The sequence below is a fragment of the Nycticebus coucang genome, chromosome 24 (assembly GCF_027406575.1).
Source record: "Nycticebus coucang isolate mNycCou1 chromosome 24, mNycCou1.pri, whole genome shotgun sequence".
Taxonomy (NCBI): Eukaryota; Metazoa; Chordata; class Mammalia; order Primates; family Lorisidae; genus Nycticebus; species Nycticebus coucang.
In genome coordinates this window covers 30985219-31055439 of record NC_069803.1, presented here as the reverse complement: position 1 = coordinate 31055439, position 70221 = coordinate 30985219, and the positions used below count along the sequence as shown (strand labels likewise).

The 70221-nt window shown below is 44.9% G+C and overlaps 3 protein-coding genes and 1 long non-coding RNA gene across 14 annotated transcripts; 3 read left to right on the top strand and 1 right to left on the bottom strand.

Annotated features, from left to right (window-relative positions):
• The first annotated feature begins 22082 nt into the window (after window positions 1-22082).
• GOLGA7 (golgin A7) lies at window positions 22083-39762 on the top strand. Of its 3 annotated transcripts, none has more exons than XM_053578383.1 (6): window positions 22083-22161; window positions 22379-22511; window positions 29141-29293; window positions 34676-34777; window positions 35807-35869; window positions 38374-39762. In XM_053578383.1, the coding sequence occupies exons 2-5, from the start codon at window positions 22401-22403 to the stop codon at window positions 35852-35854; spliced, it is 414 nt and encodes a 137-aa protein (XP_053434358.1). In that variant the 5' UTR covers window positions 22083-22161; window positions 22379-22400; the 3' UTR covers window positions 35855-35869; window positions 38374-39762. The 3 variants fall into 3 exon arrangements, with proteins under 3 accessions (XP_053434358.1, XP_053434359.1, XP_053434360.1); XM_053578384.1 differs by having other exon boundaries at window positions 22154-22247; XM_053578385.1 differs by lacking the exon at window positions 22083-22161 and having other exon boundaries at window positions 22269-22511; window positions 35802-35869.
• On the bottom strand, window positions 25765-65288 carry LOC128576321 (uncharacterized). The gene is made up of 3 exons (XR_008377343.1): window positions 65192-65288; window positions 40767-40918; window positions 25765-26161 (listed from the first exon to the last, which is right to left on the bottom strand). It is a non-coding gene; the product is annotated as an uncharacterized LOC128576321 (long non-coding RNA).
• LOC128576319 (transcription factor BTF3) lies at window positions 43732-44542 on the top strand. Its single transcript, XM_053578382.1, has one exon. It carries the CDS (start codon window positions 43787-43789, stop codon window positions 44273-44275), a length of 489 nt encoding a protein of 162 aa, XP_053434357.1. The 5' UTR covers window positions 43732-43786; the 3' UTR covers window positions 44276-44542.
• Window positions 47286-60689, top strand: GINS4 (GINS complex subunit 4). 9 transcript variants are annotated; one of them, XM_053578373.1, is made up of 9 exons: window positions 47308-47345; window positions 47917-48062; window positions 48279-48392; window positions 53815-53901; window positions 54626-54739; window positions 56302-56399; window positions 56568-56656; window positions 59466-59556; window positions 59637-60689. In XM_053578373.1, exons 3-9 carry the CDS (start codon window positions 48297-48299, stop codon window positions 59731-59733), a joined length of 672 nt encoding a protein of 223 aa, XP_053434348.1. In that variant the 5' UTR covers window positions 47308-47345; window positions 47917-48062; window positions 48279-48296; the 3' UTR covers window positions 59734-60689. The 9 variants fall into 9 exon arrangements, with proteins under 9 accessions (XP_053434350.1, XP_053434354.1, XP_053434351.1 ...); XM_053578372.1 differs by lacking the exon at window positions 47308-47345 and adding an exon at window positions 47403-47488; XM_053578374.1 differs by lacking the exon at window positions 47308-47345 and adding an exon at window positions 47414-47480.
• Window positions 65289-70221: the final 4933 nt, after the last annotated feature.

Below are 70221 nucleotides of genomic sequence, written 5' to 3'. Positions count from 1 at the left end.
TAATAATGTGCATAAATTTTTTTTCTTCTTTTTTTATTGTTAAATCATAGCTGTGTACATTAGTGCAATCGCCTATACCCATTCTAAGATAATGTGCATAAATATTTACAAACAAAATATTTACCATCACTTGACTCATAATAGTAAAATATTGAGGAAAATTCTAAAAATGAAGATTAACTTGAAAAATCATAAAGCAATTTTATTCTATAATTTATATGGAAATGCAAAGGCCCTAGAATAATCAACCTTGAAAAAGAGTAGCTTTACAACCCGCATTCAAAACTCTTTCTTCTTTTAGAGAGAATTTTTAAGTAACTATAAAACAGAATATTTGATAATGTAGTGAAAGCAAATGGTAAAAACATGGGTGACTTATTATTATATTTTCTGCATTTTTTGTACATTTGAAGTACTTGGTGATTTTTTAATCACTGAGGAAAGCAGACTTACTCTCAAAGTGACAATGAGAAAAATCAACAGCAGAACCACCCACCCCTGAGGACAAGAACATTGGCCATAGACCATCGTGGTCCTCAGCGGTGAGCAATGGTCCCAGCGTTGACCTCTGAGGTTCCTTTCAACACTAAAAATCCTGAGTTCTGTGACTACGAAGCTGGAATCCCTGAACTGAACAAACATTTTATGTAAGTTAGTTGAGAGAAAATGGAGAACCTGTGTTCCTGCGTCTCACAGTTCTGCAGAGTGCAACCCGACTCCATCTAGAGGGAACACCAGGGGGTCGGATCCAGGGAAGCAAGCCACCTGCACAGGTGTAGAGGAGAAGCTCTGGGCTCAAGCTCAGTGTGCACTGGAATCACCTGAATCAGAGTTTTTTTTTTAAAAAAAGCTACAAATGCCAAAGTCCTACCCCCCAGAGATTCGGGTTTAATTGATGTGGCTTAACCAACAAGACTTTTAATTTTTTTTTGTTTTTTTTTTGTAGAGACAGAGTCTCACTTTATGGCCCTCGGTAGAGTGCCGTGGTGTCACACAGCTCACAGCAACCTCCAACTCCTGGGCTTTAGCGATTTTCTTGCCTCAGCCTCCCGAGTAGCTGGGACTACAAGCGCCCGCAACAACGCCCAGCTATTTTTTGGTTGCAGTTCAGCCGGGGCCGGGTTTGAACCCTCCACCCTCGGTATATGGGGCCGGCACCTTACCAGCTGAGCCACAGGCGCCGCCCTCAAGACTTTTAATTTTTATATGAAGCAAAATGCGAGAACCACTGACATAAGGCAATCACTTGTTTCCTGCTGAGTCAACGAAGGCCCAGGAGCTAAGTGATGCACCCAATGTCTCACGTCAAGGCTCAACTTTGAATAGAAGTGCGTGGCGGTGTGGGCGGCGCCTGTGGCTCAAGGAATAGGGCGCCAGTCCCATATGCCAGAGGCGGTGGGTTCAAACCTAGCCCCGGCCAAAATCCAAAAAAAAAAAAAAAAAGAAGTGCATGGCGGTGAGAGATGTGGGTTCATGGTATTCACATGGAGATACAAGCACTAAATTGTGCACTGTTTTATTCAGACCCTATAGGTGATTGAGTGGTGTCTGCAAAAAAGTATGTCCAAGTCCTGAGCGGCTGGTACGTGTCAATGGGAACCTATGTGGAAATAAGATCTTTGCCAATGTCATTAAGTTAAGGATTTCAAGATGAGCTTATCTGTGGTTGTAAGATGGGCCTACATCCAATGAGGGGAAGAGACCCCTGCCCGCCCTGTCCCTGGTCACCATTCCACCCAAACTCTACATTCTGCTGGGAGCTCTGAAAATTTTGTTTTCATAATTTTAGATTCTTTTTCTTAGAGTGTTCACGCCCACCCTCAAATTTTATAAGCTTAAAAAAACACAAAACATGGGTGGCGCCTGTGGCTCAAGGAGTAGGGCACCGGTTCCATATGCTGGAGGTGGTGGGTTCAAACCCAGCCCCGGCCAAAAACCACAAAACATGAATCCAACCCTGCCTTTAGGTAAGTTCTTTGCAGGACAAAGGGCTCAGCCCCAGCCTCGGCCTCCCTCTCCATGCTCACCTCCTAGACACCACCTGCCCAAGCCCTCCCCCCAGTGACCTAGGGCTTCCCGGGTGTGCTACACCCCTCCCATCTTCCACACTGCAGCTCAGGACAGGCCTGTGATTCTGTGCTTGTGAGTATTCCTCCACCTGACCCATTTTGAGCCCAGTCCTGCTTGGATGGCATCTCTTGGCCTCCCCAGCCTCCTACAAGACTCTCCACTGTGCTTCCTTGAACCTCCATGCACTTGAGGGAAGAAAGAGGCCATAGAAGCAGACCTCCTCGGCAGACGTGCACTGTGCCTCCCTGCTTTTCTCTTTCTGCCTTTCCCAAATGTATATGACCCCACGGTCTCACCCCAAATGACAATCCTAAGGCCGGTCATTCTGATTCTCTCCACTGTTCTTCTCTTGGTGAAGTTTGCATCCCGGGCTGCAGGGAAACCTCAGTATCTGTCCCAGGACAATCTAAAACCTTCCCAAAGGGTATGGTCCAGGCATCCTAAATGGAGCTTGCCCAGAATCTAAATTGATCCTGCTTATGAGGGAAGGCGTGAGGTTCCACCACGGCACAGCGGCTCTAGGTCTCCAACCCAGATGGAGGACAAGTGAATCCTATGATGGACACATCATCTCTGAGTGACTTCGCAAGGCAAGATGGCCTGACAGCATGCCTAGAGAAGTTTGCTTCATCAGCACCTTAGTTCTCATAGGAACCTAAGAATTGTCTGTTGGTCACATCACTTTATTTGGATAGTAAAAAAAAGGTGACCCTGGGGAGCTAGAATACTTAGGGACATGTGGGATGACCAAGATTCATCTGTGGTCACCTGTGAGCTAGACTATCATGTACAGACGTTCCTTGACTTATGACAGGGGTACCCCCTAATAAACCCATTGTAAGTAGAAAATATCCTAAGTAAAAAATGCATTTGAGGCCGGGCTTAGTGGCTCACACCTATAATCCTAGCACTCCGGGAGGCTGAGGTGGGAGGATCACTTGAGGTCATGAGTGCAAGACCAACCTGAGCATGAACAAGACCCCGTCTCTACTAAAAAGAGAAAAATTATCCAGGCATGGCAGCACATGCCTGTAGTCCCAGCTACTTGGGAGGCCGAGGCAGGAGGATCAGTTGAGCCCTGAAGGTTGAGGTTGTAGTGAACTACAATGATGCCACAGCACTGTACTCAGGGTGACAGAGCAAGAATTTGTCTCAAAAAAAATGCATCTGATGCACTTAATCTACTAAACATCATAGCTTAGCCTAGCCGACCTAAACAGTGCTCAGAACACTTTCATTAGCCTACTAACAAAAGTATCTAACACAAAGCCTATTTTATAATAAAGTGTTGAAAAGCCATGTAATTTATTCAATACTATATATATCAAGTTGAAATTGCAACAGTTTCACACCATCTTCAAGTCAAAAAATCATACGGGGTTGGGGGCAGTATGTATAGAAAATAGGATAGAGATAGCTGGCTTAAATTTTGTATTTCTTGTGGCTTAAAAGTATTTCCCTAACTACTTGGATTCGAATGCCTTGTTTATCCCATATTTATCAAGATGATAAATCAAGTTTGTTTTTTTCTCATGTCAGTTTCCTTACAGACACCCAGCCTGGACTTGTGCTCACTGTACCCTTCTCTGTTCAGAGGAGTCCTGAGATGTTACAGTTCCCCCCAGTGCAGCAGTATAAATGCACCCAGGAGAAATCAATTTAGGACTTTATTCATTCATCTGCACCCCCATAAGGAGATAGACTTTGCTCTCGAGGCTCAGAGCCTAGTAGGGAAGTTTCACACTGCATGACCATTTCTTATGTCTGTGTAAGTAAGGGCTGGAAAAGAGCTATAAATCAAAACCACAAAACGTCATGGGCACCAAACAGGTTATGATTCACTTGCTCTCCACAGATGAATCAATCATATTCTTCCCTAAACCAAATGTTCACAGAGGGAAAGGAAGTGGCAGATTAAAAAAAAAAAAAAAAGATCATGGGATCATTAGAGAAAATAAATCAGTAACATGGCATGGAGTTAAACTTTATCTCAGAATGCCAGATTTGTGCTAGAAGTTTAGGGTTTCTAGTTGAGGCCTAGGTTAAGATAATGAACATTCTTAAGTGAGTAAAGGGATTATAAACTATAAGCAGAAGGATTTGCATTACCAAGAGGTCAGTGAGTTGGCATGAGAGTGTGTGTGATTAAAGGCCTGACGGTGATGGCGGAAGATAAGGGAGTTGCCCAAGTTAGAAAAAAATTCATGATCCATTCAGCAGAACTGTGCTTGCATGAAGTACAACCACAATAACAATAGTTATTTTTTTCTTGAGACAGAGTCTCACTCTGCCACCCCAGCTAGAATGCAGTGGCATCATAGCTCACAGCATGGGTTCAAGTGATCCTCCTCAAATTCCTGGGTTCAAGGGATCCTCCTGCCTCAGCCTCCCAAGTGGCTGGGACTATAGGCGTGCACCACTATGCCTGGCTAATTTTTCTACTTTTATAGAGATGGAGTCAGGCTGGTCTTGAACTACTGACCTCAAGCTATCCTCCTACCTTGGCCTCCCAGAGTGCTAGGATTACAGGTGGGAGCCACCACATGCAGCCACAACAATTAAAAAGAAAAATCCCAGTGGCTGGGCTTGGTGGCTCATACCTGTTAATCCTAACACTCTGGGAGGCTGAGGTGAGTGGAATGCCTGAGCTCAGGGGTTCAAGAGCAGCCTGAGCAAGAGGGAGACCTCGTCTCTACTAAAAATAAAAAAAAAAACTAGCTGGGCATGGTGGCTCACACCTGTAGTTCCAGCTACTCGGGAGGCTGAGGCAAGAGGATTGTTCAAGCCCAGAAGTTTGAGATTGCTGTGAGCTATGATGTCACAGCACTCTACTCAGAGCACAAAGTGAGACTCTGTCCAAATAAATAAATAAATCTTAGTGTCTAAGATGTAGTGGGAATTCAGGAACACGAGACATTGAGGACCTGAGCGCTCGGAGAGGACACAGACCCCTCGGCCCAGCCCCCTGTGATACTTCTAAGCACAAAGTACCAGTTATACAAACCATTGTGCTGAACAGCAGGAGTTGTTATGCAGAGTTTAACATCAAAAATTCTTTGTTCAGTTACTATGTTCCCTGAGAATTCTCCGACTTCCTCTTCCTTACAGTCCGTATTACTTTTTCTTTGATTTTGACACAGCAGGCACTTGGATTTGGAAACAGAGCTATCAGCTAATGGGTGGGAAGAGGCTTAAAGAAGCAAAACCAGGCTTCTGAGGAGCCCACAGAGGCTAAGCGTCCCTTGTCCAAAAGGCTGGGGACCAGAAGTGCTTGGTATTATGGACTTTTTTCAGATTTTGGAATATTTGCATAATGCCCAATGGAGCATCCCAAAGGGGAAAATCTGAAATCTGCAGGGCTCCGTGAGCATTTTCTGTAGGTGTCATCTTGGTGCTCAGAAAATTTCAGACTGTGGAGCATTTTGGATTTGGGGTTTGGGGAGCTCAATCTGTACCACATATAAATACGTATACATATCTACTCATGATGAAATGATTTGCATGGCAGAAGTTTGGGAACACTGGTGTCCAGTAGAAGCCGATTGGTTAAACAAATTATGGTGCCCCCGTCTGGTGTAGGTTTATACAACCTTAAATGAAGGAAGATCTCTAATGAACAGATACAGAATGATTTCCGAGATTTTTGTTGAGGAGAAAGTCTAGAATATTGTAAATGATACCCTTAGTGCATAAAGCACACTTCCTTTTGTAAAAGAAAAAAAGCAAGGAAATATGTAGTATATATTTCCTTTCATGAAAGAAAGAAAAAAAGAAAATATATTTCTTTGTTGTTTCAACAAGTAACATAGGAAATATTAACATAAAGCAGAAAAATCAAAATAGATGCCTCTGGGGTAGGGGATGTCCTACAGAAGAGCAATGGAATCAAGAATTTTCCGAATATAATTTTCTATTATTTTGACCTTGAAACTTTATAAATATTTCACATATTCAAAACCTAAAATTCAATCAAAAATGAGGGAAAAACCTAAAACCTTAAAATTAAACTCAAACAGAAACATGTTAACCTACCTGGCTATCAAACTAATAATACAACTGTATTATGAGTGTTGGTATTATTTTGAGTAATTTTGAACACAATTAATTACCATATGATGATGTCCATATGACAATGTCCTAAGGACAAAAAGTTCTGCATGGAAATCTTGTCTTCGATAAGTTTATTGTTAGGAATAATATTGTAATTATAATCATGAAACTCTTTTATGCATATTACAAGATAAAGAAATTAAGTTTAAACAAGTTTATCTGTAAACCAAAATTTTCAGAACAAGAGAGAGGAGGAATATAAATTTAAAAGGTGAAGAAAAATTTACAAAGTTAGATTTGACTTAGAAATATCAAAAACAAATTTTTAAAAAATATTCTTTCTTAGCCATGTCTGCTGAAAGGCCTAGAAACTAAGATACCTAAGTAACCATTAACCCACTTACCTAGCACGCAGATCTTGGTTATTTTTTAAACATTATAAGAAAAATACACATAGTATAAAATTGACCAGATCTTGGTTTTAATACCGTGCTCCATTAAAAAGAAATCAGGACTAGGCCGGGCACAGGGCTCACGCCTGTAATCCTAGCACTCTGGGAGGCCAAGGTCAGTGGATTGCCTGAGCTCGGGAGTTCAAGACCAGCCTGAGCAAGAAAGGGAGACCTTATCTCTAAAAACAGCTGGACATTGTGGTGGGCGTCTGTAGTCCCAGCTACTCCGGAGACTGAAGCAAAAGGATCTCTTGAGCCTAAGAGTTTGAAGGTGCTGTGAGCTGTGACACCATGGCACTCTGCGAAGAGTGACAAAGTGAGATTCTGTCTCAAAAATAAACAAATAAATAAAAGAAATCAGGACTTTCTAAGAAATGGCTTATTTTGGTGTGGGTCAAGGAAAGAATAGGAGAGATGAGCATCTCAGGATGTACCAGACATCGAGGAGACTCTCAAAGACCACCAAGGTCACATCGGAAGGACGCAGGGCCCCCCTTGAAGTCACTTCCACTATCCAAACTGGGTGAAATGTAATGTCAAAAGTGACCATGAGTTATTGTAGCCCATTAATAAATAAAATCTCGGGAGGCTGAGGCAAGAGGATTACTTGAGCTCAGGAGTTTGAGGTTGCTGTGAGCTCTCACACCATGGCACTCTACCAAGGGTGGCAAAGTGAGAGTCTGTCTTAAGAGAAAAAAAAATAAAAGAGATAAATCAATTTCTTCCCTCCCTCTCTCCAGCTGACCCGAAGTCACCAAGAGGCAACTGAGGGCCTGCACAGCACACTTGGAGAGAGTGGAGTCCGTGAGCTGAAGCAATCCGTTTTCAGAATCTGGTCTCTCTCCTGACAGGACATTGGGGGACGTCCCATTATTTCTTAGTGACTTCATTTCCATTTTCATAAAACTGAAATCATAATTGGCTGCTGCACTGAGGAACTCTCGGAGGGTTCACTAGTTAACTTCTGTAAATATTTTGAGCCTGATAATCAGATGTGTAAAGACCAACACATACCTGAGGTAGGAGGGAGACCAGGAAGAGTCTCCCACAAGTGGACGTGGGGGTGTGAACAGGATTTCCTAACGGCTGCCTTGCGAGGTTCTCTTTGGAGCTTATGAGGGAATGACAGGGACAAGGTGCCCAGAGCAGCCCGGCATGTGTGCTTGGAGCGCGGCGAGGTGCCGTGAGAAGCAGCCAGGATGTGTATCCTCACGGTACCATTGACCTGGAGCCTTTAAACCAGTATTTGGCACAGTGACCCATTTTCCCTGTGCTGAATTCAGAGACACTTCATTTGGTCACAAGTCTGCATTAACCAAAACTGAATAGTTTCATTAAATACAGAGGGTGCCAAAAAAAATGTATATGGATTTTAAGAAAGGAAAAAGCTGAATTAAATGTATCAGACTCAAGTCATGTTTGATTTCTGCGATTACAAGAGATGTTCAACATGACTTGTATTCCCCCTTTGCTATCTGTATATATCGAGTATGACAATTTAAATACAGTTTTTCCTTTCTTAAAATGTGTTTGTATTTTTGGCACCTTCTGTATATATCGGAAAATGTGGTTAGAACTAAGCAGTTCATTTTTATAGCTTCCCAGCTTCATCCATATCCCAGCCCTAGTTATTATTACTGGGATCTAACTATAGAATCACAAACTCTTCTCATGAGGAGTCCCACTGTACTGGGTTAGGGCCTACCCTCAACACTTCATTTACCTTAATACTTCTGGAAAGATCCAATGTCCAAAGACAGTCACATTCTGGGGGACCAGGGGCTAGACATCAACAACTGAATTTGGAGTGTGATACAATTTAGCCTATAACACTCTCCCTACTCCCCAGGGCTGAAATGGTTACTGGATTGAGATTAAAATCAAAGCAATTAAGAAATGGAAACTGAGCTTTCAACTTTAACATTAATTAAGCATTAAAAATGCCCAAAATGGGCAGTGCCTGTGGCTCAGTCGGTAAGGCACCAGCCCCATATACTGAGGGTGACGGGTTCAAACCTGGCCCCGGCCAAACTGCAACCAAAAAATAGCCGGGCGTTGTGGTGGGCGCCGGTAGTCCCAGCTGCTTGGGAGACTGAGGCAAGAGAATCGCTTAAGCCCAGGAGTTGGAGGTTGCTGTGAGCTGTGTGATGCCATGGCACTCTACCGAGGGCCATAAAGTGAGACTCTGTCTCTACAAAAAAAAAAAAAATGCCCAAAATGTCTTCGAGGTAGTAATACCAGGAAGTTTCTAGGAAATGCTGTTTTTTTAGCCTAAGGGCTTAAAATCTTGTGTTCAAATTTATTAGCACAGAATGCCGTGATTCACAAGTAAATTAACATTGTCTCTTTTCATAAAAATTTGGTGAGTTTTGGTTTTTAAAAGAAAACCTGAAAAAAATAGACTAAAAAAGGGACCAAAGCAGGACACGTTGGAGCAGCTGAGTTTGAGTAACAGCCGTCCTGACAGCTCATTAAACATAGTGGCCTTCCAGGGCGTTTGTGTCTTGTGAAGGCAGGATGTTGGAGGTCAAAGGTTGATGGGTCTAGAACTGATAATATGTTTATCAGCAAAATAAACTGAGGAATAATAAGTGAGTAAAGGCCAATATGTTCTCACTGTCTCAAATTCCCCAGAAAACGATGAAATTGACGATCCATATAGTCTTTACACAGAAAAACGTGGACCTTTTTCCTTTTTTGTGGACTGGAGAACCCGATGCCAATATAAACTTCTGCTTTCCATCTTCTGAGCTGTCCGGGAAAACAGTGTTATCTCTGACCTGGGGACATGTTTTTAGAAGCATTGGATCCTCTTCACACGAAATTAATAAACAGTATGTTTTCAAATCTTTCCTAAGTGCCTCTGTCCTGCTGCTCCCAACTTCACTTCCCACCCACCTTTTGCTAAATAAAATGGTTGCAAAAGGTCAGACGCTTTTAGGGGGTGGCGGGGAACATCATTAGAGAACTGGGAAGTTAGATTTGCACCCTCTGTACGATTTAGAGCAGGTGAACTCAACCCTGGGAGGGCTCTGTTTACTCATCTGTAAGACTGCAGGGTGAGGTTCAATACCCTAAGTTTCTGCAATGACCTTTCTGTTCCTATTCCTTAAAAGGGCAAAATATGAGATCTTGGGGGGAAATGTAGGTAAGGCTTACCTGGGTGAGAGAAAAAGGAAAAAGAGGAGGACAGGGCAGCACCTGTGGCTCAAAGGAGTAGGGCACCGGCCTCATAGACAGGAGGTGGCAGCCCAGCCTTGGCCAAAAACTGCAAAAAAAAAAAAGAGAGAGAAGCCCAGCAGATGAATGAACTTTGCTCCATGAACGCTGCTGCAGCCAGGAGGCTGCAGAGCCTTACAAGGCAGCCCCAACACTAGGTCCCTGCAGACAACCCCCGCAGGTGCAGAGTGGCCAAGTCTGGAAGAAACAGAACTGGGAGTGAAACTCAGGTCTTCTGACTCCAAGCACACAGTCCCTTGGCATGACCCGTGGGAAGTCTCATTACCGTCTCTGGCCTCAGTTTCTTCATGTGTAAAAGAAAGGAGTTAGATTAAATGCTGTCTTCTCGGGGATTCCATTAGTGAGGCAGCTGGGTATTGTTAATTGATAAGGAGGCAGTTCAAAGAGGATCCGTCTGTTTTTAATTAAATTCCATTTGCAACATCTCTATAAATGCTCTGAGTCTGAGAGATAACATATTGGGGGTACTGATACATATTGAAGCCATATGGCAACGTATGAAGGGCAGGCCCCATGACACAGAATTAAACTCCTGACTGGTGGGGACTGGGGAGTCCGTGGTCTGAGAGATCTGAGAGGGAGTTAAAAGTTTATTGGGCACCAAAAGAGTAGAGAGAGTATATTTAGTGGAGACAGGATGCTCACAGAAACATCGTTATAGGAAACCGACATTCTATAGGCTCTGACAGAGTCAAAGGAAGGAAGGAAAATAAGAAAACAGAAGAAATGGCTGAGAATGCCACCCACAGGGGTGTGGAGCAAGCGGAAGAGGCTCCGGACTTGGTGCAGATGACAACTCTTACCTGCAACCCCACAAATTCCATGTTAATTTTTTTTTTTTTTCAATTTTTAAACTTCATGTTTTGGAACTGTTTGAGGTTGATGGCAATACTGAGCAATACTGGGCAGGAAGCACAGGCGTTCCGTGTAGGCCCCACCCAGCACCGGCTCATCCTCCCCACCGGGGACATCCCTCGCCAGAGAGGTACGTTTGTTGTGACTGATGCACCTGCACTGACCTGTCATTGTCACTCAAAGCCTACACTTTACATCTGGGCTCACCCTTGGTGTGTACATCCTGGCAAACGGAAAGTGCCATGTATTCACCACTCCAGCGTCACAGAGACAGTTTCCCTGCCCTGAACGTCCTCTGTAACCAGTCTACACACCCCTCCCTCCTCTAACCTCGCCAACCACTGCTTTTTCCCCTGTTGCTACAGTTTTGCCTTTTCCAGAATATCCAGTCGATGGAATCGTGCATCGTTTTCAGATCGGCTTCTCTCACTTGGGAATAAGCTCCCTCTGTGGCTTGATAACGCGTTCCTTTTAAGCAGCGAATAACATCGCATTGTCTGGATACATCACAGTTTATCCACTCCCCAGATGAAGTCTTGGTCTTCTCAAGTTTGGGAAGTTATAAATAAAGCTGCTATAAACATCTGTGCACAGGTTTTTGTGTGGACGTAAATCTTCAATTCATTTGGGTAAATACCAAGGAGTTTGGTCACTGGATTGTATGGTAAGAGTGTGCTTAGTTTTAGTTTTTGCACTTTTGGCCAGGGCCGGGCTTGAACCCACCACCTCTGATATATGGGGCCGGCACCCTACTCCTTAAGCCACAGGCGCTGCGGTGAGCTTAGTTTTGTAAGAAGCTGCCCACTGCCCTCCAGAGACGCTGCACTATTTGCACCCCCACCAGCAACAGGACGGAGCTCCCATTTCTCCACACCCTCCCCAGCACTTGGTTGTCAGTACTCTGGATTTTGGCTGTTCTAATGGGTATGTAGTGACGTTCACGTCGTGGCGTATCTTTTCACAGGCATGCCTGCCATCCATCGGTATATCTTCTTTGTCAAGGCGTCTGATTAGATCTTGCCCGTTTTTCAATCAGGCTGTTCATTTCCGTCTTGTGGAGTTTGAAGAGTTCTTTGTATATTTTGGATCACAACCCTCTATCAGATGCATCCTTGGCAAATATCTTCTCCCAGTCTGTGGCTTGCCTTCTCATTCTCTTCCCCATGTTTTGAAAATAGTCAACATCTGGTTAAAATGAACAAGTACAACCTTGAAGGGAAAAATAAACTACGAAGCCCCCTGAAGGGAGCGTGATGGAAAGGCGGCCGTGGGGGAGAGGAGCAGACAGGACAGCGTATACTTCCGTCTGGGTATTTATGTTCTAGCAACACAGCCAAGGTGTGGGGGAGAGTGCTAAGTCGCATTTCTCATGCAAGAGAGGATAGTCTCAAGGATGACTGGGATGATTAGCACCACACTCTCCTCTTCCCTTGTGTTCATAGATCCTCTGAAACGTCTTTTGGGGGAGGGAGAGCCCCTAGCTCTACCAAGTCTAGCTGTCCCTTCTTCCAGGAAGCCTTCTGTAGCCTTCCAGATACGGACGGATGCCCTGCTTCTGTGCACTCTGTACCATTCTAACCAGAGACTCCTCACTGCATTCTGATGGCTAGGTACTTGTCACAGCCCTCTAGAACCTAAGTCCCATGAAGCAGGAGCTGGGCCACATTGCCAGCTGTATCCCAAAGTCTAGCACACAGTGTCTGGCATCTATCAGCGCTCAACAAACACATGCTGTGTGAGCGGTGAAGGGAACACCGGTGGACGAGACAGAGACTTGTCATACTAGTTTATGAGGGCTGCCCTAACAGAGAACCACAGATCAGGTGTCTTAAGCTACAGAAATGTACTGACCCACAATCCCAGAGGCTGGAAGCCTAAGACCACGGTGTCGGCTGGCTGTGCTTCCTCTGACAGCGTTAGGGAGAGTCTGTTCCAGCCTCCCCCAGCTCCTGAGTTCCCTGGCTCGTGGCAGCATCACGCAGTCTCCACGGGGCATGTTCCTTGTACATGTGCCTCTGTGCACAAATGTCTCCTTTTAGTCATGTCAGGTGAGGGCCCACCCTCGTGATCTCACTGTGGCCTGCTTACCTCTTGAGCTCAGGAGCTTGAGGTTGCTGGGAGCTGTGATGACACCACTGCACTTTAACTTTGCTCTAAATGAAGTCACATTCTGAGGGACCAGGGGTTTAAGACTCTAATATACCATTTTGGAGGGACACAATTCAAGCCATTAACATTCATGTAGGGGCTTTGAAATTTATCCTGTAAGCAGATAGGCCCTGTAGAAAAGAGGGAGACATGCTCAAACGTGTATTTTAGAGTGATCATCCTGGCAGAGGTATAGAAGGTACAGTAAAACACAGAGTGCTCAGGAGGGAACCCAGATAGGTCCAGGTGAGAGGTGAGGACCCCAAAGATGGGCAGCAGTGGGAGTAGAGAGAATGCAGCGCTCAGACATGTTGTCAAAGTAGGTGGGCAAGGATGGTGACTAGTTAGAGAGGGAGCCAGTGACTAAGTTAGGGCTACAGAAAGAGGGGCAGGAAGAAAGGAAGAAGAAAATTAGCTCAATTTGGGGCTTCCAGAGTTTGAAGTCTTTCATCCTAGTTTGTCTCCCTTAATCTCTACCTTGTGAGTGAAACCCAGGAAAATGTACAGCACCCCCCTTCAACGCCACGTGTGGACAGAGAGGTAAAGACATGTGAATTGCTGCTTAGCAAAGAGGCCTTGTAGTCTTTTTTTAATTTTCCATTTTTCATTTGGGAATAATTACATTGAATGTTGTTTTAAAAAGTCTTCTGTGTCCCTTTACCTAACAAATGCAATCAGTGTAACCTGGTTTCTTGTTCCCTCAATGAATCCTCAACAATAAAAATAAAACAAAACAAAACAAAAAAGTCTTACGTGTCTTTTACCTACCTTCCCCAAATGTTACCATCTCACAGAACCACAATACAATGATCAGTCATGCTATTACTTAATTGTATGCTTATCAATTATACCACTAATTAATCTGATTAATAATTGTATTCTTAATTGATTATATGATTAATGAGGACACATAATATTAAGTAATCTATAAGCAATCCAGGACTTTAGTTTTTTTTTAAGGTGAGAAATAATTTCAGAATAGTGCCTGACACATAGTAGGTACTCAATGAATATTAGTGACACATAGTAGGCACTCAATGAACATTAGTGACACATAGTAGGTACTCAATGAATATTAGTGACACATAGTAGGCACTCAGTAAACATCAGTGACACACAGTAGGCACTCGATGAATATTAGTGACACATAGTAGGCACTCAGTAAACATCAGTGACACACAGTAGGCACTCGATGAACATTAGTGACACATAGTAGGCACTCAGTAAACATCAGTGACACACAGTAGGCACTCAATGAACATTAGTGACACATAGTAGGCACTCAGTAAACATCAGTGACACACAGTAGGCACTCAATGAACATTAGTGACACATAGTAGGCACTCAGTAAACATCAGTGACACACAGTAGGCACTCAATGAACATTAGTGGCACATAGTAGGTACTCGATGAATATTAGTGACACATAGTAGGCACTCAGTAAACATCAGTGACACACAGTAGGCACTCAATGAACATTAGTGGCACATAGTAGGTACTCAATATTAGTGACACATAGTAGACACTCAGTAAACATCAGTGACACACAGTAGGCACTTGATGAACATTAGTGACACATAGTAGGCACTCAGTAAACATCAGTGACACACAGTAGGCACTCAATGAACATTAGTGGCACATAGTAGGTACTCGATGAATATTAGTGACACATAGTAGGCACTCAGTAAACATCAGTGACACACAGTAGGCACTCAATGAACATTAGTGGCACATAGTAGGTACTCAATATTAGTGACACATAGTAGACACTCAGTAAACATCAGTGACACACAGTAGGCACTTGATGAACATTAGTGACACATAGTAGGCACTCAGTAAACATCAGTGACAGTAGGCACTCAATGAACATTAGTGGCACATAGTAGGTACTCAATGAATATTAGTGACACATAGTAGGCACTCAGTAAACATCAGTGACACACAGTAGGCACTCGATGAACATTAGTGACACATAGTAGTACTCAATAAACAGTGACAATAGTAGGCACTCAATGAACATTAGTAACACATAGTAGGCACTCGATGAATATTAGTGACACATAGGTACTCAATAAACAGTGACACATAGTAGGCACTCAATGAACATCAGTGACACATAGTAGGTACTCAATGAATATTAGTAAAAGAATGAATGAAAAGAAATGTCAGGAGGGGGCAAACTAACATCTGGAGAGTTACTCTATCAGAGCTGAATAAGAATTTTACCTGAGTTATCTCATTTCATCCTCATTACAATCTGTGAGACCAGCAATTAATTCCCTGTGATTTCATGCAAGGAAATTAAAGGTATACTATTTTTGCCCAATATGCTGAATGGAGCCCGTCATGGCAGCTCATGCCCATAAGCCTAGCACTTTGGGTGGTCAAGGTTAGAAGATTACTTGAGGCCAGGAGTTTGAGACCAGCCTGAGCAAAGCGAGACCCCGTCTCTACACAAAATGTAAAACTTAGCCAGGCGTTGTGGCAAGTGCCTGTAGTCCCAGCTACCTGGGAGGCTGAGGCAGGAGGATCACTTGAGCCCAGGAGTTGGAGGTTGCTGTGAGCTATGATGACACCACTGCGCTCTCACCTAGGTGACAGATCAAGACTTTGTCTCAGAAATTTTAAAAAGCTAAATGGATTGCAAAAATAAGAAGGAAAGGAAAAACATCTCAAGGAGTTGAGGGAGGAGCCTCCCACCCTGAGAAGCATGAGGTGGCAGGACTGCTTTCCGCATGGACTCATCCTACCCGGCAGGACAGACAACATACCAGAGAACACCCGGCTTTTCATGCCTGTGATCCTGGCCACCCCACCTCAATCCTTTAAATCCTGAAGCGTCTGCTTCTGACAGCTGCCCACTCTGGAGAGGGACTTTTCAGGGTTAGCAGAACCATGCCAGGGAAACCGCTAAACGCTTGTCTTCAGGCTTACCTGTGTCTTCCCGAGTCCTCACCCCACACACTAAAGCCCACCCAGCTCCAGACCTTCTTCTGCGGCCTCGCCTAGGCCCACCTACTCTCTGTCTGGTGCGCCACGGCCCTGCCTGCTGACTGACTGCAGAGAGACAGTCCAGTGTCTGCAGACTAGACACATCAGACTAACATCTTATTAGCAAAATTGTGATGTGTGATGGTAGCCTACAGAAGCACCCACTGCCTCTATCCAGGCCCTTTCCCAGGCATCCTATCCCTTTAGGAAGCCTCTGGACCCCAAGGAAACCCTCTGAGGACTCCCTTGGGCCACTCTCTGTTCCCCCCACTGTTTCCTTCCACACTTCTCCAGAGGAGGAAAACTTGTCCACGTCCTATTGTGTCCTGCTGGCCCTCCAGTCTTCTGAGAAGTAGAGAAATCAGCCTTAGGCTAAATATTCATGAATATAAACACACGAAGGGTAAGCATAGGGTATTTTACCAATTATGGCTTCCTGGTTAAGGTATCTGAAATCAAAGCAGCAAATCTAATAGTGGAGGTGTATGTGGGGGTAGGAGGCCGGTGGGCCATTTCTTTAGTTACACAGTGATTTTTTTTAACCTCTGTATCACAAGAGGCCTGCCCATTACAAACTTTCATATCAATGACTTAAACGGCATAGAAACCCTGCTGGCCAAATACAGGGGATTCGCTAATTAGGCAAGGTACAGATCAGACTGGTTTCCAAGGGTGAGGTGCAGTTTCATAGAGATGTTAGGTGTATGTGAGTCTTACACTAAAGAAATAAAAACATACTGCAAGTAACATGGAGATCACTTTCTTCAGTGCCACTGGGCCGGAGAAGGCGGATAAGGGTGCAGAGGCGAGGCTGAGCACATGGTGCTATGGGGAAAGTAGGACTCGATATTTGTAACTGGATGTCCTGGAAAAGTAGGGAGGCTTCTAACACAGGCCACACGGGCATCAGAGTCTGAGGCCACAGACGTGCCCTTCTCAAAAAAACATTCCCTGAAAGCCCATCTTTTTTTTGGTACTTTTCTGGGATCCATCACTTCGCTCATTCTTCATCTTGACTTTTTTAGCCCCGAATCCTACTTGGTTCCTCTATAAATGTGTGGAGAATAAAAGTACTATCTTAAGCCTGCCCCTGACTGGCTGAACACATGCCTCTTGGCCAAGGATACCCCAGAAAAACATTAAAAATCAAGTTTCTTCGCCAGGATTAGATAGGAGAACTATCGTGATTTTAATCTTCAAAAATTATTAAGAATGTCATGATGACAGCAGCCCCTTCTCAGGGCAGAGCCCCACATGCCCACACGCACCACAGGTCACACGCCCTTGACACTGGTCCTGCCTACGGCCCTGCAACCCCACATTGTGTGGTGAAGACAGTCTGAGATTTACAAACCCTCTTCTGCCTCTGACCACCAGCCTAAACATGAAAGGTCTTCAATATAAGCCTAAATAATAAAGGCCAACAGACCCTGATGAATGACATCATTCAATCTGCTCTTCCCCTACATAAAGACAGAAACACAAAAATCTGAGCAAGAATAGCACTGTCCTTCATGGGGAGAGTGTTCGGTACAACCGTTAGGCATCTGCTCAGCCTGTTTCCTGAAACTGGGACACATGTTGCTTTGGATGGTGGAATTTAAATGGGAAGGAACAGATGCTGTCAGCTCAGGTATGCTAATTAATGTTATCTTAAAATGCAATGAAGACTTACCAACTTCTAAAACAGAAGCTGCCTTGCAATTACCAACAAGAGCATGAAAACAAAGAGACGATGTTTGGAGTTCTGCCCTGGCACAAGTGCACTCTAGTGACAAGAAGTGAAAACCAGGGAAATGGATCTGATCTCTCCCCACCACAGTCAAGCCAGGGAGCTTGGAAAGCAGTTAAGGTAGCTTAGCAAAGCAACCTGAGAGGAAAGGGTGCAGCTTTGGTTAGCAAAGTGAGCAGCCAAGGAGGATGGTTTGAAGTTTCTTTAGTATAAGGACAACTTGCAATTTAATTCAGATCTTTACTTAGGATTTGGGAGGAACTGGACAGAGAAACAAAGCTCCGGAGGGAAGGAGCTGACGAGGAGACATTACCTTGTGTGTGGGAAGCTGTTTGTAAACAGGGCTGAAAATGATCCATGATGGGTCAAAAGTTGAACGTGAATAGGACACCGTATTGAAAAGCTAGCTTTGTTCTGATAGAAAAAATACAGAGTTTAAAAGGAAGGGACTTAAGGAATTCCCTGATAATATTCACCATTTTTTTGTTTTTTTTGTAGAGACAGAGTCTCACTTTATGGCCCTCGGTAGAGTGCCATGGCATCACACAGCTCACAGCAACCTCCAACTCCTGGGCTTAAGTGATTCTCTTGCCTCAGCCTCCCAAGTAGCTGGGACTACAGGCACCCGCCACAACGCCCAGCTATTTTTTGGTTGCAGTTCAGCCGGGGCCGGGTTTGAACCCGCCACCCTCGGTATATGGGGCCAGCGCCTTACCAACTGAGCCGCAGGCGCTGCCCAATATTCACCATTAATGAATGCTCTGCTGGAGTCTCGGATTCTAAACACCAGAAGGCTGAAGCTTGGGAATAGAGATCTTATCAAAAAAGACAGAAAGGAAGCTGGTTCATTTACCTTGAGGGGAAAGAAAATGGAGGCATTTGTTAAAGGATGTAGATTTTTATCACCACATCCTTGCTCTGTGAAAGATCTCTCACCCCAGCCCCTGTCCCCACCACATCCTCACCTGAGTAGACCCCAGACTCAACTTGCTCCAGGTACTTCGCCATTACCCGGGGCTAGATTGCTCAATTACCTCTCTGTCTGTTAAAAATCCTTCCCGCCTGCAAAGTTTATCCACCTGTTATAATCTCTCTCCTTGATTAGCAATCACAGACCCACACAAAAAAATATCTCAAGAAGTGGAGGAAGGAGAAAAAGTAATCCAGCAGCTTCCCACCCAGTGGGTACATCGCATGGATATACAGCACACTCGCTGGGTGTAGGACACAGCTACCACTCTGTCTTCAACCTTTCATGTATAAAGTATATGACCTAATGATTTATACCCTCACATTAATCTAAAATTTAAAAAAAAAATTTTAATTCTCTCCTCCCACCCTCCAATCTCCCCTCGAGGATGTGAGCTTCAATAGGGTGTAGAACTTCCATGCTCTGTTCATCCTTTCACCCCAGCTGTCAAATATTTGTAGCATGAATTCATTTTCAAAGCAATTATTGATAATCTGTTATGGATAGAGAAATATAACAAGCAGGGTCCAGGAAACTAGACACGGACAAACAACTCACATTCCAAAAAGGAGGAAAGAATTAATTTTCTATATTACAAATTACTAGGTTGACTTCAGATCCCTCAAAATATTAAAGGATTTTTGAAAACATATAGAAGAATAAGATGATAGTTTGGGATTAGATTCATGGATGACAGATCATGTCTGAATCGTGTTATTATCATTTTTTGGCCAGGGTTACTAGATTAACAGATACAGTGGAGATGGTATAACATGAAGTATATAAACTTCTCTGTCTCATTCTCTACACTAGTAGCTCCTATGATGTTGAGTCTAGCAAAACATTTGACTATGCCTCTAATGAGCTGACAGTGATAAAAATAAAAACAATAGCTAGGTGAGGCAGTTTGGACTGTAATCCCAGCTAATCTGGGGGCTTGCTTCTTTCCCTGGCACCCACTCTTGGCTGCACTGCCTTTGCCTCTCCAAAAGTGCCTCTTTCATGGAATCCCTTTTGAGAAGACCCAGACCAGCTTCCTTCTACCTGCTGACCCTGGGGAACTGCTGCACTGTCAGGGAAATCCAAACTCTCTTCCAATGCAGCCTCCTCATGAGAGCTCAGGAGGGGATGGCTGCAGAGATGATTCCCTCAGACTTCAGGAGGATGAACTGGATGCTCTCAGAATCTCTTCTTACTTGGTTTGAAATGCCATCATACAACACTCCAATAACCTCCAAAGAAAGAGGGTTCACAGGGCTGGTAGAGAGAGCTAGGTGATGAGCGATGCTGATGAGATGGGTTTTACGGTCTCCTTAATATGTACATGTAGGCGGCAAAGCACCCAGGTCCAAAATGGGAGGTCCCTAGCACCCAGCTACTGTTCTCTGCATTCTGGGCCTGCTATAGTTTGGACATCTGGCCCTTCCAAATCTCACATTGAAGTCTGATGCCAGGTGTTGGAGGTGGGGCTTGGTGGGAGGTGTTTGGGTGGAGGGATGCACAGATGGTTTGCAGCCATCCTCCCAGTCACAAGTGAGTTCTGGCTCTATTTGCTCCCAGGAGAACAGGTTGTTGAAAGGAACCTGGCATCTCCTTCCTCTCTTACTACCTGATCTCTGCACATGACAGCTGCCCCTCTGACATGAGTGGAAGCAGCCTGAGGCCCTCACCAGAAGCAGAAGCTGCCATGCTCCTCGTACAGCTACAGAACTGAGAACCAAATAAGCCTTTTCTCTTCATGAACTCCCAGCCTCTGACATCCCTTTACAGCAACACTGATGGTCTAGAACAGGGCCTTTGTAGAATTCTGGGAAAGAGATACAGAAGTTACAGGGAGGTGGCCTCCCAGCCAGTAAGTGGTTACATTCCTAAGAAAACAGATCCATATTCTAAATCTGTAGGCTACCGTAAGTCTCTAAAATGAGTGCTCTAGCAGAGGTTGAAAACAGAATTTCTGGGCAGAATAGGAGGCGCCCACCGTCATCACTGTCACTCTGAAATCCTACTGTTTCTATAACTATGTCCATCCCTACACTTAACAAACATGTTCATTTTAAAAGAAAGTAATCCCAGGCGGTGCCTGTGGCTCAAAGGAGTAGGGTGCTGGCCCCATATGCTGGAGGTGGTGGGTTCAAACCCAGCCCCAGCCAAAAACTGAAAAAAAAAAAAAAAAAAAAAAAAAAGTAATGCCAAGAGGCCATGGCAGTGAGCTTCTGATAATGCAGTACAAATGGTATTCAGAACAGGAGGGGCACTGATAGGAAGGAAAACTCTTGAAAGGGTGAAGAGTATAATTAGGGAAGATATCTCTGCCACTATGTTACTTATCCCCTCCTTTTAAAGAATGCCATGTCTGATGTTCCATTATGCAGTGAGAGGCTCAAGGGTACGTCTCATCTATAACTGTATCCCAAGGCTTGGCACAGCACCTGGTGCGGCAGAGGTGTGCATGAACATCTGTTGAGTGAATGAATGAATGAAGGAATGAAGATCTAAGGAGGGATTGAAGCAGGTATGCAAATAACCGTGTTTGGTTAGGCCAAGAAAACATGACGATGTGTTACTCTATGACAGGGACTGATGGGTGAAGATGTGTTTGTAGGAACTTGGGGTGGGGGAGGATTACCAAGAGGTCATGAAACAGAAGGCGGACTAAGAATGAGGGGGCTGTGTAAGAAAAACGGAGAGAATGAGGAACAGTTGGGTAAAGCCAGTTGGTTTACCAGGGTTAGATCTGATGGATGATAGAAGACATTCCAGTCTCCCAAGCAAGCCACACTCCAGTTCCAGACCAAGTTCCCCGTGGAGCTGGAGAACCTGTAGGCGGCGTGGCTCCTGCACCTGCTGGCTCCTGCACCTGCTGGGGAGCGAGGGGAGACTCCCCAGGACCGGAGGAGGGCTGGGCCAGACCCGGTGTTTGGAAGAGCAAGGCGAAGAGGAAGGTCCAGCCCAGGGTGTGATGATCTCACAGATGAAAGTCAGGGTTGCGGGGTGACAGGAAAGATGGAGAGTGGGAGGAGGGGTGCTGGACCCGGACTCCCTTCCTGAGCCCTGGAGTTTATCGAGGAGCCACATGGATCCCCAACAGAAAGCAGAAATAGCCTGCTTTCTATTTCTAAAGACGTTTGAGGGGTGGAGCTGGGGTTGTTTTTGTCATTGTGTGTGGGGTTTTGTTTTGTTTTGTTTTTGTTTTTTGGTTGTTTTGGTCTTGTGCTTGTGTTCGCGTTGGGTGGGGTAACTCACACGCAAGCGGTGACGTCCAATCAGGAATGAAAATAACCCCTGATACACAGTGACTGTTAACTACTCCGCCACAGTCAATAGGAAATGACACCAGGGCAAATTCCGAGTCTCAGACTGCGGTGCCCGGCGGCCCGCGCCCGGGTCCGAGCGCCTCCTTCTTCCGGTAGACGCCTCGCTCCGGGCGGGGGGCGAGGGCCAGGTCGGGGGCGGGGCCTTCTCGGGCCCCACCCACGGCGCTCCTCGCCACTCAGCGGCGCGCAGCCTCAGCGGGGCGCTTTACGGCCGGCGGGGAGGGCGGGTTCTAGACCGGAGGTAGAAGGAGGGTGGAGGGGAGGGAGAAGGGCTCTTTGCGGCAGGACGTAAGTGACGGCGAAGGCGGTGCGACAGCAGCTGGAGGGCAGAGGAGGCGGGTTTGTGTTTTCCGGGCCGAACCGGGCTGTGAGGGGCTTGGGGCCTGGGCAAGGGCGGTGGCTGGAGGCCCGCCGTGACAGCATGGGTGAAGGGGAGAGGGCGGGAGGGGGCTCTTTGGGCCGCTGTGGACGGCGGGTAGGTTCGAGGGGCTGGCGGGCCGGAGTCCTGGGTCCAGGCCGGGATCTGACCATGGTTGGTGTTCCCCTGACCCCGCAGCGCGGCCGGTTCTGTCCTCGCCATGAGGCCGCAGCAGGCGCCGGTGTGCGGGAAGGTGTTCATTCAGCGGGACTACAGCAGTGGCACACGCTGCCAGTTCCAGACCAAGTTCCCCGCGGAGCTGGAGAACCGGGTACGCAGCGTGGCTCCCGCACCTGCTGGGGAGCGAGGGGAGACTCCCCAGGGCGGGAGGAGGGCCGCCGAACCAGACCCGGCGTTTACAAGAGGAAGAGTAAGGTCCAGCGCAGGGTGTGATGAGCTTCCGGACCTGCACCCAGGAGTCATCTTCCCTGCTGCCTCCGTTTCCCCACACTGGCTTATTGACAGCAGTGATGAGGAGCTCATTCCTGCGGTTCCAGGCCACCTCACTCAGCAGGTTGTAACCATATTCTGCTTCTCCAAGCAAGAGAAATTATCATCGTCTTGCGACTGGCGTGTGTGGTCATTGTCAGTCGCACTGTTTGGCTGTTTCCGCTAACCCAGTGTGGGGAAACGGAGGCTGCAGGGGAAGATGACTGCTGGGTACCGATTCCCGACACTGGGCAACATACAGGTCTGGAAGCTCACCACACCCTGGGCTGGACCTTGGGTTCCCAGGTGATCAGTCTTGGGACTGTGTTTGATGGAAAGAGTTTATTAAGTGCTGTGCCAGGCAGTGAAAAACAGACTTTCTTGGAACCTAAAAAATGTGGAGCATTAGATGGACCTGGAGAGGAAAATATCCCAGAACAGGGCCCTAAACCCTAACAGAGAACCTCTTGTCTTGCATGTCAGAAATGGTATCAGGATGTAGGTCCTTTGGGGACCCTTGCCTGCGGGAATGGAAAAATAGGATTTGTTTCCCCTTCAAACTTAGCAAAAAATATATATGTGTGCGTGTGTTTGTGTGTTTCCACATATATGGTATTTTATTGTACAGGTGCAGTGGAGTGTATTTCTGTGGTTTTATGTACCCCATGTGTACACCAAACGAAAGACTGTTTTGGTCTTGAGCCTAGTTACTTAGATTCTGTTTCCTGTACAGAGGTCAACTACTGGTTAGCTGGAACAGGTTTTGTGGCTCTTTCCTCTTCCACAGAGAGGGTGAGGGCCTGAGAGGTGAGTAGGCATTCCCTGGGTGTGAGGCCTAAGAAATATGTCATGTAATAAGTAGCTGTAGATGAGTCTGGCACTAGAGAAATGTGTAGCATTTAGTCAGTCTGTTTGTATTAAGGCAGGTGGCTCACCTGATTGCAAAGGTGGGGAGATCAACAATGATCAATATCATTTCCTTCAGCTTGGTTTTTATGTATTTATTTATTTATTTTGACACAGAGTCTCACTGTGTCACCCTGGATAGAGTGCACTGGCATCACAGCTCACAGCAACCTCAAACTCTTGGACTTAAGCGATTCTCTTCCCTCAGCCTTCCAAGTAGCTGGGATTATAGGTGCCCGCCGCAACACCTGGCTATTTTTTTTGGTTGTAGTTGTCATTGTTGTTTGGCAGGCTGGGCTGGGTTCAAACCCACCAGCTCTGGTGTATGTGGCTGATGCCCTAGCTGCTGAGCTACAGGTGCGAGCCCTAGCTTGGTTTTTAACTGTGGACAGGTTAGTGGCCCAAATATGTTTCTGCAAATTAAAGATCGGACATGCCTTAAAAAGCTGATGTGTAAACTAGCTTGTATTTGAAATGCCGTTTACATGCTGCAGTGTATTGTCAGCAATTTTACAGTTAACTCTGTGTGACAGTAGATGGACATTTACACAGTAGTTTAAAGAGATAGAAATTGAGCAAATTGCTAATGGGCTGAAGCCACGGAATGTTTTTAAAATAATTTAACATCACAGTTAACATGTTTTACATGTTAAGACTTAGGTGAAATAATCTATCAAGTGTTTTATTTTTAAGTCTTTATGGAAACCATAACTCATACAATTTATGTACTTAAAATCAGAATGTAAACTATTCTTTTTCACCACACTTACTTAGATGTTACAAGATTCCTTTGTTTATAGGTTTTAAAGCCAGGCTTCCACCTCATATGTTTGAGCTAAATGCATGTATGCAGAATCCGGCAGTAGGCTTTCACTGTGTGTGGTAGAGCCTTTAATTTTATAGTCTAAATACAGAAGCACAATGTAGTCACAATACGCCACTGATGGTCACAGGAAGTTGGTGTTTCCAAATTCTGGAGTCCTGTTACTTCTTTGACTTCATTTAGCCCAGAATTGCTTGTGGTCCTGAGCAGTACATGGAATCTTTCGTAGTGCTGTTCACTTGTGCCTTTGAATTTCTTTTTCTTCTTAAATGTTTTGGTTAAATAAAACACTAGCATATACTGTAAACTACTTGGGAAAGCTTTGATTTTTTTTTTTTTCTGTGTGAGGATTAAATTTAAATTACGGGTTTAAAATTTCCTTGCTTTGATGGAAAATTGAAAGGTTTCTTTCTTTGTTTCTCTACTACTTACTCTAGAAATTTTACTGATTACTCTGCCACTGGGGTTGATTTTCCTTTGTGAGAACATCACACTTGGCAACTTAATAGAGGAAGAAACTAATGTACAAATGTTATGAATTACTTTAAAGCATTTTTAAAAATACACAATTGTGCCCTTTAATTTGGGAGTGAGGACAGGTTCTGTTAACAAGTTTACTTTCTCTATTGCCTTTTAGAATGTTACACTTTGATGCTTAAAGTGCTTTATTGTCAGAGCATTCTTTAAGGGGCTTTATTGTCATTTAAGCCAAAATACAGGTATAGTCACCCTTGGTCTGGGTAGAAGAGAAATGAATGAATTGTAATTGAGGCATTTGTTGCCCTACCTACCTTTAAAACTGCCTCTCTGTCTGATCAGTAGCAGTTACCTTGGACTTGGCCCCCTTGATCTGTGATCACTTTAAGCTTTAGCTCCATGCTTTCTACTGTGTAGTTCAAAAAGGAACAGAAGTTCTGGGGAAATGAACCTGGTTCCTTTTTCCATTCGGATTTTGAATGTTTATGAGTCCAGATTTGTATGTGGTTCTAAATACAAATACAAATCGTGTATCTCTAAATTTTGATACAGCTTTTGCATCAGTGTCCGGGCACCTGAGGGAGAGCACTGGCAGCTGTTCACGTGCCTGAAGGTGGTTAGATAAAAATGCCTGATTTGTTCTGTTGAGCCCTTGCAGGTGATTTATCGTTTTTCTCATGCTTCTTACCTTCTATTTCCCTTTTTTTAAAATAATCTCTCAAAAAATTCACATACACTTTAAAAAACTCCTTTAATCATATTTTCTTTTTTACTAACTTTTTTTTTTTTAAACAAATCCTTGGATTTTTTTTTTTTTTTTGCAATTTTTGCAGTTTTTGTCCGGGGCCAGGTTTGAAAACACCCCCCCACCCCACCCCCGCCTCCAGTATATGGGGCCCGTGCCCTCCTTAGAGCCACAGGTGCTGCCCGGATTTTTTTTTTTTTTTTTTAACTGCCCAATGATTTGTCACTATCCTAAACATGACAGTCTTGGTATAACTCTTAAGTATTAGTGTTTCTAGTGTGAATAGTAATTTCTATCTGAAAGAAATAAGATGGGGTGGTGCCTGTGGCTCAATGAGTAGGGCACCGGCCCCATATACTGAGGTTGGAGGTTCAAACCCAACCCCGGCCTAACTGCAACAGGTGGTTGTGGCAGGCACCTGTAGTCCCAGCTACTTGGGAGGCTGAGGCAGGAGAATCGTGGAAGCCCAAGAGCTGGAGGTTGCTGTGAGCTGTATGACGCCACGGCACTCTTCTGAGGGCGATAAAGTGAGACTCTGTCTCTACAAAAAAAAACAAAGGCAGAAATAAGATGTTTCTGGTTGTATCTCATGGTTTTGAATATAAAGAAATATAAATAATTCAAAGAACGTATCAAATCATAACACTATAAACAAATCAATTATGTCAATTTTTTTGTAGATTTATCAGTGACAAACTGAAGGCATTAACACGGGCATAATTAGGTGACTGTAACAGTTTACCATTAATGAAAATCCACTCACTGAGCTCTTCTCCTGTCTGTTTTCTGGGAGTGAGAACTGACTTGGGTTCCCAGGTGACCAGTCTTGGGACTACATCTTCAAGGCCAGGTGGGTTAAGGGACACCACCCTGCTCTTAGCACCGCCTCCACCCACCTGCTGCTTGGCCCAGACTCTTAATAGTCTGGGAAATTTAAAGTAGCCCCTTTTGAAAAAGGAATGGAGATGCCATCACTTTAAAAGTTACATTGGGGGCGGCGCCTGTGGCTCAGTTGGTAAGGCGCCAGCCCCATATACCGAGGGTGGCGGGTTCAAGCCTGGTCCCAGCTGAACTGCAACCAAAAAAAAAAAAATAGCCGGGCGTTGTGGCGGGCGCCTGTAGTCCCAGCTACGGGAGGCTGAGGCAAGAGAATCGCTTAAGCCCAGGAGTTGGAGTTTGCTGTGAGCTGTGTGAGGCCACGGCACTCTACCGAGGGCCATAAAGTGAGACTCTGTCTCTACAAAAAAAAAACAAACAGAAAAAAAAAGTTACATTGTACTTTTTCATGCCACTGGCTTGCTGACTCCTTGCAGTTTTCCACACAAAGGACAAAACAGTGATTACAGCTGCTTCTGACCAAAAGGATTTTAGCAGCTTAAAGTTATGTTCTTGGAATGTTTTGTCCTAAATTGAGTTTCTCTGATTTTTTTTCTGAGTCTGCTTCTATATTAAGAAAGGCTTCAGGAAAGAGAAAATTCCTCAGTAAGTAGTTTAGAAGTAAGGGAAGCCTGAGTGAGAGAAGGCCTGGTGTGCGGGCAGCTAAGAGTGGCAGCACTGGATGAAAGACTTTCCCAACGGGCCTCGTAAGTCCTAGGATGAAGCAGTGAGGTTTGAAATACACAAAGAAGAAAGCAAAGCCATATTGGAAGAGGAAAGTACGAGCAGATGATGAGAGTGAAAAAAGGACGACCGTGCAGATTGAGTCTTACCCAAAATGCACAAGACCAGAATTCAGATTTCAAATGTTTTTCAGATTTTGGAGTATTTGCATGTACTACGTACATAATGAGATCTCTTGGGACTGGGTACCAAATCCAAACACACAGTTCATTGGGTTTCATATGTACCTTATGCACACATAACCTGAAGGTAATTTTTATAGGCTCTCTTTAATAACTTTGTGCAGGGGAGACACACGGTAGATCATGCCTGTAATCCCAGCACTTTGAGAGGCCAAAGTGAGAGGATTGCTTGAACCCAGGGGTTTGAAACCAGCTTGGGTGACATAGACCCTGTCTCTGCAAATAATTTAAAAATTGCCTGGGTGTTGTGCTAACCTGTAGTCCCAGCTACTTATGAGGCTGAGGCAGAAGGATTACTTGAGGCCAGAACTCTAACCTATGTTGGGAGACAAAACAAGCCTCTGCTCCTTTTTTTTTCTTTCCTTTTTTCTTTCTTTCTTTTCTTTTTTTTAGATACAATCTTTTGCCTAGGCTAGAGTGCCATGTATCAGCCTAGCTCACAGCAACCTCAAACTCCTGAGTTTAAGTGATCCTCCTGCCTCTGCCTCCCGAGTAGCTGAGACTACAGGTGTCCACCACAACACCTGTCTAATTTTTCTATTTGTAGTAGAGACAGAGTCTCCCTCTTGGTCAGGAGGTCTCAAACTCCTGCGCTCAAAGGATTCTTCTGCATCAGCCCTCCCAGACAGCTGGGATTACGAATGAGCCACCACATCCAGCCAAGACTCTGTTTCTAAAAAAAAATAATTTCATGAATGAAACAAATATTTCTGTAGATTGAACCATGTTGTCACCCTTTGTGGGCATGCTTGCACGGCGGAATCTGGGTGTGCGTGGAAGATGTGGCAGCTGAAGGGGTTGGGAGGCCTTTTCCCCAGGGGGACACTGAACGAACTGTGTGTCGTGCAGTGACCGATCACATGAGATCAGGTTTTAAATCTTCCACTTGTGTCATGTCAGCGCTCAAAATGTTTTGGATTTTTGGAGCATTTCTGATTTGGGGTTTTCAGATTAGGGATGCTCAGCCTGTGGTATTATTAGTGTGAATGTGAGATAATGGTTTCACTGAGTAGAAAGAGGTTAATAGGAATGGCTTGGTGCAAAGAACTGTGTGTTAGTTGGAGATTTTTACCTTGTTCATCTTGAGCTTTTAGTAACAAAATATTTAAAACAGAGATTGAGCAAACAGGATACAGAACTTGTCCATTTTTGATCCTTTTGCTTAAAAGGTCCTTCCTTTCCTTTATTCCTAGTAAATCCCAGTGTTTAGCTCCTCTTCCCAGATGAAGGGAAATTCTCCTTCTTTTTGGGCCCCGCTGTGCTCTCTGTGCGCCCCTGTCGGAGCGCCTGGCAGCTCGCTGCACTTGTGCTTGTGGGTCTACTCTGCTTCCCTGTCTGGGAGCTCTTCAGCATCGAGGCGCTGCCTTAGACGTCTCTCTAAGGTCTCATAGTATGGGAAAGTAGGTGCTCAGTACATGTGAACATGAGTGAGTAGAAAGAGGAAAAGCGTATAATTAAGTTACTTGAAATTACGTAAAAAGAATAATGAAGTAGTGTGTTGGGCCTTAAAGATATCCAATGTCCACAGAAGGGATAAAGTTAAACCCCAAGCAGTTTCAGTAACTTAGGTCCAGATTTAATCACCTAAAAAATGGTCAGACAACTTTTAGATAAGAATGTTAACAAAACATCAAGGTAAGTTAGTGATGGCAAGCATTATTAATAAGTCGCTGACTTCTTTTCCAAAAACTTGTTTTTAAATTTTTCCTTTCCTACAGATTGATAGGCAGCAGTTTGAAGAAACAGTTCGAACTCTAAATAACCTTTATGCAGAAGCTGAGAAGCTTGGGGGCCAATCCTATCTTGAAGGCTGTCTGGCTTGTTTAACAGCGTACACCATCTTCTTATGCATGGAAACGCATTATGAGAAGGTAAGGCTTTATTTTCATAAAATCTCTTAAAATCATAAACAGATGTTTATGTGGTGACAATAACCATAAAAATTTTAAGGGCAATTATATTAATAATAATTGCAGTTTTGTTGTTGCTCCATTGTCCAGAGCACATAGGAGTCTGTCATAAACAGGTCAGAATTGTGTGTTCACTTGTAATTGACAGATCGGTGTTCAGAGGGGCCTAAACTTAAGAAGAATGTAGAAAATCTGTATGTTCTCCTTTGACCCAGCTTTCTGAGGATCCTTTTGCTTTATTTTCTGTCTTCAGTGAATCCTCCCACCTCAGTTCCTAGCGTCTCTTTCCACACCCTGTTAAACCCAGAGTTGCTGGCTTTTCAACTTCAGATGTCCAGAAGTCAAGCCTCCCACCTCCCGCCTCCCTATTTTGTTTAATAGCACGCCTGCCTTTCCAATGCTGTCCATCCCTAGGTGTGGGGGGTGAAGAGGAAAACGGATGCGTTCCCAGAGATGCAAGCACCTTCTGTTTCCCATTCATTAACTTTTCGTGATCTTCTCTGCCCCGACCCTAGGTTATGCCCTTACCATCTCTCTCCTGTTAAAATACTCTGACTACTCTCATTTCTTCCCTCCTTTAACTTTTCCAAACTGTCTCCTGCTGTCTTAATAAAACACAGCTTTCCTTCCCCTACCATTCCAGCTAAGTCAGAGACCTCCTTGGCTCTCCCCTTCTTTGTGCCCCTGCACTATTTTGTTAGCATCTGTTATCTGGCACTTGTCACTCTCCACTTTGGGACAAAGCAGTTTGCGTTCTTGCCCTTTGAGTGTGTATTTTTCTTGTGGACAATGCCTTAACCATTCTTTTACCCCTCTCAATGCCTGACACCATGCCTTGGGCCTATTAGGCACTCACTGAATGTTTGTTAAATGAAGGACTTAAGTTAATCACAGGAAACCTCTAATATGTCACTGAATTCTGAAAAAGTTTAGAAAATAAAATGCTATGAGAATATATTACAGCCCACCTGATTGAAATGTCTTTCTTGTACACCATATAGTGGGGAGTGGTGTAGTTGCTGCTAAAATATTTTGATCTGTTGGCTGAAAATGTTGCTGTATTCTTCATTAGCTTCCTGATGTGTGTTCTCTCTTGCTGTTGTTATAGTTCTATCTAGTGTAAAAGGGTATCTTTGAGAACAGTGGCTTTGTCCTTCTCCATCACACAGAGAAGCGGCTTCCATTACTGTCTGACTCTCAGAATGAGAAGTTACCAGAATCCGCGTGAGCCTTCAGCTTGTGTTAGTGTCTTCCTTGTGGTGAGGGAAGGATCAGCAGATTCCTTATTCAGTAAATGTTTATCGAAAGCCTACACTGTGCTAAGCAGTGTGCTGTGTTTATTGAAAGCCTACTGTGTGCTAAGCAGTGTGGTAAGCCTTAAGCAATAACTGGGAAGCAGACAGGGCGGCTGACCTTGGGGAGTCTGAATGTGGTGACAACTGGTAATAACAAGCAGACAAGTAAAGCCAGCAAAGTTACACGTTGTGGAAAGTGCCTGGAAGGACCAAACTGGCCCATGGTAGAAAATAGGCAGGACTGATGTAGATCGTGTGGTCAGAAGAGTTCTCTACAGTGCTGACGTTTAAGCTACTGCTCAAAGGGTGAAAAGCCAGGGCACCCAGGCTGCTAGATGAATGTGCACAAAGGCCTCGAGGGCTCGCTGGGCCTGGGAACGGAGGGAAAGCCATCCTCAGCCAGGAGAGAGGAGGGTCCTGAATGACCAGAGGTGGGTTTGGAGAGTGGCAAGGTGAGCAGGAGCCCTGTCATATGAGGAAGTTTAGAATTTTAGTGCAGTGGAAAGCTACTCAAGGTTTCAAACAGGAGAGTGATAGGATCAGATTTTTGTTTTAAAGAGATCTTGCTGTATGGAAAAAGGCATAAGCAGTTAGGAGGCTCCACTGAAATCCAAGCAGAGATGATGTAGCTTGGACCCAGAATGGAACAGTGCAGGGGAAGGAGGGATTCATTGCTGTTAGGAGCTGAATAGGTAAGGCTGAATTTGTGTAGACAGAAACTTGTCATCCAGAATGGTTGTTTAAAGATGTATAATGTTAACAATTTAAGGTAGAAATACATCCCTCAGAGAATCTCATTAGTACTTAGTGGAGTGTTAAGAGTCTTCACTATACCTTTTAAATTTGTGGATAAAAGTTTAATTAATTTTTATTTATCAAGCCTTAAGCAATATTTGCTGAAATAGATAGTACAGATATCAGCTGTAAAAAGAAATTGGTAATTGGGTGCTGGCCAAGTCATATGATAATTATGATAAGTTCATCTCTCTGAATTCTCTCAACTAGGAAATGGATCTTAGAATTAATGAGTTGCCTCACATATGGAATAAACAGTGTTTTCTTGAGATAGGTTTTAAGTGAAGTTATCTGCATATGTTTTAAGTTGCATTTCTGGATAATATAAATACCTTATAGGTCTAATCAAAGTCTGTTTGTTTGTTTTTTTTTAATTTTAACTTTTATGGGCAGACCCCCCAACCAGAATAGGTTCAGAGAGACTTCCTCTTTCTTTTTGTAAAGCAAATACTATAAAGCAAGTAAAAGCCAAATAAAGTTAATTAAGAAACCAAGACTTAAGGCATAGCCACATTTTATAAATGGGTGATTTTTTTTTTTTTAAGGGAGTAAATATGGATAACTAGATCATGGAAAATTAATAACTGGAATGGTCATAATTAAGACCTAACTTATCACACTTTTCAAAGAAAACTTTTAAACTGTGTATTTGCATTTTTGATGAAACAATAAAAATATAGGGGTAACTGCCTTCTCCCTTCCCTGGTTTGTTCCTTAGGAATTTCTGTCCTATTATTTTCTGCTCATGAAAGGACAGGGTTCAGTCATTTAGTCCCTGTTGTTTTAAACACTCATATCCCTACTCTGGAGACAGTGAGCGAATGGTGCTTATACTTTGTCACTGGTTACATTTTTTGAAATTGTAAATACGCCTTTTAAAACTCACTAAAACAATCATGCATTTTCCTCTATAATGTGCTATTATTGATTTAAAATGAAGATAAAGACTTCAGTGTTTTGTTTTTTTTTCTCTATTGTTGCTACCCATTATAATCAGGGAACAAATGGGCTTGTGGAAGCCTCTCTCTCAGCATCGCTCTGCGTCGCCCATCAACTAGAAAACACCCCTCTGTCCGTGTGCTGCCATCTCTGAAAGCACACAGTGGGGAGCTGGGATTTGTCCTCATTAGCCTGGAGCACACTGTTTTCTTTGCAGATCCCCATTTACTTTTCTGAGTGAGAACAGTAGTTTTTCCTGAGGTTTGATTGTATTTTACTTTGTCAGTATTATATTATACAAATTAAGGTTTTGCTGAAGGCTTGAGAATAACTGATGAATTTGGCAAATATTATTGTTTGTTTTGACATTGATTTACCAAAAATGAAGTATGAGTAAAATGTCCACATGAGATGTTCGGGGTGAGGAGCGCTCTGCCCTGTCCAGGCCACACTGTGTGCTCAGTTGTGTTAATGTTTCTCTATCACCAGACAGACCCGAGTGTCACAGCATCCTGCTGAGGACAGTGTTGGCTTCACCAAAATAGCATAAGAGGATTTGGAGCTTTTACAAAAAGAAAGCTAATTGTTTTCTCTCTGAAATGATACCCAGCTACACATGAATGTTACTAAAGTCTAAATAAAAACCTTGCAAAACAAAGGTGAGCTTAAATCAAATACAGGAAGGCTCTTTCTTTGCTAGTAACCTGTATGTACTCAAAGAAAAAGGAGGAAGGCTGTTCTGAAGGAATTCGTTCTTTGAAACCAGCCATGCAGGTACTTTTCTGAGAGCCTCCTCTAGTGTTCTGGACGGGGGTGAAGGGAGGCCAAGTCTCCAGTTTCCCATTCTGGTAGGTAAGCCAGGAAATTGGAGAGAAAGCTGAGAGTCCGCAGTTGGGCACCTGCAAGGTCCTTCCTTCTGTTCATTGCTGTAGGGTGATTGACAGACTCTGATATAAGGACAGTGCCTGGGGTTTCCTTTTTTTTCCATAAAGACCGAGCACAGCTCAAATTCTCTGAGAGCTGAAAATAGGTGAGTGATACATGCATTGCTTCAGGTAATTAGGTAACAAAACAAATCTTTTCTTTAGAAATAGTATTCTTAATTTACTACATAAAGAACCATGCAGGTAGCTCACTTTAAGTAATGTCACACTTTTTCAAAAAGTATAAAACATGAGATTATATTAGCCCTAAAGATGTAACCTGAATAAACTATTTATATTATTCTCCTTCAATAAGAAAATTCTTCATACAAAGCATATAGAGTTTTAAATTCTAAATCAGTTTATGCCAAAGAACCCAAATTTTTGGTATTTTGGCTTTTTATACACCCATCTTAAATCATTGTTTAATTTCCAACTTTATTTTCATATCGTTTTTTTCCCTTTATGTTGTGATCGTATTTGTGACTCTCAGTGTGAATTTAAGGAAATATATAGTAATTTAAAGAGCTGGATCAAAGCCTCTTTGAAGGTTAGAGCCAGAAAGGGGTTATGATGACTTTGAGCCTGAAATAAAACATGTAACTCTTTGATTTTGGATATAGCAATTAAGATTTATTTACTTCTAGCTTATCTATCTCAGAATTGCTCTTATTAAAGCTGGAGATTTGGCAATTTCCAGAAGTTCCTTTGTATCCTATCTGGTTTTCGTCTACATTTGCTTTGACTTTTACAAGCTTAATACTAATAAATTGAGATTCCTGTCTAAGAAACAAGCAAACCTTGGAACAGCAACTCTGCGCATTGACGGGAATGATGCAGGACATGTGTGGTCATGGGAAACCCGTGACTGCCAGTGCCCACATGCTTTACAAAGGAAGTAAACTGTGGGCTGTTAAAATGACTGGACTGTCTTTTGTTATAGGTCAACCTTGTATTATTATAAAATTGATTAAAATGTACAGAAGAGAGAAGACATTTCTTTTAAGTTTGGTAGAAGAGAAGGCCACGAACTATCGTTGGTATCAGAAGATGTCATATGAACTCTTCATGACTAGGGGAGGAGAGGCGGGACTGGCCACTGTGTATCTCTCCATCCAGGCTGGAGGGAGGGCGGCTGGTGCTCAGCGCTTGTGAGTGTTTGTCTGCGCGTGAAAACACTTGTGACTTGTCGAGCAGAGCCCGTCAAGCAGCGCTGTGCTGTCTGCAGCAGATGTGAGCAGAGCCGGCAGAGCTGTGTTCCACCATATTCAGATCCATAGGACTTGCCTTTTTAAATGATTCCACTGCCTGCATATTTAGGATCCAGCTGACGCTTAAAGGAGGGAAAACTGATAAAATTTGTAAAAAGCTGTGGTGTTTCTTTCTGTCAGGTTCTGAAGAAAGTCTCCAAATACATTCAAGAGCAGAATGAGAAGATCTACGCTCCCCAAGGCCTCCTCCTGACAGACCCTATCGAGAGAGGACTTCGAGTCGTATCTTTTTAGTCCAGATCATCAGGTCTAAATATTTATAAAGGAAAATTTTGTTATTATTTGGCATTGGCTGGAGAGAATTTAAGTCCCATCTTTTATATAAATTTGCCTTGGGAAGTTACAGTGTGACTCACACACCTGCCGGAAGCTCCTGTCTCTCCCTCCGTTGCATTGCGCAGGTCCCCGTGGGCTGTTCAGCATTCTGCTTGCCTCTTGCTTAGTGGTTCTGAGGGCATCTTGCTGTGACAACAAGAGTGCTGAGAGTAATGCATTTCAGCTGCAGAAACTCTGCACTAAGCCCCTTTGAAATATGTAAACTCCTAACGTGTGGTGAGGTTTGTCCTCCAAGGGAAGTGCAGTTCCTTGGGTTCGTCCGATGGGCTGAAATCAGTTACAGCTGCCAGATGTACAATTTCATTACCTTTGACACCCTGTGCATATATTTTGGAGGCAGTAAGCTTTGAAAATCACTGAGGGAATTTGGTAAATAAAATTGGAAAAAACTAATTCAGCTTGATAATGGTGGAGCAATAGGTAAATAATTAAAAAAAAAAAAAAACCTAGGTCACATAATCCTGGGCCTTCCTGCTGATAATAATTTCAGCAGTTTTATTATACCCTACAGCAGTGGTTCTTGAACTTACAGAGGTCAGGAACTCTCTCCTAAGAAAAGGTTTTCATATAATTTCAGGGCATTTTTTAATCTCTCAGTTGATTACTTGCATTGATTCTCAGTTAAGAACCCCCTAGTTCTATAAATAAAGCATCTTTTCCACATTTTTTTTCCCCAAAAAATAAATTATCCGTGTTGGGGAGGAACTACATGTGGAATACTAGAAGTGATTATATTTCTTAAAATTGTCACCAAGGAGAAAGCATCATGTTTAACTTAAATAGGAAAAAGCTTTAATAATTTAAGAATAAGCGAGGCAGTCTGAACAGGAAGTCTGTGCAGGTGGCGCTGTCGCACCAGCCCCCCTTTACGTGCTGTGCTCTGCAGGGGGCTTTCTTAACAGCCATGCTGTTCAGATTGAAATCACCATTTATGAAGACAGAGGCATGAGCAGTGGAAGATAAACCATGGAATTAAAGGTAAATATGAAATTACATAGTTTATACGCAGTTTTTGTAGATTTAGAGCAGCAGTTCTCAACCTGTGGGTCACAACCCACAGGAATTGTATCAAGGGGCCACGGCATTAGGAAGGTTGAGAACCACTGATGTAGAGGATGTGTGAACTGTCTTCCCTGTGGTAAATACGTCATTAAATCATGCAGTTAATTAGTGGTGTATTCACTGTAAGCTAATCACCATATTAGCTTGATATTTAAAATACATATTTAACCCAAGTTCTACTTGGTGATAGAGAATTTAATACTGATCCCCCCCCATATTGTTTTCAGAGAGGGGTGGTATTTGCCTTGCTTTAGTATTTTGAAACTATTCTAAGCATTTAAATAGCTGAGTTGTGCATATAAGAATCATTTCAGGGCGGCGCCTGTGGCTTAGCGGGTAGGGTGCCGGTCCCATATGCCGGAGGTGGTGGGTTCAAACCCAGCCCCGGCCAAAAAAAAAAGAATCATTTCAGAGATTTACCTACTTATATGACACATGGCTTTAATAAGCAAAGGAACATTTCAGAGGAGTAGGGAGATTCTGAATATTTCATTTCTTATGTTTAAGTGACTTGAGAGCCCTATAGATGAAAACTTACCTACTGGGTACAACCATAAATTTTATTCCTTTGTTTAATAATATTATGTTCTTATATATCCAAAGAATGTCCTTTAATAAGTATGAAACTAATTAATACTAACAAGAATCTATGGACAGAATCATGATAAAACCGTAAGTACATTAACACAGTCTTCTGAGTGACAGAAGACGCCACGGTGCTGTCTCTGCCAGTCTCCGGGACGCTCAGCGCTGCACTCGGCCCCCGACTTCGCTTTCAGGTGTCTATCTCTAATTAACAGCATAGACATGGAGCAGACTCACACAGACATATTTCTTTCTAGGGAAAATTTAGTAATAGGTACCATTTGAGGGTACCTACTGTGCGCTAGGTAACATGCACATGTACTTCTAAATCTCACAGGAACCCTGAAAAGTATTTTCCCTGTTTTACAGATGAGCAAACCAAGGTACAAGCAGATTAAATATGTCCTCAAGGTCAGGCAGTTAACAAGTGTTAGGATATGAACTGAAGTCTGACCATAAAACCCCTGTTTTTTACACTGTATCTCCTCTTAGTAATTACAGCAGCAGGAACATGGAAAAAGGAGAAAGTTCCTCAGAGGATTCCAGATGTTTATCCCCCTTTTCTCTTTTTCAGTATTTTTTAAAAGAATACCTTCTGTCTTTGCCTGTACCTTATCCAGTCCTACAAGCTGTCCGCACTCCTAAGCTGCCTTGTTTAGCACCAATATGTCACCTGAATTCTTGAAAGCCAAAGATGTAAACAATGACATCCTCTGCCATATGTTTTATTCCTTTAAAAGGCTTTGTTTTGGAACACTCAGTGGTACTTGTTTGTACACTTTCTCATGTATGGTTTCCAAACTGGTATTTTTCAAATGAGCAACCAGGAACTTTATGTGCGCTTTTGTTACATGCCTTTGGAATAAGTCTGTTTTATCAATTGCAGCTGCGTTGACTTGGCACCACCCAGTTGCCATGACTCACTTCACAGCTATTATTGTGTGACACTGTTTTTCTGAGGTGCTGTGGGGCTTTGAGCAATTACACACCAGAGGTTAATCTATCAATACCCAAACTGTGAAATTTGGATATGGGGAAGATTTACATTAAGAACTTCTGGATAGTTTCACAAATGCAAATATTTTTGTTCAACACGATGTAGTTTTCAGAGCTACGTTTTCCTTTGGTTCAGGACCCAGTGTGGACTGAGCTCTTAGAGAAGAATAATTCATTCAGTTCTACCATTTTTCTTAAGTCTGCACAGTGTCTGCAGGAGCAATAGGTAGGAATTAAATTAGTTATTTAGCAAAAGAACACACAAACCATGGGGGGCTTTTATTTTTGAAAGGAGCTTAAACAAAAATATTTTGCTCTTTTTAAGTTTTATCTTTATTTTCACATCTTTATTATTAGACATGTTGTTGTTTTCTGTCATCTTTACATAAAAAATGGAATATATGATTATCACAACAAACAGCTGTTTACCACTATTTCTAATGTGTAATTATATTCATCACAACAACCCTAAGCGGGATGTACTGTTACCGCTATTTTTCAGATGAGGAAACTGAGGCACAGAGAACTTAAATTACTTGTCCACGGTTAAACAGCCAGTATGTAGCAACCCAGGCAGCCTGGACCTGTGGTCAGCAGGGGCCCTCTGCTGTGTCCCTCTCCCAATGTGGGTCAGAGAGGCGACGCAAAGGACTTAAACTTCTCAGTGCTGAGCTCTTTACTCATGTAGACGAGTGTACGGATTTTATTAGATAGAATCGTAGGTTAGTAGAGCACAGCCCACATATCATACGCTCATATCAATTGATGTCAGAGAGATGGTTTTAGAAGTTATTTTTGGCATTCTTTTCTAAAGCCTTTACTTTTGCCTCTAATTACAGATCCCGCCTCCAGCTGGGACCCTCAACTATCCACTGGCTGATTGCAGAGTGTCCCTACCTCCTCTCCAGAGCATCATTCCTTTGTATCTGCTGCCAGAGCCACGGTGCCATTTACTCCAAGGACTAACTTTCTAAATCCCACACCTGGAGTGACCTCTCGTCGCTCAGTGTCCACTCTGTGTCTCCAAATTGTGCAGGACTCTGTAATCTTCTGACTAGTTTCTGAGAAAACATAATGAAGCATTTCACTTTTTATTCAAAGCCATTTAACAAAATACACAGTTGGTCAGCCCTGCCCAATACAAAGTTTATTTCCTGTCTGCCACAGGATGTACCGCTGGTTCTCTTCATTCTCTGGGCCAGCTTCTCAGGTGGCTTTGGACTAGATCACATCATAGCTTAGCCAGTGTTCAGTCTGATTCCCCCAGATTAATAGGATGCTTCGTCGAGGGCTTGGCTGTATCTGTGGTTTTGCAGCTCCCAGATTTCAAAGAACTACCAGTTTTGCCATGATTCAGATCTTCAGATCTATTTCTTCTATTCAGTTTCTCAAACTGAAGCTCATTGAAAAAGTAATGTATAATGTTATTTGTCTTCTTATAGCGATCATTCCTAATTAAAGCAGTATTTAATATACCTTCCAGTTATTTTCTTTGGAAAATTTTATGTCACTGCATCACCTTGAATGTTGGGAAGACGTGGTGTGTGTTGCTCGTTCATCACAAACATAAGTAAGCACAATGACGTGGACGCCAGACCATCTGACACAAGAACGTCCCTGCTGTGTCCCTGAACGCGTCACAAGCACGTGTAATAAATATTTTAATTATAGTTTTGTTATAAATATAACTTATGAAAAAAGTTTGATAGGAATAATACTGTATATTACTAATTTTTAACTATCCCTTCTGGCAAACCTCATAACTGATAGAATTTTCTCATATACAATACTCAGTGCACAGAAATCTTGTGATTGGGTCAAATTCAGTAAGTTAAGTTATTTCTAAGTAAAACTGTCAAGTCTGAGTCAGTATTTCTAGCTCTTCTTTTGGCTATTCTTAGGATCAGGGCTTCTTATGCCTTTTATTCTGTGAGGTGTGAGAGCACTGTGTTCAGGAGAAAGCTAAAAAATACATTAGGAAAGTGAAACGGTTCAAAGTTTTGCGTTGAGATTTTGTAGGTGCTAATACTGGGTTTACTCTTTCAGATTTAATTTCTTTTCTGGGTCTGTTAGTTACTTAACAAATCCCATACGTTTGTGTAATATTTTGTGTAAAAATTTCTTTTGTTATTTTACACCCTGTAATAGTTGTGTCTGTCTGCCTTTTAAACCCGTTGCAATAACTTTGCTGAAATACTAACACATTAGTAAAACTTTTCTTAAACAAACTGTCTGTGTGTCATATTTGGTGTGATTTGGTAAAGTGGTAACTGCTGTGGCATTCAATTTGGCAGACGGACAATATTACTAGAATTATAATGTAGTCTAGTGCAGCCTAGCCTAGGGTTTGAAACAGACATCTTAAATTTATAGCATATGTCATGCCTCTCAATCTCCTACCTGCTTTATCTTAAAGCAGTGCCTCCCACCTATAATCCTAGCTCTGGAGGCCAATTGCTTGAGCTCAGGAGTTCAAGATCAGCCTGAGCAACAGCAAGACCCTGTCTCTACTAAAAGTAGAAACATTAGCTGGGCATTATGCTGGACACCTGTAGTCCCAGCTGCTAGGGAAATTGAGACATGAGGATTGCTTGAGCTGTGATGCCACGGCACGCTACCCAGGGCAACATAGTGAGACACTGTTTCAAAAATAAGCAAATAGGACAGTGCTCATGGCTCAAGGAGTAGGGCGCCAGCCCCATATACCAGAGGTGGCGGTTTCAAATCCGGCTGGGGCCAAAAACAGCAAAAAAAAAAAGCAAATATAGTAGCATACGTGAAAATCTAAGAAATAGTCTCTAATAGTGAAAAATAGTATTTGTTTAAAGAAATAAAAGATTAAAATGTTCCGTTAGGAGAAAGGTATCCGTTATTATTACTATCTTGTATCATCTGATGACTCAGTTTTAAATGAGATAGATTTGGAGAAAATACCAATTTATAAAAAATACAGTCTATATTCTGACTTTTCCTTTTGTGAGTTTATTTTCCTATATAAAATGTTCAGTGTCTTTTTCCTATTCAGTGAAACTACTAGTAAACCATACTCATGTAACCAGTGGTCAAAAAAGAGGCTGTGACACCCAATTGTCCTCCCATTTCCGCTGGACCCTGGCTCCTAAAATAAGCTGACATCAGTTTCTCAGGTGTAACATGCTTTGCTTTTTGTTTGTTGTATTTTAATGTCAAAGAAGGTCAGAGTATTGGTGCTGTATTTGGTTCACATACTCACCTCCCTTCCCTCAGAGAAGTCTGCTCCCTCCACCCCTCTTTGGAACAAAGGAGATGGCAGATTTCATGAGACCAGAGCTGGTTTCTCATCCTTGCATCTCCCAGACTGGAGCCTCGTACACAGTGAGTGCTGCATAGTTGGCGCTCACGCATCTGTAAGAAGGGTGAATGAGAGCTGAGTTGATCACCAGGTTAGCATCACCTGCCTTAGTAAAGTGGTTGTCTGAGTTGATAGTGACTCGCGTGCTGCCTTTGAAAAGTTCCCTTCTAAAACTGGGAGGAAACGCCAACTGCAGCTGGAGACCACTCCTGAGGATGCCTGTGACCTTTCTCTTCTAGATCAAGAATTCCCAGGGAAAGGAATCACATTCTAACCTCTGTGGTAAGCAGTGTAAACAATAAAGGGACTTCCTGTTCCCACTTTGTCCTTTATTAATCATCCTTGACATCGCTTAAGTGTGATGTTAAATCTAGCTGTGATTAAAACAGGAAAACGTTTGAAAGTATATTTCTCCTTAATTCTTTAATCTTCTAGTAAAAGTGCACTTTTATTTTGCTTTTTTGAGACAAGGGCTTGCTCTGTTGCCTGCTATTACAGCTCACAGCAACCTCAAACTCCAGGGCTCAAGTGATCCTCTTGCCTCAGCCTCCTGAGTAGCTGGACTACAGGTGCACACCACCATACCCAGCTCATTTTTCTATTTTTTTGTAGAGACAGGATCTCACTGTGTTGCCCAGGCTAGTCTCAAAGTCCTGGTGTCAGGCAGTCCTCCCACCCGGGCCCCTGAAGTGCTGGGGTTATAAATGTGAGCCACCACACCTGGCCTAAAGTTATTAGACAGTTTCCACTTTTCAGATTTCTCTAAGGACCTGGAAAGCATAAATAATACTTTGTACTCGTTTGAGTCCTTGCTACTGAATTTCTCTATGAAAAGTTACAAGAATGGGCGGCGCCTGTGGCTCAGTGAGTAGGGCGCCGGCCCCATATACCGAGGGTGGCTGGTTCAAACCCCGCCCCGGCCAAAACTGCAACCAAAAAATAGCCGGGCATTGTGGTGAGCGCCTGTAGTCCCAGCTACTCGGGAGGCTGAGGCAAGAGAATCGCTCCAGTCCAGGAGTTGGAGGTTGCTGTGAGCTGGGTGAGGCCACGGCACTCTACCAAGGGCCTTAAAGTGAGACTCTGTCTCTACAAAAAAAAAAAAAAGAAAAGTTACAAGAATGATAAGAAAATGTGCTCGTCATGTGTTAGCAGAGAAAATGTACCAAACAGGTTTATAATCTCACATCCCCAGAGACCCTATACTACATATACCAACTGCGTAGGCCAAGGCAGCCCACTTGCAAGCCAGCCCCGTCCGTGCTTAACTGAGGGAAGGTAAACAGTAAGGAACGTAACCATTACACAGTGGCCAACTGTGATCTGCAAATGTGTAGGGGGGAAGGGTTTGATTTCCCTTTCCTCCCCCAGAGCTGGACTCCAGGTCTCCAGCTTCAGCCAGGGATGGGGTGTCCAACCTTTTGGCTTCTCAGGGCCACATTGGGAAAAGTTGTCTTGGGCCACACATTAAATACACAAACACTAACGAAAGCTGATGAGCAAAAAACACAGGTCTGAGCCTCATTGTTGTTGTATTTGACACCACAGATAAGCAAAGAGTCCTCATCAGCACGTGTGTGGCTCGCAGGCTGTGGGTTGGACACCCCTACTGGGCTCATTGGTTCCCTTGGTCACCAGCAGGCAGTGGCCTCTGAGCTAGTTATAAAAAAAAAAAAAAAAGATGAAGACTACGGGGCTTTTTCTTGCTTACAAGTATGCAAGCAGACCTCTAAAATAAATGAAGTGAACTTCTAGCCTAGAAACAGCATATAACAAAGGGTGAAGTTCAGGGTCAGGCTGACTTTCTCACTTAAAGTAAACATGTCTCAGATGAAGCACAGAGTAACCTGGAAAAGCACAACCTCACTTTACAGACACGAGCCCAGGCCGTTGCAGCCTTCAGAGAGCTCTGTGGGTCACATCTTACTGCTTGTAACAAGTAAGCAGCTCAGAGAATGACAGCTGTTCTCAGCAAGATCAGCTATCAAAGACAAAGGACCCGAGGCTTCTGGTTTTGTTTCAGAAATACCAGCAAGTAACACGGTTTCATGACCAGGTTTAGGTATTTTCGGTTGAAAGTATTTTCATAACTGAATTGAACATAAACTGAAAAATCAAATAATTTCGCTCCCTACTGTAGGTACTGTCGAGGTGGGAGTATGATCTGTTTTGAGCTGACTTGGTGATATCCTCTGATGATGGAGGCGGCCCAGAACACAATCGCCTTGTGTTCCAGCCTTTCTGACAGAGGGTGACTACTGAACTCGGTTGGTTAAGATGTTTGCTTTGGGGCGGCGCCTGTGGCTCAGTGAGTAGGGCGCCGGCCCCATATGCCAAGGGTGGCGGGTTCGGACCCAGCCCCGGCCAAACTGCAACAAAAAAATAGCCAGGCGTTGTGGTGGGCACCTGTAGTCCCAGCTGCTTGGGAGGCTGAGGCAAGAGAATCGCGTAAGCCCAAGAGTTAGAGGTTGCTGTGAGCCGTGTGACACCACAGCACTCTACCCAAGGGCGGGTACAGTGAGACTCTGTCTCTACAAAAAAAAAAAAAAAGATGTTTGCTTTTACCAGTGAGAAACCTGTGAGCAGTGTTTTAATGAAGAGACCCAGACATCACACCAGATGTTTCCAAGAGGTCACAAATTTGAAATTTCACAACTCTCTTCAATTAACTCAATAAAGGCTGGTTATATCATAATATTTAAGATTTCAAGTATTGGCATCTCAAAGATGTATAATTTATACATGCTACATGTAGAAATGAAGATAATAATGCTAACAGTCATAATATAATTCTGTCTTAACTCTTATTAGAAAGTTTGGAACTGGCGTCTCCGCGTGTGTGCGCTTAAACTCAGCTGGTCCACCCAAGACCCCCTGGGCGCCAACCTTAGTCCCCCGCGCGGCCCCCTTTACGCTCCGACAAGATGAAAGAAACTATCATGAACCAAGAGAAACTTGCCAAACTACAGGCACAAGTGCGCATTGGTGGGAAAGGAACTGCTCGCAGAAAGAAGAAGGTGGTTCATAGAACAGCTACAGCAGATGATAAAAAACTTCAATTCTCCTTAAAGAAGTTAGGGGTAAACAATATCTCTGGTATTGAAGAGGTGAATATGTTTACAAACCAAGGAACAGTGATCCACTTTAACAACCCTAAAGTTCAGGCATCTCTGGCAGCAAACACTTTCACCATTACAGGCCATGCTGAGACAAAGCAGCTGACAGAAATGCTACCCAGCATCTTAAACCAGCTTGGTGCAGACAGTCTGACAAGCTTGAGGAGGCTGGCTGAAGCTCTGCCTAAACAATCTGTGGATGGAAAAGCACCACTTGCTACTGGAGAGGATGATGATGATGAAGTTCCAGATCTTGTGGAGAATTTTGACGAGGCTTCCAAGAATGAGGCAAACTGAATTGAGTCAACTTCTGAAGATGAAACTTGAAGAAGTTACTGGGAGCTGCTATTTTATATTATGACTGCTTTTTAAAATTGTTTTTGTTTATGGATCTAATAAAATCTAGATCTCTAATATTTTTAAGCCCAAGCCCTTGGACATTGCAGCTCTTTTCAGTTTTTGCTTATACATAATTCATTCTTTGCAGCTAATTAAGCTGAAGAAGCCTGGGAATAAAGTTTGAAAGAAAGGTTAATAAAGTTCTTTGCCTAGTAAAAAAAAAAAAAAAAAGAAAGTTTGGAACTTAAGAAAACTTATTTTCTTGAGACAAAGCCTCGCTCTGTTGCCCTGGATAGAGTACTGAGGCATCACAGCTTTCTGCAACCTCAAACTCTTGGGCTCCACAGGCACCTGCCACAGTGCCCAACTAATTTTTTCTGCTTTTAGTAGAGACAGGGTCTCAATCTTGCTGAGGCTGGTCTCAAACTCCTATAATCTCAGTACTCTAGGAAGTGAAGGTGGGTGGATTGCTTGAGTGTAGGAGTTTGAGACTAACCTGAGCAAGAGCAAGACCCCTGTCTCTACTAAAAATAGAAAAACTAGTGGGGTGTAGCGGGGGGCCCCTATAGTCCAGCTACTCAGGAGGCTGAGGCAAGGATAACTTGAGGATCGCATGAGCCCAAGAGTTTGAGGCTGCTGTGAGCTGTGACGCTACAGCACTCTACCCAGAGCAAAACAGAGTGAGACTCTGTCTCAAAAAAAAAAAGAGGGTGACGTCTGTGGCTCAAAGGAGTAGGGCGCTGGCCCCATGTACCGGAGGTGGTAGGTTCAAACCCAGCCCTGGCCAAAAACTGCAAAGAACGTGATGAAAGTCAAAGGAAGGAAAAGGTGAGAAACAGCCAGGGCAGTGAGAGAGCACCAGGGATGGCGTCACGTTCTGTGGTGAAAGCCTCTTTCTCCAGAAAGCTCACAATTCTGTCTCTTACCCTTGGCATTTAAAAAATTAGGTTCATTCTTACTAAAGTGTCTCTGGCTGTTCCTATCTGCTGGGTGTATAATCTCCATTACCGTCTTCACGGAGAATTCCTGGGAAGTGCTTTGAGCTGCCACTTTCTTGGTTTTCTCTATCCTCCTCTTCACTTTCTCCTTCCTCATCACTTGTCTGAACTCCTGTCAGCGTGTTCACCATGCTCTTTTTATCCCCAGAGCTTGCCTACAAATCGTCCTGCGGTTACGTTCACCACCATCAAGCTGCATCTTCCTGCTATCCTAATCTATGTCATCTTTTCATGTGATCATTTTAATGACTTGCCTTCCATTTATATATATGGCTACATCATTATTTCAAAAAAACTTGACCGCAGGTGCACATCAACCAGGTACTCCTGATTTTGCTCCTCATTCTACATAAAGTAGTTGAAGATGGGTCTTTCCTCCCACCTTCCTGAAGGCGCCAGTGCTGCCTAACAGTTCCACCAGTCTGGGCTGTTTCTCCTGGCATCTCTATACTTTCTTTCTTTTCTTTCTTTCTTTTTTTTTTTTTTTTTTGCAGTTTTTGGCCAGGGCCAGGTTTGAACCCTCCACCTCTGGCATATGGGGCCAGCACCCTACTCCTTTGAGCCACAGGCGCTGCCTCTATACTTTCTTGATGTTTCCCTTAATACTCCTTCTTTTTTTTTTTTTTTTGCAGTTTTTGGTCAGGGCCGGGTTTGAACCCGCCACCTCCGGCATATGGGGCCTGTGCCCTACTCCTTTGAGCCACAGGCGTGGCCCCCTAATACCCCTTCTTTACATAGTAGAACTATTTCTCTGCAAACCTGTTTTTCCCTAAAGTGTTTTTGTCTGGTGAATGTTCGTTGAAATCAAAGATCTTAGAAATGGAAAGCATCCTCAGCTTTCTGGCAGAGGGACACTCTGCCTTCAGACAAACTCGCATTCTTATTTCATAGGTGGTGAAACTGAAACCTGGAGAAGTGACTTGTTAAGGTCCTTCCTCTATTAAGTAAAGAAGCAGAAGCTGGACTGCAGCTTCCTTGTGTTAAGAAGTGTGGCGCCTGTGGCTCAGTGAGGAGGGCACCAGCCCCACAGACCGAGGGTGGCAGGTTCAAACCCGGCCCAGGCCAAATTGCAACAAAAAATAGCTGAGCGTTGTGGCGGGCGCCTGTAGCCCCAGCTACTCGGAGGCTGAGGCAGAGAATCGCCTAAGCCCAAGAGCTGCAGGTTGCCGTGAACTGTGACAGCACAGCACTCTACTGAGGATGACATAGTGAGACTCTGTCTCAAAAAAAAAAAGGTTATCTGTGCTAGGTTTGGAAATACAGTCTGCCATAGCTGGAAATCACCGATCAGCAAAGCGCTGAAACAGAGTTGAAATGAACCTTGGAAAGGCCGTTTATTAATATTTGTCATGCACGAAAACTCATTCTGCGAGACACCGCTCAAACGTCCGTGCAGCGAACCCTCTGTGCGGTACCCAGCTACCGTCCTTTGTAAATGTGCCCGCCCTCTCGCTCAGCATCTTCTCTGGGAACTTTTACAGCACGACTGTAATCAACCTGTTGATCATCTATCAATACTGCGCAGGAAACTTCAGAAAGACCTTCAAAGTGATGGGGAAGAAACCCTTTAAGGGAAGCCAGAAGTGACACTTTGCGCAAAAACCAGAAGACAGCAGAGAGAAAAGCATCAGCAATTCAAAGGAGAGAAGAAAAACTGACATCACCCGAAGAGGGAAAATGTCTACAAACACGTGTAATGTTTTTTTGCTCTTCCCCAGCAGGTCCAAGTAACCTAGAGAGTGGAGCCGCTGCGCGGGAGGCGTTGCTAACACAGCGGCGGCGAACGCCCCCTGCCGGCGGTCCTCGGGCAGTGCAGTCGGGACCTCACGTCCCAGCTGCCCACCGCGGTAGGCAGGGCTAACCCGGACCAAGCTCCAGCCTCCTCCTCCCTCGGGTGGGCGGAGTCGCGAAAGCTGTGTGACTCTTCCTCCTGGGCCGTGATTGGTTAGCGGTGCCTGTGCGCGGTGACGTTATGCCTGGACGGAGAGTTTCCGAGAGTGAGCGCGGGAACTGGAAGGCCGGCGGGTCGGGTAGGTACCAGGCGGGGCTCGAATGGATTGTTCCGCTGCTCTCGCACTTCCAGGGGTTCCTTGTGGAGCCCAGCGGCTTCCCCGAGAGCTTCCTGCCCTCGTCCCTGCCCCACCGGAGTACCGCTCTGCCTCCAGGTGCCGGAGTGAGCATCAGGGCGGGCCCTCAGTGCGTGTGCTGGGGGAGGGCTGGGCCTGTGTCGGTGGCTCCGAGATAGTGGGAAGGAGGGAGGGAGAAATCTCTCCGTCCTTCGGGCTCCGGGCCTTCCCCAGGCCCCACCACCACCTCCTCTAGCCCTTGCGGTTACCGACTGGTCTGATGTCGCCAGGCCTGTGGCGCTGGCAAGTGAGGCACTGAATAATTCTCGTAGCACTTGTGAGTGGCTGCTGTGACCTAAGCATCATGCTGGGTGCGGGGGCTTCATAGGCCCTTGTAGCCCCAGTTACTTTGTGCCAAGCACTGAGCAGATCCGTGACTCGGTTCAGATTTGGAACTAAAACGAGCACGGCCACTGAGGACGAGGAATTCTATTGGAAAAGCCAATGGGAATAATTTTTGTATGGTGTGAAACAGGTGCTTTCTCGAGGTGTACACCGTGGAAACAGAAGGGAAGGCCTGTTTGAGAAACTGGTATCTGACCTAAGCCTGGAAGGAAGGGACAAAGCGCTGAAAAGCTGGAGTAGTCTGTTACAGCCCAGGGAAACCTTTCCTTGCCGCAGGTACATACCCTGTTTCCCCGAAAATAAGACATCCTCCGAAAATAAGACCTACTTACAGGAAAGATAAGACGTCCCCTGAAAATAAGACCTAGTGCATCTTTGGGAGCACACCTTAAAATAAGACACTGTCTTATTTTTGGGGAAACAGGGTAGTTGCCTATTCTTGCAAAGGAAGGGAAAACACATTGTGGGCTATGCTGCTTTGATTCTCTTTAGATTTCCATTTCAGAGAAGATGACAGAGGAACTGGATCTCTTGGGACAAGACTCTGATGGGGGCAGTGAGGAGGTGGTCCTCACTCCTGCACAGCTTGTTGAAAGGCTGGAGCAGGTAAGCATTGCACATGGAATCCCTTTGCTCCAATCTTAGAGTTTTATTATTTTGATCTTAGTGAAATTCAGGGCATACTTCAAGAGAACAGGGACTAGATCTTACCATACCATCTACACAGAGATAGGAAGTAGGGGAGATGCCCTCCATCAGAAACCTGAAAGTGTCAAACACAGAATCCTCAAGTGGAGTTAGTAAGGTAAGTGACAGCTTTGGGCACATTAAGAACGGCTCACAGTGCAAGGATCTACTTGGAATTTGCAGGGATGGTAGAGTTCTGCACCTTAGTCCCTTGAGACATCTGTCATAAAGCACTTTCTTTAAGGGTCAGATTCTAGTCATTTCCTTCCTTTTCCTCCCATATACAGGCATTTTCTTAAGTTAACTCTTGTTGATATTTCTGCTTATCTGAAATCATTTCTGAAATAATTGTTTAGTCATGATAGCTATGATTTATTAGTAGTTCCTGTGTGCTAGTAACTGTTAAATTCTTTACAGTTACCTTCTTTTTGAAGCTCTGGTAGTTTGGGAATTCAGACTACCTGGATTTAAATATCTCCATCCCATTCCTCTGTTATGTGACCTTAAACAAGTTCTGTAGTTTGTCTCAAGCCTTTCCTTGCTGTAAAATGGAGATAATAATCATAGCCACTTGCCAGCATTGTTGGGGCAATTAAATGAGATAATATACTTGTAGTATAAAGTGCTCAGCATGTTTTCTGACACATACTCACCACTCACTAAATCTTAGTTGTTAATAGTTATTATCTGAACCTTCTCTCACTAACTGCCCCTTCCCAGAGATTCTCACGTTAGCTACTTTAATATTCTTCATTCTTTCCTGCCAAGCATGGTATGGTGAATGACAAAACTGAAGAAAGACGATTTTTAAATGCATCTTTTATGATCATCCTTACTGTTTAGCGGCAGTTCTTAATCTGTTTTTATATCACAGACCTTTGGGGGGCACTAGTGAAAATTCCGATCCCTCTTCCCAGACTAACACATATGTGCACCTGTGCAGAATTTCAGGGAGTTCACACACCTCACAACATCCACCCACAGACTTAGTGTGTGGAATGCAGTTTAGGAACTCCTCCTTCATCAGGAGAGGGTTCATTAGACAAAAATCATAAAGCACAAAGGAAGTACATGAAAATTAGGAACTTTTGTTTATGTGCCTTGATGAGAATAAAAAGAGAAGGAAGGCACCAAACTGGGAGAAGATATTTATAAAATGTATAACTGATAAAAACTGATCATCCACAGTACATAAATGGGCCTTGTGGCGTACCCAATACGAAAATGAAGCTTTAACAGGCATCTCCCAGGAGAGGAAGCCAGTATGGCCAATAAGCACATGGAAAAGATTTTTAACCTTTTTATAATCAGGAAAATGAAAGTTAAAGGCACCATGAGATATCATTTCATACCTATCAGACTGGCAGAAATGAAAAGGTAAGCAATATAAAGTGTGGGGAAAATATAGAGTATTTATACCCCCCCATAATTTGGTGGAGGTATAAATAAGTATAATCACTTTAGAACAGGCGTCCTCAAACTGCCGCCCACAGGCCACATGAAGCGGTGTGAATTGTATTTGTTCCCGTTTTGTTTTTTACTTCAAAATAAGATATGTGCAGTGTGCATAGGAATTTGTTCATTTTTTTTTGTTTAAACTATAGTCCAGCCCTCCCAACAGTCTGAGGGACAGTGAATTGGCCCCCTGTTTAAAAAGTTTGAGGACGCCTGCTTTAGAAAGTATTATTTAGTAAAGTTGAAGGTATATACTTTGTGGCCTAATAATTCTACTCCCAGGTACATGCAACAATAAAATACAAGTTGCCAAAGAAACTGTAAAGTTCAAACTTGCAGAACTATTGTTCAAGCCTTGGGAGATGTGGCCTACCCCCTGTTTTCCCGAAAATAAGACCTACTTACAGGAAAGACAAGACGTCCCCTGAAAATAAGACCTAGCGCATCTTTGGGAGCACACCTTAAAATAAGACACTGTCTTATTTTTGGGGAAACAGGGTAGTGTGCTATAGATACCTCACAGCGGTGACTCTCTATCAGGACAGCCACAGCCCCGCTGGTTGCGATTCTGAGTGGACTCGTCAGCATTCCTTGGATGGCAGCCTGAGGGTAATTGGGTCTGACACTCTGGGGCAGTGCCCAGAGTTCAGCCTAGCAGGTGAACCTCCACCTGCATAGTTGCTGCAGCCAGGTACAAGCTCCTATGCTGTGTGGCACAGCCTAAGGGCCATCTCTGGTGCCACTGGGTGGGCCAGTGATGAGCACAGTTCCAGGAGGATGTCCTGGAATGCCTTTAAAACATGGTTTAAAAGTTACTGTTTTGATCAGGCACAGTGGCTCACACCTAGCACTTTGGGAGGCTGAGGCAGGAGGATTGCTTGAGGTCAAGAGTTTGAGTCTAGCCTGAGCAAGAGCAAGACCCTGTCTCTACTAAAAATAGAAAAAAGCAGTTTGAATGTTGTGATGGGCACCAGCTAGTCCCAGCTACTTAGGAGGCTGAGGCAGGAGGATCACTTGAACCTAGGACTTTGAGGTTGCTGTGAGCCAGGCTGACACCAGGGCACTCTAGTCAGGGCAAAAGAGTGAGACCGTGTGTCTCAAAAAAAAAAAAAAAAAAAGTTGTTACTTTCCATGTAGAGTTTCACTTTATATGGGTTGTTGTAGTTTACTGGGGCTGCAGACAAAGGACCATAGACTAGGTGGCTCAAACGACAGAAATGTATTCTCTCGATTCTGGAAGTCAAGCTCAAGGTGCAAGCTCAGCTGGTTTCTTCTGAGGCTTCCCCTTGGCCTGCCAGAGGCTGTCTTCTCCTGTGTCTCCCAGGGTCTTCCCTGTGCATGAGTCTGTCCTAATCTCTTCTTATGAGCACACCAGCATACTGGCTTAGGGACCATCCTCATGACCCAATTTTACCTTAATAATCCTTTTAAAAACCCTGTCTCAGCAGCGCCCATAGCTCAGTTGGCAGGGCGCCAGCCACATACACTGAGGGTGGCAGGTTCGAACCAGCCTGGGCCAGCTAAAACAACAATGACAACTGCAAAAAATATATATATATAGCTGGGCGTTGTGGCAGGCACCTGTAGTCCCAGCTACTCCGGAGGCTGAGGCAGGAGAATCGCTTAAGCCCAAGAACTTGAGGTTGCTGTGAGCTGTGATGCCATGGCACTCTACCCAGGGCGACAACTAGAGACTATGTCTCAAAAAAAAAAAAAAAAGCCTCTGTAAATACAGGGTGTCTGTAAAGTTCGTGCACAACTGTACCCTGTGTGGTCCCATTCTGAGGTCCTGGGAGTTAGGTCACCTTGTCGAGGGGGACACAATTCAGCCCATACCAATGATGAATAGGTTGTCATTAAAAATTTTGATCGGGGCTGGGCATGTTAATTTATACTTACAATCCCAGTGATTTGGGAGGCCAAGACAGGAGGATTGCTTGAAGCCAGGAGTTCAAGACTAGCCAGAGCAATATAGCAAGACCCCGTTGCTACAAAAACCAGAAAAATTAGGTGGGTCCACTGGCATGTGCCTATATAGTCTCAGCTACACAGAGGCTGAGGCTGGAGGATCCCTTGAGCCTAGAAGTTTGAAGCTACAGTGAGTTGTGGTCCTGCTGTTGCACTCCAACTCCTCTACCCTGAGCAACTGAGTGAGACCCTGTCTAAAACAATACTTTGATCAAGAACCAGATACTGCCATTTCAAGCACAGAACCTGGTTATTTTTTAGAAGACCATAGATGAACACAAGTTTCTCACTAAAAATTTTGGAAAGATTTTATTTGAACATTTTATACTAATATAAATTTTTCCTTATGTTTTATGTTTGATTATCATTTTATAATTTCATAATGTAAGTGAAAGATGTTCCCAAATCTCTCCATTTTTACCGTGCCTGGTGTTATATACAAGCACTATCATTTTCTTTGAATTTCCTGTCAGGAAAGGTTGGGAAGCATTATGTTGAAAGATAAACAAATAGGATGAAACTGCAAAGCAAATTGAACACTGAATTTAGGCTAATGATTACCTCTGAGGAGGGAAGGGCACAGGGACTTTTAAAATAATGATAAAAAATAAAAATAAATAATGATATTCTTTAATGAAGCTATGCACATACAGTGTTTATATCATTGTCTTTCAAGTTTAATATGTATTGCATAAATATTCTTGTACCTATTCAATAAAATCAATTAAAAGGAAAAATTGCTCTGTAAGTCTTCCAAAAGATTTCATGTCTTCTCATTCTTTATTCAGTTTAATTTCTGATTAACATATATCTGCAACAGTATTACAGAATCTTTAGTATTTGGAAAAGATGTTTATAACAATAATAATACCCAGCACCTAATAGGTGGGTCACTACAAAAGTTTTGAGACAGACTGTGTTATGGTCCATCATTTCTCTTCTCAGGAACATAGTCAGAGCGTCCTTCCTGATTCATCAGTACAGATTTCAGCCTGCTCAGCTCATCCGTGTTGCAGGATGATGGCGGGGGGCTTCATTTATTTTTATGTTTATTGATTTTTGTGCATCTCAAAAGTTGTAATGACCCACGTAATGTGTGTTGGTGGTGATAACTGGAGAAGCGGAGACCAAAGGATGTTGGAAAAATTGCTAAAGTGAATTTCCTGTAATTGAAAGATAAGTATAGCTTTCCTTAGTCACTTACAGATATTTCAGCTCTCTGGGCCTTAATAGTAATTTCTATTAGGCCTTAGTAATGTCTAAGAGGTTCTGAGCAGCTGGGCCCGAGTCATACATTAGAGACTTAACCTCTTGCTCTGACACTTGAATAGATGAGCATCCACTTCCTCGTGATCCTTTGTATTTGGGGACTTTTAGTACATTACTCAATCTGTATCTTTTCATCATTAAGATGAAGGCAACTGTATACATTTTTTTTCTCTGAGACATAATAATGATGAATGAAAAAGTATTTGTAAAGTGCTCTGAGCTTCTGGGCTGGAGAGGTGGGTGGTTTCTCTCAGTGTTAGGGTCTCAACACGGAGGTGGTGCTGCTGCCCCTGGTGGCCAGGGCTGGTGCAGGGGCAGAACTGCTGCTTCCTGGAAGGTGCTGTTGGGGGACAGTAGGTGGGGTCCTCTCCAGCTGGGTTTCATGCTGACCACTGAAGTTAACAGTGATTTTATTTTATTTTTTGATATTGTTTCAATATAAGGTTGTGAATGCACCGTTCGCACTGAAAAAGCATGAGCAAGCAGTCGTTACACACATTTTTGTCTTCAAAGCCTTTTTAATATCTCCACCTGGTAGGCAGTTTCCTCTGCCTGGGACATCTGTGGATCTCGTGGGGTCTGTGTGACTCACAGGGTTACTCTGCTCTGTTGTAAGGGAGCTCACATTTTTCCGGCATTTGTCTTTTAGGCCTGGATGAATGAAAAGTTTGCCCCTGAGCTGCTGGAGAGCAAGCCTGAGATTGTGGAGTGTGTTGTGGAACAGCTAGAGCACATGGTAAGAGCTGGTGGTCTTGGGGCCACGCAGCTAAAAGCTTTGGTCAGCACCACGAGAGGCTGTGGTCTGGCAGCAAATCTGTTGTGCTTGGTGCAACCAGTTTCGTTTTTAAATATTCAATTAGTCATCTGTATTTATAAAGCATGAGAGTACCTGTAAATATCTGGATATCGGCTTCTCTTGAAAAGTCTAAAAACCTGCAGGCATCACTGGGCCCACGTTTCTGTGTGACGGCATCTGACTGCGGCAGATCATTCACTGCCCAGCCCCTGTAGACATTCGAGAGTGTGGTCCTTGGCTTGGATGATCTGGGCTTACCTCATCATCAGCTTCAGAGTAGCTTTCAAATGATATTTCATGGTTTTCCAGCCAGAGTTTTAACTCTGCTTTTTAGACCCATCAGGCATTTCTCCTGTGTGCTGTCTTATCTCCTTTACAGTGGGATTGGATTCCATGTGCTGTATTATTTCCTTTCCAATTGGATTCGACTTCTTTTGGGCCCTTCTGGCTGACCATGTTCAGATTCTACCCAAATGGTCATTTTCTAAAATGGGTATTGTTCATGTAATTAAAAACTTGAAAGTGAATGAGAACTCTGATAGAGTTTTTTTGTTTTCTTGTGACTGAGACATGGACTTTGGGTCCTCAATGTTGCCAGTGATAATGGTCCTCAATTCTTAAACATGCTTGTTTTTTTAATAAACTTTAGTTTCTCTTTTAATAGGAAGAAAATCTCAGGAGAGTCAAGAAGGAGGATCTGAAGATCAGTATCCACCGGATGGAGCTGGAGAGGCTCCGCTACGTCCTGAGCAGCTACCTGCGGTGCAGACTGGCGAAGGTCGGGGACACCTGCACACGCGGCACCAGCCGTCCTGGGGGCGTCCGGGCTGCTCAGAGCCACTAGCAGTGTAGCTAAAGAGTAAGGGAGGCCAGGAGATTGTCCTCAGGAAGCACAGATGGAACACACATTGCACCACCCTCTGGGACACCATGCACAACTTTAGTCCATTTGGCTGCCCTGTGAACGGTGTCCCCTGGGAGTTACAACAGGGGGGTTGCCAACGGCAGGGATGTTTGCTTTGGTTGACTGGAGGAGAACTGGTTCAAAACTTACTTTGCACCAAAGGGACAATGTCTAAGTCAAATGGACGAGGATGACTTGGCATTCTGCTGAGCTCTGTGACCGTCTAATTTGTAAAACTGAAATTGTGAAACATTCTTATTTTGTATGATGCCGGTTTTAACCCTGGAAAATTCTTCCTTGAAGTTTCTTTTCATTTGGTTCCATTGTCTTACTTAATTATTACAAATGAAATGCATTCTCTCTTTCACACAAGAGTGCTTCAGATACATGAAGACAGCTCACAAGTTTCATACAGTCTCTCAGCGGCATATTTCGGCCATTTGGGTACATTTACAATCCTGATCTATCCTGTAAAAAGGTTCTAGTTTGTCAGTGTCCTTAAATTATACTACCTGGTACTAAACACAGTATTCCATTGTATTAATAGTTTGGCTCCTTTTATGAAAAACAGGGTGATCATTTTCCTTACTCTGGGTATTTTAGTGGTAGCGGTGCCACTCACATCACGGCAGCCTGTGTAACGGAGCGTCACGCTGAGCTCATTGACTCCAGCCCTCCTGAAGTGAGGCGATAACTTCGTCCAGGCCCCGTCCTGTATTTATGTGGTTTAGTTTTTGACCCCTAAATGTGGGGCTTGAAACTCAATCTGTCTTAAGCTCCATCTCCCTGGTCTCTGTGTCCCAATCTTATCACTAATATGGTAGCTGTCTTTTAATGCTCAGCAGTTTTAGTAAACATGCCATAAAAACCTTAGCTGATTCATTAATTAGATGGGAGCAACAGTAAGAGAATTTCACTGGAGACGTCCCCACAGACTGCTGTCTGCCCATTGGATCAGCGTTCTGTGTTCAGCCCTTTACGAGCACAGCCTCTGCTGTCCCCCAGCCCCACGTTTGCAGTTGGTCCCAGGAGTGTCACAGAAATGCAGGCACGTGTCTTACGATGTGCCTCTCCACCTTTCCCCAGCTACAAGCTGTGCACCCTGTTCTTCATGTTAACCGTGTCCTTTTCTTTTTTTGTAGAGACAGAGTCTCACTTTATAGCCCTCACTAGAGTGCCGTGGCATCACACAGCTCACAGCAACCTCCAACTCCTGGGCTTCAGCGATTCTCTTGCCTCAGCCTCCCGAGCAGCTGGGACTACAGGCGCCCGCCACAACGCCCAGCTATTTTTTGGTTGCAGTTCAGTCGGGGCCGGGTTTGAACCCGCCACCCTCGGTATATGGGGCCGGCGCCTTACCGACTGAGCCACAGGCACCGCCCAACCGTGTCCTTTTCTTTGACAGATGCTTTCATGATTTTTATTTATCCTCACAGATAGAGAAGTTTTTCCCTCATGTCCTCGAGAAAGAGAAAACGCGCCCTGAGGGAGAGCCTTCCAGCCTTTCTCCAGAAGAGTTTGCCTTTGCCAAAGAGTGAGTAAGCAGCAGGTGTGGGGCCCATCCTTCCCTGGCTGTGGTCTGGTCCTGAGCCTTGGTGGTTATGTCCACGAAGCCCGTCCGGGGCCCTCTCCACTGGGGTCTGGTCACTTTAGTGATTGCTGCCCGTCTTTTGCCACAGCAGTTTGAGTTTATGTCTTTCAGGTACATGGCCAGCACAGAGCATTACCTTAAACATGTTGCCTTGAAGCATATGCCTCCCAACTTACAGAAGGTGGACCTCCTGAAGTCAGGTAGGCAGAGGTCCTCAGGAGCCACTGTTTACGTCCCATGTATCCTCAGGTGCCTTGAGTAGCATCTTCACTCTTCTAAAATACAGAAAGTTAAGTGTGTAGATAGGCAGAAAAAGAAGAGCGGGCGTGTTCTGAAAGTCCCTAAGCACAGACACAGGTGGCTATCGCGCTGTTGCCTCTGTGTCCTTCAGCTCGTTTGACTCTTTTTTTTTTTTTTTTTTATTGTTGGGGATTCATTTGAGGGTACAAGAAACCAGGTTACACTGATTGATTTGTTAGGTATAGTTCCTCTTACAATTCGTTTGACTCTTAAGATGTCTTTATAAAGGCGACTCATTCTGGGGCTCAGCCACCCTCCCTCTGCAGCCGTCTCCTGGGTGTCTGTGCTGTGCTGGGAGCACCTGAGCACGGGGGCTTCAGGGACCATTTCAGCACTGCCTCTGCTCTTGTGGGGCTGGCAGGCTTTTCCTCACAGGTCCAGGATAGAGCTGGAGGGGAGGGCAGCCTCCACTGAGTCCCATTGCCTCAAGTAAGAGTTCCTGATCTTTCCATTGTGAGTTTCTCTGATTTTGGAAGCGGGACAGGATGGAGAGTGTGGGGAAGAGAGGGACAGCAGCCAGGACGTGAACCTTGGCCAGAGCCCCTGCCTTAGGCCCTCCTCTCACTGTCCCCCACGATCCGCAGAACTGGGGAAGGGGTTAGGATCGGATCCCCTGGAGATATCTGGCTCATAGTTAACTCTGTGAGGCAGAGAGTCCTTGTCCCTCAGTCTTTCACAGTTTGTCATATCTGAGCAAGGCCTTATCAGGCAAAATTTCTAGGCCAGATCAAGCAGGTCAGGGAGACAGGAAGCCATCTTGTTGGAAAGCTAAGTGGGTGTGCCGAGATCTCCAGCTTGGGTACAGCTGGACCCTGGAAATTCACCTCTGCCCTAGCCTGGGCTGGGGTGGCAGTGGGACTGTCTCATCCAGTCTGGCTGCTCGCAGGTCTGCAGGCGGGGAAGTCCAAGGTGACGCCGTGTCTGTGAGAGCCTGCTCCACGTAGACGGCGCCTTCTGTGTGCCTTCACTGCACGGGCTGGGAAGGCGAGCTCCCTCAGGCTCATTTCACAGATCACTAATCCACCCTCTGTGTGTCCTAAGCTCCTCTTAGAAGAACACCCATCAGATGGGATTAGGGCCCGCCCTGACGGCCTCATTTTAACTTAATTACCTCTTTTAAAGCCAGCCATGCCTCCAAATCCTAGCCCATTTGGAGGTGCTAGGATAGGGCTTCAACATAGGAGGACACAGGCCTATAGCCAAATCTGAACAGGCCAGGAGCCAGATCTGAACCAGATCTGAGACTCCGAACTGGTTACTTGGCTGAGCCTGCCTGAGGGACATGTCCAGGCCCTCCCTGGTCAGCTACTTTTGTCTCTACCTTAGAAGAATAGGAATGGAGCCTGAGCCATGTTCCTAACCATTTCCCAGTGGTTTCTCGTCCGGGTGGTTAAATTGGCCTTAGGACTGCTGCTGGCATGCGACTCCTGGAGCAGGCTGGGCCACTGTCCCAGTGCTCGCCCAATACTGGTGCATACCCCCCCCCCCCGCCAAACACTCACCTGCGGCTTGTCCTGGGTCCCCCAGGGACAAGAGCCAGACTCCTGGAATTGGGAGCTGCGTGGTGGGACTATCCTGCCCTCACGAAATCAGGGGCTTCCTTGGTTGGTCCAGTGCCCCCAGTCCCCTGAAGCCTCTGGAGCATTGTAGACCACAGTGCCAGTGGTTTGGGGGACATATTGAAACCCAGGCTGCTACCAGTAGGGCCAGAAGAGTCTGGTGAAGCAGGAGTTGCAGGCCCAGAGCCCCCAAGTAGCCAGGAGCCCCTCCTTAGACCCTTGGAACCCGTCATCCTGAACCCCTTCCTGTAGACAAGGGCGCTGAGGGCAGTGTGAAACCTACCCAGGGCTGCTAGGACTGAGGTGTCTCAGTGCAAATGGAACTCTGGGGGAGGAGGGGTTGTCTCAGAGCAGCCGGCTTGGGCCCTCATCACTAACTGAAATGTTGGCAGCAATTTCTGTGAACCTGTAATTGACCAATGAGGGACCTGCAGGTGGGCTTATACTTGTATTCCTCAGTCTCATATTCAAGACTGTCACCACAGGACCCAGGCTTTCTAATAGTCGCTCTTCTCACTCCGTCACGGAAGAGTATTTACTAGCCAGACCCATGCACCCTCCTCCTGAAACTTTGTGTGTTTCTACCTCCATCCTTGCTGTTTATCGCCTCTTAGACTCACTTCTCACCTGCCCTTTCCTTCAGGGCCCACACTGCCCACCCACCCCCCACTGAATGTAAGAGCTACAGTGCGACACTGACCCGTCCACTGCTGGGGGTCATGGCCTCATCCTCAGAGACCATGTGCACGCTGGCTCTTGTCCCCTGCCATGTGTGGTAGCCTTCCCTGAGCATAGCAAGTACTTACCACCTATTGAGCACATGGTTGCTATAGGGAGCCAGGCTTTCCTCATCCGTGGTCATTATGAAAGTTTTGAGATACACAAAAAAATTAAGAAATGTAAAATGTGTATAGATGGGAACAAATGAACACCAATAACCCAAGCGAGTTGAAACTTCACGTGATGAATCAGAAAGGACACTGCCAACAGTCTCCTGGAAGACAAATGAGGGACCATGGCAGAGCCTGTCTCAGAACCTTCGTGTGAATCTCAGAGGTCCCTGAGTGCTCATTACTGCTCATCTCAGCAACTTCTCCCATACAGACCTTGGAGGCTGAGCATTTTCTAATGATGTATTGATTTCTGGCAGTTCCCAAACCAGACCTCGATTCGTACGTGTTCCTGAGAGTGAGAGAGCGACAAGAGAACATCCTGGTGGAACCAGAGACGGACGAGCAGAGGTGAGCCGCGTGCGTCCCCCAGCGGGCTCCTCCCGGGCGCCCGGCTCTGCACACAGACCTCCCTTTTCCTCCTTTCCCAGGGACTACGTGATTGACCTGGAGGAGGGCTCACAGCACTTGATCCGCTACAGAACCATCGCACCTCTGGTCGCTTCTGGAGCAGTACAGCTAATTTAAAAATGAACAAGGATGACGACACAGAGCCCTGGGGGAAATACGTTGTGCCTGGGGACAGTGATGAGGTGGCTCTCCTGAGGAGCTAGAGGCTGGGTGTCTGATCCTGCCTGTCCTCCTTTTTGCCATTTCAGGCAGTGTCAGCAGAGGGGGCCACTGCTCTCCCCTTGTTGTGCCTTGTGGGCAAATAACTAGACTCTCACTGTGTCCGGCTTCTCCCTTTCTGGGCCTCTGAGCTAAGGAAAGTAAAGCAAAGATTGTTCATAAAAGGCCTCCCTGCTTGTGATCGGGGGACTGTATTTAGCCCTAACCCCATGATAGAAGGAGAGTTCATTTAACCTTTCTGATAGGAAGATTGTAAATAGGTTAAAGAAAACATCCGTGGCCTCCTTCTGTAATAGGCCATTGGATTGTGTGAACTAACCTTTTGGATCTTCAAACCAGTTTCTGTCAGGCTTAACCAAAAATCACAAACCAATAAGCAATTATTAAATATGAGTTTGTGGCGGAAGGCTGTCTGCGTGCTCAGCTGGCAGTCTGCGGAAGTGCGCCTCCCTGCTGCCCCACATCCCTCCTGACTCTGGCAGCTCCACCACACCGGCCATCTGGCCATCTTGGCCGAGGCTGTGTTTGCAGAGGATGTTAACTGTCCTGCGTGTGACCTCTCGAGCTGCTTTTCTCTTTTAAGCCCTTCACTTTTTCAAGGGAAAGGCTGATGTTAATCTTATGTGAACGGCCAGTCTCACAGTGATACCTGGAGTTACGCTGTACAGTCAGTGCTCAATGGATTGTCATTCCTTGAGACAGGACAAAAAGTGACCTGCCGTCCGTTCTTCTCTTGCCTGATGAAAAGTCAGCACATTTTCATGGACAAGATAGAGGCTGTGAGAGTAATCAGTGTAATACCCCTTTCGTTCCCGTGGGGAAAGCCAGGAAGGTTTTATTCATTAATAAAAGGATTTGGGCTTCACGTAGTGCCTGTTTTCTCCAGAGTATCTTTGTCCTCCTCAGCTATTCATCAAATGGTGCCTGGCACAGCTCAGGGCACCAGGGCTGGACCTGAGAGCAGGACAGCCACTGTCCCTGTGCAGGTAGAACGAAGAGTGCTTTGCAGGGGGTTACGGCAGGCTGACCATGCAGCTCATGCTGCTTTATAAAGTAAAGGCCTGGGGCTGGGAAGTCAGCGCTGGTCTGCAGGCTCTGTGAGAAGCCTTGTGGCAGCATCACAGAGCAGCAGCTGCTGGTGAGGGCTGGGGAGCTTCCCATCCAAGTGGAGGGAAAAGGGGGAGCAGACTTGTCACATGGTGAGGGAAGCAGAGGGGGTGTGGCAGGTCCTCCAAACAACCAGCTGTCCAGTAAACCAACTCAAAGTGAGAACTGACTGGAGGAGGGGAGGGGCCCGTGACCTCCCACCAAGCTCCACCTGCAGCACCTACAGTCGGATTCCAGCATGAGACACGGAGAGGCCGGGCACCGTACCACGTTAATAGCTTAGACTGGGTGGGGGTCGGAGGAGTCTGAACGGGTCTCATCAGAGAGAGAACGTTTAGACCAGTGATTTTCAACCGGCATGTGGCAAAAATTTTTTAATTTCATTAAGTTATTTTTGAAAGACATTCAAAAACTTTCTTTTATTCTGTTTTTTTTTTATCAACATAATTTAAGTGTGCCATAGAAGTTTAACTATAGGTGAAAGTGTGCCATGAGATTAAAAAGGTTAAAAAACACTGATTTAGGACTGAGATCTGAATAACAGGAAGGAGCTGGACATGTGGAGATAAGAAGGGGACCCAGCAGACAAGATGGCTTGTGCAAAGGCCTTGAGGCAGAAACCACCCCTGTCTATAGTCAGCATGACTAGAGGCGAGGACAAAAGTGCAAAATAAGGTCGCTTAGGACCTCGCTTATCAAGGGTCCCATCTGGGCCTCGCAGCAGTCCTGAGAAGCAGGCTAGGTGGCTGTACATAAATGGTGGCACCAAAGCTGGGAACAAAACCCAAGTCTTCCTCCTCGTCAGGCTCTCAGCTGTGGTGCCAACCAGCCAGGAGACCTGGCTTCAGTCAAGGAGAAGAAAAATGAAAAACAGAACAGTGCTGCTTAAGCCTCCGTGTGTAAACCAGTCCCCTGGCAATGGTGGTGAGACGTGGCCTGACTCGGCATCTGCCGCAGGGCTCTGACCAAGCATCACCAAGGAGCACCCAGGTTGTGCAGTGGCTGCCAGCCCCGGGCCGCCCTGCGAGCGTGGGGCTCTGTCTCCCCATCCCCTCCCTGTCTGTCCTGGCTGCTCAGAGCAATTTACGTTCTCTACTAAAGCCACAGATTGGCGCGCTCCATTTCATAAGCTACCACCTCAAAGGAAGACTGGATTAATAAAGGGGAAGTTGAATTTCAAAACCAAGTAGAAAGGGAAATGATGTGGCCTGGTTGACTTTGATTTTCACGTTTTTGGTTAATTTTGCTTTACTGGATTCACCACTGGGCCAGGAGAGATGGGTGGCTCACACCTGTAATTCTAACACTCTGGGAGGCCGAGGTGGGTGGATAGATGAACTCAGGAATCCAAGACCAGCCTGAGCAAGAGGGAGATCCCATCTCTACTAAAAATATGAAAACTAGCCAGGTGCTGTGGCGGGTGCCTTAGTCCCAGCTACTTGGGAGGCTGAGGCAAGAGGATTGCTCAAGCCCAGGAGTTTGTGGTTGCTGTGAGCTATGATGCCATAGCACTCTACGGAGGGTGACAAACTGAGACTCTGTCTCAAAAAAAAAAAAAAAAGAAAGAAACTCACCACTGATGCATGACAGAACATTTCATCAAATACTGGCATCATCCTTTGTCATAAACTTGTGCCTAGCAAGACAGATATTGCTAAGAAGCGTCCACAGGTCCCTGTGTGAATCTGTCACATCACAGCAATCACCTGTCAACCGTGCTCACTCTGCCCAGGGCCCAGCACCCAACGTGGCTTTGGTGTTGCCTTCAGACATATTAAACCTCTTATGATTTATGAGAGTTAACCATGAAGCTTTCAGAGTATATTTTTTGGCAAACACATTACATATCCATTCTTTGTACACATATAGTGTTAAGTAATTTATCATGGGAAGCTAAACATTCCAAACGATTGGAATTCTTTTTGAAGACTTGGTTTCTCAAATGTATCTAATTACCTAGCTGTGAATGTACTCTTATTATCAAAAATTTGCATTTTTTTTTAAAGTAAGTATTCAGTGCCTACTTAACAGATTTGGTTTCAAATACCTAGGCTACTTCCAAACAACTAGATATCTCCTCCATAGCTGAAAAATAACTGCTAGGAGTTAGAAATTGTTCTTTTCCCCTAAATAGTTTCTAACCTCCCTTTTATTCCTACTGTTTTATGATTTTATCTTTATTAAAGTCCCACCAAAATTCTTTGGGGAATTAACTAAGGTATTCAGAATTTCACATCAGTAGCGCTGGAGTGGACAGGTTTGGGTACACACAGTTTACCGGCACGCCTGCAGTCTAACTCCCAGAATAGGTCATGAAAATAACATAATGAAAAATGGCATCTGCCACGTCTAACTCTGTTAACAAACACAGCATATGCCACCAACTCCGGGCTCTTCAGGCAGGCCTGCCCCCAGCCTCCAGACAAGCGATTTGGCCCTTGGCCTGAATGAGACGCCTTCCTTTTTACGATAGATCATCAGCTTTGCCATGTTCTGGCATCTGAAGCTTTCTGATCTCCAATCAACAACATGCTGTGACTATGCTTTGTGCCCGCCTCTGGGAGCTCAGTCGCAGCAGGCCGCTAACCACAGCTTTGTCAACGGTGCAGCAGGTGAAGCAAGAGAAGAGCCTTTGTGGGTCCCCTAGGTTCCTCTACGGTCCTCAAACTAGATCCATAAGGCAGCGTCCGTGGATTAATCTATGAGTTCCTTGCTCTTAGCGGAAAAACAACCATGTGAATAAATTCCCATGCCTTCTAAAAGTTAGAGTTGAAGACATTATTAATTACACATCCATTGTTTTCTGCACAAAGAGCTATGTGATAAATTTTTCTTAGAATTCAATGTAAATAAGAATTTGTCTCTTTGAACTTTAGGGCTCATTAGAACCTCTCAGGACCTATCAGGCAGTTCCCTGTGTCTTCCCTTAAATATTTCTAATTTCCTTTTTATTTTTAACAGTTTTACTATTCTAGTTTGCTTAATATTAATAACTGCCCTAAATTTGGGAGAGGAGTAAAGAATAAATAAGTACATATTAGTAAGCGAGACACAAATTAGTAACCTGAAGTTCCCACTTTTTTTTTTTTTGTAGAGACAGAGTCTCGCTTTATGGCCCTCGGTAGAGTGCCGTGGCCTCACACAGCTCACAGCAACCTCCAACTCCTGGGCTTAAGCGATTCTCTTGCCTCAGCCTCCCGAGTAGCTGGGACTACAGGTGCCCACCACGATGCCCGGCTATTTTTTGGTTGCAGTTTGGCCAGGGCCGGGCTCGAACCCGCCACCCTTGGTATATGGGGCCGGCGCCTTACTGACTGAGCCACAGGCGCTGCCCCCCACTTTTGTTTTTTGAGACAGAGTCTCACTCTGTCACCCTGGGTAGTGCCGTGGCATCATAGCTCACAGCAACCTCAAACTCTTGGGCTCAAGTGATCCTCTTGCCTCAGCCTCCTCCTGAGAAGCTGGGACTACAAGTGCCCACCACAACGCCTGGCTAATTTTTCTGTTTTTAGTAGAGATGGGCTCTCCCTCTTGCTCAGGCTGGTCTGGAACTCCTGAGCTTGGCCTCCCAGAGCGCTAGGATTACAGGCGGGAGCCACCATGTCCAGACAGTTCCCACTTTTTAAAACACGCATGTGAATGAGTAATTCATACACTCTTGGGCCAAATACAAGCCAAAGTGAGGCCCGTGAGTGAAAGTAGCAATGAAGGCAAGAGTTACAGTGTCCCATCACTCAAGCACTTTTATAAGAAGAGTGACTAGGTCAGCTCAGTGACACAGTCACAACAGCAGTTTGCTAAGCAGAACAGAGTTCAAGTTAGCACAGGAACACATGGGGTCAGGTATCCAGGTGTGCTCTGCACATGCAGAAAAGACAGCCTGGGCTCACCCCAGCCCGCAGTGTACAGACCCTGGGACTCACCACAGCTCGCAGTCTACAGACCTGGGACCCACCCCAGCTCGCAGTGTACGGACCCTGGGACTCACCACAGCTCGCAGTCTACAGACCTGGGACCCACCCCAGCTCGCAGTCTACGGACCCTGGGACTCACCACAGCCCCCAGGGTATGGACCCTGGGACCCAGCACAGCTCGCATTCTACAGACCTGGGACTCACCCCAGCCCACAGTGTATGGACCCTGGGACTCAGCACAGCTCGCAGTCTACAGACCTGGGACTCACCCCAGCCCGCAGTCTATGGACCCTGGGACTCACCACAGCCCCCAGGGTACAGATCCTGGGACTCACCACAGCCCGCAGTGTACGGAGGGAGACCGACCGAACACAGGCCACAGGAAAGCTTTTCTGAAGGACTGGCCTGGCTGCTAGGGAAGGACACAGCAAGGACCTGAAGCCCGGAGGAATTGTGAATGCCTCCTGGAACATGGCTGGCCTGAGCTGAACCTGGAGCGCCTCAGGGATGAGTCGGGCCAAGAAGGGCAGAGGGGTGGCTGTTTGGGACTAGAATGCCACATGCAAAGGCACAGAGGCCACAGGGCACAGGCAGTGTTCTGGGAACTCCGGGGGCTGGGCAGAGCAGGTGCAGATGAGAGGTGGGTGTGGGAGGCAGTTTCCCACCCTGTGGGAGTCTCATAGGAGCCCCAGGGCATCGGAGTCTCATAGGAGACTCAAGGCATCAGAGTCTCATGGGAGTCTGTCTGTTGTGCTTAAATAAAAAGTTTGTATTTTGCACTGAAAAACTTAAAGCTAAGATCTGATGTGATCATATTTACATTTCTAGACATCTGATTTGACCAGGGAGAATGGAGGCCAGGCAGCAGTGCTAGGAGCCAGGGTCCTTATGGTCCACGCGGGTGGATGGATGTGCTGTGGCAGTGGGCAGGAGCTTTGCTGGCGGGCTAGGTAGTGAGGACCAACTCTACTCTAAAGGCAATAAAAAACTGGATGAAACGTGAAAAGGCTTCTTCTCAAAAGATGTCAAAGAGCTAACAAGTGAGGGATTGTCACACCAAGATCTAGAAGACGGAAAGAGAGAGGTGAGTAGAGCATTTGCCTGGGCCAAGGGGTCACTGAGAGACGGAGAAGAGGCTCCAGCAGCCAGACGCAGCAATGCCAAGCCTGGGCTCAGGGACCTGCAGGTCGGGGGATCCAGGAACTTGGCTAAGAAAAAAATTGCATCTTTCTTTACACTAACCTCTGAGTGAAGTTTAGACTTCCCTTCTGTTATGAATCCAGGCAACAAGCCGCAGGACTAGCATCAGATCTTGTGACTGTGTGACCAACAGAAATCAACTTTTCTGACCACATTTGCAACAGATGCAGGTACCATTTGTACTCATCCCTGTTTTCGAGCTCCCGTCTTTATTAGATCTGCCGCCAGGCTTGTTATGTATGTAAGGCATTAAAAAAGAAACACAGGCATCACTGTCATCATGAATTTGATTTGTTAATATTTTGGTAACCATTTTCGTTTAAGTTTTCCTTGTAATTCTATATATTTTATTTCATGCCTTTTTTTTTATTTAAATGTTCCCTTTTTCTTTTTTTTTGTAGAGACAGAGTTTCACTTTATCGCCCTCGGTAGAGTGCCGTGGCGTCACACAGCTCACAGCAACCTCCAAATCCTCGGCTTAGGCGATTCTCCTGCCTCAGCCTCCCAAGTAGCTGGGACTACAGGCGCCTGCCACAACGCCTGGCTATTTTTTTGTTGCAGTTTGGCCGGGGCCAGGTTTGAACCCACCACCCTCGGTATATGGGGCCAGCGCCCTGCTCACTGAGCCACAGGCGCCGCCCTATTTCATGCTTTTAAAAATATATTTTCAGGGCTGGCGCCTGTGGCTCAAAGGGGTGGGTTGCTGGCCCCAGATGCCGGAAGTGACGGGTTCAAACCCAGCCCCGGCCAAAAACTGCAACAACAACAAAATATATATATATTTTTTCAGGCTTGCCGTGGTGGTTCAGACCTGTACTCCAAGCACTTTAGGAGGCCGAGGCAGGTGGATTGCCTGAGCGCAGGAGTTCGAGACCATCTTGAGCAAGAGCTAGACCCTGTCTCTAAAAATAAATAGCTGAGCATTTTCACGGAGCTTTGAATCTTTGAATCATGTGGATGGCACTGAAAATCTCAAGCTTGTAGATGTATTAAAGCTCCCCAAATTGCTGGTGCCTCCAGGAAGTAAACAAAAAATCAACCCTAGCCCTCAGATGATTTCTGTACAAATGTAGAAATACATCGTCTAGCACAAAGATAGACAGGCGCAGAAGGAGGTAAGACTCTGAATGAGAAAGAGGAGAAGCAACAGAGAATACAAACAGGTGCTGGAATCACGGGGCGCAGACTGCGCAGCAACCACGTTCATGGAGATGAAAGATGGTCTGGAAAATCTCAGCAAGGAACTAGCAGCAACAAAAAAGTAAGTAACGTGGCGGTGCCCGTAGCTCAGTGGGAAGGGCACCGGCCACACGCACGGAGGCTGGCAGGTTCGAACACAGCCCAGGCCAGCTAAACAACAATGACAACTATAACAACAAAGCAGCCGGGCGTTGTGGCAGGTGTCTGTAGTCCCAGCTACATCGTGGGAGGTGGAGGCAGGAGAATCGCTTGAGCCCAGGAGTTGGAGGTTGCTGTCAGCTGTGATGCCACAGCACTCTATCTAGGGCGATAGCTTGAGACTGTCTAAAAAAAAAAAAAAAAGTAAGCCACATTGCAGATTTGAAAAAGAAATGTTAGCAGTGGTTGCATATCAGAGGAGGGGCTATCCCTTTAGATAGGAGGTGGGAGAGAAGAGTCCAGAATGATAACTGATCTGGGTAAGTGAAAATAAAATTACACTAATCTGCAGAAAAAGATTTTGTTAGGTGGAAAAGGAGGGAAGGAAATGAGCTCTTCCAGGCACATACTGAGTTTAATGTATTCCTGAGACGTGAAGGTAGAGATTCCTGCAGGAGCCTGAGTGTCTGGACCTCAGGGAAGAGGGCTAGTCTGGACTGGAACATGGAATTCATGAGTTCCCGGGTGAAGCTGGAGTCCTGAGAGTAGGTGAGATTACCAAGGAGTAAATGCAGAGTCTACGGCAGCGTTTTCAGCCTTTTTTATCTCACGGCACACTTGAACCTGTAGTTAAACTTCCACGGCACACTTAAATTATGTTGATTAAAAAAAAGAGAGAGAGAGAGTTTAAAAAAGAATATACTTACTGTGCTTTGAATGTCCTTTGAAAATAATTTAATTCATGATCTTTAAAATTTTTTGAGGCACACCTAAGATCCTCTCATGGCCTGTCGGTTGACAAGCACCAGTCTAGAGCGTGCAGAGAGTTCTAAGGATCGGGATTCTGGCAGAGGTGGTGAACTCAGCCTGAAACAGCTACAGGGAAAAGGAGACTCACTGGCTTCTGTAACCAAAAGTGCTAGCTGGCCTCCAGCGACCACACCGGCCCACACCTCCACCCTCCTTGGAGAGATGCGCGCCCACCTGATGGCTCCCTTCTCCTGGCCTCACTTTCTCCTGCAGGTGGGGTTTTTCCTCACGGCGGGAAACGGCTGCATCAGCGTCACAGGCACCCCTCCAGCTTAGCACGGGCCTGATCACAGTGACTAAGATCGGCCCCAGGAGGGGAAGGGAAAGGCTGTGTTCCTGGGAATTCGAGTGGAGAAGGGTCTGGGCAGATGGAGACAGCACCCACTGTGGCCTGCGGAGCACACCACCGGCATTTCTTTCTTTTTGCAGTGTTTGGCCAGGGCTGGGTTTGAACCTGCCACTTCTGGTGTATGGGGCCGGCACCCTACTCCTTTGAGCCATAGGTGCCGTCCTGCCTGCATTTCTTATAGGGTTGATTCCAGTGGGAACAGCTACCATTATCTCTTTTCTTCAAGGACCCAAAATCTCAGCAGACTAGACATCCCCCATCCTACTTTTGTTTGTTTGTTTTGTTTTGAAACAGAGTCTCGCTTTGCATAGAGTGCTGTAACATCCTAACTCACAGCAACCTCAAACTCTTGGGCTCAAATGATCCTCTTATCTCAGCCTCCCAAGTATCCAGGACTACAGGCGCCTGCCACAATGACCAGCTATTTTTCACTCCAGCTCAGGCCGTTCTCAAACTCCTGAGCTCAGGCTATCCACCTGCCTTGGCCTCCCAGAGTGCTGGGATTACAGGCATGAGCACTCAGCTCAGAATCTGCGTTTTTATTAACTCAGCCTTGAAGAAATTACTTTCTTATCTGTAAACTTGGGATAATAAGTTTATAATAATAATAATACCAACACAATAGGGTTGGTGTAAGGAAAATGTGAAATGCAATTATTAAAAGATTTCTGAGGACTCTAAAATAGCACACGTATATAAATTGTTAATTCATTATTGTCTCATTGACTTATAATGCACGGTTGCATCGCCTTTCCCGTCTGTAAACGTACACAAACTTCCCCTTTTCCAGTCACCAGTAGGCAGGATGGCCAACCTTCCAATATAGCCCTTCTGACTCAGAAAATCAGTTACCTTTCCCTGACCCTGCTCTGTTTGTCCAGCAGAAATATGTTCTGGCCTTGAGCACTGATGCCCAACGGCCTGGTTTCCAACTGTGTGAAGTGACAACGTGGCTTAGCTCATAGCAGACCAGTTCAAGTTCTAACTTTGGTTGAATACATTCTTCCAACTCAAGGTCTCTTTGTGGGTGAAAGGGTTTTAGAATCTCTGCATGTGTGTTTGTGTACGTAACCAGCTTTGGAACGTTTAGGTGTGTAAGACAAATGCACACAATCCTGATAAAAAGAGGTTCTAAATAACTGTCTCAACAACTGCCCTTTCAGTCTATATTATCACACTGAGATAGATACTTGGCCTTGGCCAGCAGGAAGAGAAAAAACAACTCTTATGCAACGGTAGTCCCCTGAAAACCCACAGCTTCTGGAAAGTACCAAGAATAAGAGAAAGAAGAGAAATCAAGAAAAACAAACCAGCTACTTTTTGTTCCTTCAAAATCATCACACATCTAAAATAATGGAAAAGTGGATAATAAGCAGAAAAACATAGCTATAGAACAAAGCAAAATAAGTCTATCAAAAATAAAAATGAACAACTTCAAGGCAAAAGCATCAAATAGGATAAAGAGGTTTATCATCCATTCAAACAAGACAAAATCACACAGAAGATACTACCTATAAGAGCAGCGAACTCTCACACACCAAACAAGATTGTATTATGATGTAAAAAGCCTAAAATAAACTATTAGAAATAGATGAATTTTAGAAAAACATAATCATCCTAGAAGACCTGAACCCTCTTTCATCAGAATTGGAGAAGTGAGAGAACTAA

Excerpts from the sequence above, each read along its gene's own strand:
- GINS4 (XM_053578375.1), top strand. The coding sequence starts at position 48,297 with ATGACAGAGGAACTGGATCTCTTGGGACAAGACTCTGATGGGGGCAGT. Across the intron at positions 56,400-56,567 it reads GAGTTTGCCTTTGCCAAAGA|GTACATGGCCAGCACAGAGC; the intron begins GTGAGTAAGCAG and ends TATGTCTTTCAG. Across the intron at positions 59,557-59,636 it reads CCAGAGACGGACGAGCAGAG|GGACTACGTGATTGACCTGG; the intron begins GTGAGCCGCGTG and ends CTCCTTTCCCAG.
- GOLGA7 (XM_053578383.1), top strand. The coding sequence starts at position 22,401 with ATGAGGCCGCAGCAGGCGCCGGTGTGCGGGAAGGTGTTCATTCAGCGG. Across the intron at positions 22,512-29,140 it reads CCGCGGAGCTGGAGAACCGG|ATTGATAGGCAGCAGTTTGA; the intron begins GTACGCAGCGTG and ends CCTTTCCTACAG. Across the intron at positions 29,294-34,675 it reads TGGAAACGCATTATGAGAAG|GTTCTGAAGAAAGTCTCCAA; the intron begins GTAAGGCTTTAT and ends TCTTTCTGTCAG.
- LOC128576319 (XM_053578382.1), top strand. The coding sequence starts at position 43,787 with ATGAAAGAAACTATCATGAACCAAGAGAAACTTGCCAAACTACAGGCA.